Source organism: Hemibagrus wyckioides, linkage group LG27 (genome assembly GCF_019097595.1).
Source record: "Hemibagrus wyckioides isolate EC202008001 linkage group LG27, SWU_Hwy_1.0, whole genome shotgun sequence".
In the NCBI taxonomy this organism is placed as follows: domain Eukaryota; kingdom Metazoa; phylum Chordata; class Actinopteri; order Siluriformes; family Bagridae; genus Hemibagrus; species Hemibagrus wyckioides.
The window spans coordinates 17,698,975-17,769,125 of NC_080736.1; the positions used below are offsets into that span (position 1 = coordinate 17,698,975).

At 40.1% G+C, this 70,151-nt stretch overlaps 5 protein-coding genes across 10 annotated transcripts in view; 2 read left to right on the forward strand and 3 right to left on the reverse strand.

Moving 5' to 3' along the window:
* The window catches only part of LOC131347889 (syntaxin-10-like), a 27,804-nt gene extending 20,323 nt beyond the window's left edge, over window positions 1-7,481 (forward strand). The window contains exons 6-8 of the mRNA XM_058382339.1: window positions 113-219; window positions 5,345-5,439; window positions 5,566-7,481. Of these exons, the coding sequence (XP_058238322.1) occupies window positions 113-219; window positions 5,345-5,439; window positions 5,566-5,642 (279 nt within the window). The 3' untranslated portion in view covers window positions 5,643-7,481. The remainder of the gene's footprint in view (window positions 1-112; window positions 220-5,344; window positions 5,440-5,565) is intronic.
* An 8,857-nt stretch (window positions 7,482-16,338) lies between these two features.
* On the reverse strand, window positions 16,339-20,211 carry LOC131347400 (UDP-glucuronosyltransferase 1A5-like). The gene is made up of 5 exons (XM_058381414.1): window positions 19,171-20,211; window positions 17,599-17,727; window positions 17,419-17,506; window positions 17,096-17,315; window positions 16,339-16,720 (listed from the first exon to the last, which is right to left on the reverse strand). Exons 1-5 carry the CDS (start codon window positions 20,137-20,139, stop codon window positions 16,444-16,446), a joined length of 1,683 nt encoding a protein of 560 aa, XP_058237397.1. The 5' UTR covers window positions 20,140-20,211; the 3' UTR covers window positions 16,339-16,443.
* A 1,155-nt stretch (window positions 20,212-21,366) lies between these two features.
* LOC131347525 (histone-lysine N-methyltransferase PRDM9-like) lies at window positions 21,367-51,364 on the reverse strand. 2 transcript variants are annotated; one of them, XM_058381626.1, is made up of 7 exons: window positions 51,217-51,364; window positions 37,058-37,190; window positions 36,809-36,907; window positions 36,291-36,562; window positions 35,846-35,913; window positions 35,511-35,701; window positions 21,367-24,223 (listed from the first exon to the last, which is right to left on the reverse strand). In XM_058381626.1, the coding sequence occupies exons 2-7, from the start codon at window positions 37,179-37,181 to the stop codon at window positions 23,229-23,231; spliced, it is 1,749 nt and encodes a 582-aa protein (XP_058237609.1). In that variant the 5' UTR covers window positions 37,182-37,190; window positions 51,217-51,364; the 3' UTR covers window positions 21,367-23,228. The 2 variants fall into 2 exon arrangements, with proteins under 2 accessions (XP_058237609.1, XP_058237608.1); XM_058381625.1 differs by lacking the exon at window positions 51,217-51,364 and adding an exon at window positions 38,603-38,726.
* Window positions 46,500-50,595, reverse strand: LOC131347526 (uncharacterized). 3 transcript variants are annotated; one of them, XM_058381629.1, is made up of 5 exons: window positions 50,457-50,528; window positions 48,857-48,913; window positions 48,463-48,768; window positions 47,883-48,200; window positions 46,500-47,595 (listed from the first exon to the last, which is right to left on the reverse strand). In XM_058381629.1, exons 2-5 carry the CDS (start codon window positions 48,906-48,908, stop codon window positions 47,345-47,347), a joined length of 927 nt encoding a protein of 308 aa, XP_058237612.1. In that variant the 5' UTR covers window positions 48,909-48,913; window positions 50,457-50,528; the 3' UTR covers window positions 46,500-47,344. The 3 variants fall into 3 exon arrangements, with proteins under 3 accessions (XP_058237612.1, XP_058237613.1, XP_058237610.1); XM_058381630.1 differs by lacking the exon at window positions 48,857-48,913 and having other exon boundaries at window positions 48,463-48,756; window positions 50,457-50,595; XM_058381627.1 differs by lacking the exon at window positions 50,457-50,528 and having other exon boundaries at window positions 48,857-50,149.
* mettl21a (methyltransferase 21A, HSPA lysine) lies at window positions 50,670-59,360 on the forward strand. Of its 3 annotated transcripts, none has more exons than XM_058381632.1 (4): window positions 50,670-50,804; window positions 54,816-54,963; window positions 55,102-55,213; window positions 56,411-59,360. In XM_058381632.1, the coding sequence occupies exons 2-4, from the start codon at window positions 54,817-54,819 to the stop codon at window positions 56,806-56,808; spliced, it is 657 nt and encodes a 218-aa protein (XP_058237615.1). In that variant the 5' UTR covers window positions 50,670-50,804; window position 54,816; the 3' UTR covers window positions 56,809-59,360. The 3 variants fall into 3 exon arrangements, with proteins under 3 accessions (XP_058237615.1, XP_058237616.1, XP_058237614.1); XM_058381633.1 differs by lacking the exon at window positions 50,670-50,804 and adding an exon at window positions 51,421-54,621; XM_058381631.1 differs by lacking the exon at window positions 50,670-50,804 and having other exon boundaries at window positions 51,421-54,963; window positions 56,411-59,359.
* The last annotated feature ends 10,791 nt before the right edge of the window (window positions 59,361-70,151 follow it).

Sequence of the window (70,151 nt, forward strand, 5' to 3'; positions counted from 1 at the left end):
ACATACAACATTTGTATTATTGTGTGTGTGGGGGGGGGCCTGATAGTTCATGAGCTGTTCTATTGTGTGTGTGTGTGTGTGTGTGTGTGTGTGTGTGTGTGTGTGTGTGTAGCTGATAGTTCAGGAGCAGGATGAGCAGTTGGAGCTGGTTTCCGGAAGTATCCGTGTTCTGAAGGACATGAGTGCCAGGATTGGAGATGAACTGGATGAGCAGTCTGTGTAAGACACACACACACACACACACACACACACACACACACACACACACACTATGCTCAGAGCTATACTACAGTGATAATTAAGTAGTTAAAGCTACAGGATGCTGTACTACATGAGAGCTGGAGTGAGGAAGGTGTGTGAGAGATCTACCTCAGTGCTGCTGACTTTAATGAGGAGAGTGTTCTCAGAGAGAGAGAGAGAGAGAGAGAATTAAATTTTAAAAATCCTTTAATGAGTTAAATCAATTCTCACCATAAACTACATCACTTTATAATACCAGCCTAGATCCAATAAAAAAAGAAAGAAAAAAGAAAAAATAAGCAAAGAAGAAAGCATCCAATTATACAGTACTTAGAGAAACAAAGAAAAAAAGCAAAAACTACTTTCTAACACTTGCAGTCAAAAGGTCAAAAATTCATAGGGATGCCACAATACTCAATATAATATTGAAGCATTCGGTACGACCTCCACGGTTCAATACGCGTGTGTGAACCGCATTTTTTTCGGTTTTTCCTTAAAATAATAATAACCATGCGTTTATTACTCTCTGAACTTCCTGTTTGTGTTTATTACTCTCTGAACTTCCTGTTTGTGTTTATTACTCTCTGTACTTCCTGTTTGTGTTTATTACTCTCTGAACTTCCTGTTTGTGTTTATTACTCTCTGTACTTCCTGTTTGTGTTTATTACTCTCTGAACTTCCTGTTTGTGTTTATTACTCTCTGAACTTCCTGTTTGTGTTTATTACTCTCTGAACTTCCTGTTTGTGTTTGCCTGTACTGCATGTCTACGCGCTGAGACAGACACGCCTTCCCGCGAGTAAATACCCATTCAGTGAGCGCTAAAGTTAGGGGCGGTAACCATGCTTGTGATGCTGGTGTCAGATTTGACTCTAACCCTGGAGAGCGGTGAAGTGAGACAGAAACACGAGGAAGCAGCTCCGTCTCTCAGATCTGTGGTGTGGGGACATTTCAGATTCGTTGTTCACTATGATGCCGATGAAACAAAAACACTAAACAAAAACATGTCTGTGTTTAAGCGCTGTTCCACACGAGTTACATACTGACATGGAAATACTTCAACATGACCACACACCTGCAGCTCCATCACCCAGAGATATCACTGTGTTAAAAACTGCAGTACGTATTGAACCGTAGGTTAACTGTATTGTTGCATCCCTAGTAGGTTAGAATTTTCCACATCATCAGTACATAATAAGTCGTTTATCCCCATGTACAGGTAAACACTGGTAGCTTCCCCACTACAACATAGTATGCATGTTCTATTCTGAACCTCACGGCCACTAGACCCTTGAACATCGCCAGCAAATCTACTGCAGCCTTGCCTAGCATTTTGTTCTTTCTTGATTTCCAAATGGCTAATTTTGCCGGTCCAGACAGAAAGTTTAGCAGTACTATACTATGTTTCTGTCTCACAAAATATTTCGGCCAAAAAATTAAACACCACAAAGGGAACGTGCCACCTGGAACCGAAAACCAGTGTTCTAGCAGTGCGAAGATGTTCTGAGGCCGCTTTTACTTCACAAAGAGGTGAAAGAGTGTCTCTGAACAATAAGGACAACCCTCCCCAACACTAGGATCGAGGTCCACCCGATTTATGTTCGTGGCTATCGCACCGTGTACTATCCTCCAGTGGAGGTCACCCGTCCGTTTGTCGATTGGGCGCTTGTTCAGGGACTGCCAGCAGCCTTTAGGGGAAGACTCATTGCCAAAAAACTCAGTCCATCTGCTGGCTGGAACTCCCACCAAGGACCATGCATAACACACCTTCACCTTAAAGGTGCTCAATGCTGGAGTATCAAAAGATAAGAGTAACCTCTCCTCCTTTCTCCACTCCTCCACAGCAGCACTGATAACAAGTGTAGGGAAGTCATAATGGCCTCCCTCTCTCCACTGAACAATGGCCTGTTCAGGAACTCCTGATGCTCTGCAGGCAGTGACCTCCATATCTCTGCTCTTAGTTGGCCCAATATTCGGTGTGAACTATTATTCCCAGTCCTTTCCACAAGAGCTGCTGGGTCGATGCCCACTAAGTGACTCAACTTCATGCATCTGGCAGTCCTTAAACTTTAGCACAAACTAGCTGAAGACAACAGCCTTGATAATCCAGCTGCTGTGTCAGGCATCCTCGAGAAAGAGAACATCCTCCATGCTTTCAGCATTGATCTGTAGAATGGTGTAAGCTCCACCAGGTCAACTACTTGTGGCTTCATGAGAAAAAGGTGTTTGTCAAACCCCATTCCTCCTGCTCTCTTCAGAAGCATAGTGGCTGTATCCTGCCAGGCAAAGTTCCTCTGGTATAACAGTCTCTGAGCAGCTTGAAGTCTAAGTCATTATCCTGGACCTGATGTCCACCAGGCCCTGTCCACCTTCTTGTACCGGTAGATGGAGTACAGATGCTCTGACCCAGTGCTGACCTGACCAGAAGAAACTCACCAACTGCCACTGCACAAGTCCTGCCAGTGGTTGATGTACACTCAATCTGTGCCACAGAGTGGAAGCAGCAAGGTTATTGGCAACTAAAACTCTCCCTCTGTAGGACAGCTGGGGTAGCGTCCATTTCCATATAGACAACTTGGTGCACACCCTCTCCACTACACCCTCCCAGTTCTGCTTCAGAAAGTCATCTGTTCCTAAGAAGACACCCAGCATTTTTAACCCATTCCTGCCCCACTTAAGGTTTTCGGGTAGCCTTGGTGGATGCCCTGGTGATTCTTGACCAGCCCATAAAGCCTCACTTTGTAGAAGAAGCTAACTGTACTCTGTACCCAATTTAAATATCTCTCCAATACCAAAGGCTGACAGCACTGCACATTGACAGGAAATGGAAAAATCTGTCTCTGCTGCATTTGACAAGGACTTCATAAAAATCACCCTCAGTGCAGTTCCAGAACTGTTTATAAAAGTCAGATGGTAATCCATCAACACCAGGTGACCGGCCTGAAGCGAGCTGACTCACTGTAGTGGTGAGCTCCTCCAGTGTGATGTCACAATCCAGAAATGTGGTTGATTCATCTGAAGAAATCCATACAAAAGTTGTGCAGTGCAGTCCGAATCACAGCAGTGTACAGGGCGGAATAAAAATCCACCGCATGCTTACGCATCTCAGTAATCTCAGTGGTCACTCTGCCATCAGGTAGGCGGAGACAGACCATCTGTTTACTTTGAGCTGTTGAGCGTTCAAGGTTAAAAAAAAGTGTCCATATCCACAAGGTTTGTGAATTGAGATCTCACCAATGCTCCCTTTACTTTTTCATGCTGATATGTCCCGAGCTCCTTCCTCTTTTGTTGTAGAGTCATTAGTAACCTGGGATCATGCATAGTTGTCATCTTGAGCTGAGTAGAGTGTATCTCTTTTTCAAGCACTTTAATAGTCCGCTTTGCTCTGGTGCTTGACATTGCAGTGTACTGTTGACAGAACATCTTCATTTTAATCTTTCCAACAACCCACCACTGTCTCAGATTTACAAAATCACCTTTTTTGTTTTCCAGTGCTCCCAGAAGAGTACAATTTGCCCACAAAAAATATCATCCTGCAGTAACTTTGTATTGAAATGCCAGAAGGGTGGTTTGCTGGAGAGGTGCGACAAGACTACTGAAAGATGGTCAGAAAAACTTAAACTTATGGTCAGAAGACAATAAACTTCATCAGGAAAGAAGTCTCACCTGTTTTCCAAATGTCTCATCTAGAAAGTTGTTGACTTCCTCTAAGGTGTACAGGGACTCATCTGCCTGAGAAGATCTCTGGGGATCTCAAGGACATCAGCAACAGATTCCTGTGATATTTTAAGATCACTTTCATTAACACTGTTTCCAGTTTCACTTTCATCTGAAGTCACTTACTGTGAGATCTGCATTGCTTACCATATCAGACCACAAAACGTTATCATTTACCTCCGACATGATCTCATCACTCTGCATTACTACTGCACTGGTAAAAGGAAACGCACTTTTGGCCTGAGTCTGTTTCCCCGTGGGGGTAGGGGCCTCCGACTCGGGCCGAGCGGGAGGTCCCGCACTTTCCTCTGCATGACTAACCTCGGCACGCCCGGTAAGCTCCACCATTTCACCTGCCGTTGCACCGGCCACCTCACCGGCCTCCATGCCAACATCCATGCCATCCCCCTGCCCCCTGTGAGGACAGGCCAGCCGTTTGTGCCCGATGTCACCACGTTCAAAGCACTTCACCGTGCCTGTGCTCGCGTAAATCATGTACGTTCTCTGTTCATACTTCAAACTGAAGGAGATTTCAGGCGAGTCTACAAACATAAACACCGCTCTCCTAAAGGATGTTACATGTTTTAATGTGGGATTTTTACAACCTAGCGGGATCATTTTCAGCACACTCGCGGGTTTTCCGAAGCGCATGAGCTCACACTAAAGCACTTCGTTGGACAATTTGAGATCGTAGCTTTAACAGAGGGAGTAAACAACGGGAAACTGTATACCATTCTTTCATTCATAACAATTCCACTTTCTAGCACACGATTAAAAAAAACCCCGTTCTTTTAAAAACACCACTACTGCTTTATTCATTCGGGAAGCAGAGATAATGTTTTTGCAACCAGCCTTCGCACCAACCGCTATGAGAACGTCCTCCACCCTTACCCTGTCTTCAGGTACCTGAATCCATAGCAGAGAGATAGCGATGGTGTCTCCTGCTGAGACGCCATGCCTGTCTTAATACTACTACTGTCAACCAGCTTCAAAAACACTCACCAAATCACGCAGAAAAGGGAAAAAAAAGATGTGAACAGGTTTCACACCCGCAGAGTCTCACCCCCTACAACCCTCACCCGACCCCCAGCATGCACCAGAGAGAGCGAGAGAGAGAGACAGACAGACAGACAGAGAGATAGAGCTGTTTACAGAGAATGAGGTTTTAACACCAAGCAGAATGTTTCCAGAGTGAGGCGTTCCCATAGAAAGAGGTTTTCCCAGAAAGCTGTTTAGAGCAGTAGCCATTACTCTGTGGTCAGAGGAGAGCTTTTCAATATATCCTGTAAGAACTAACCAAACCCTGCTAAAGCATTTAACACACACACACACACACATTTAAAAGAGAAAGAAGAAACAGTGTGTGTGTGTGTGTGTGTGTGTGTGTAGTATGTTAGGGGAGTTCAGTGAGGAGATGGAACAGTCGGGTTCCAGAATGGATTCAGTGCTCAAGAAACTGGAAAAAGTTTCACACATGACCAGCAGTGAGTACACACATACACACACACATACACACACACACACACATTATAATGACTTTTTATTGAGGATTGTTTACATCTCTGTCTTTAGTGTGTATTATTAATGTGTTTGTGTGTGTGTGTGGTTAGGCCGGAGACAGTGGTGTGCTATAGGTGCTCTTCTCATCATCCTCCTCGTCGTTCTCATCCTCTTCTTTACTCTGTGAGAGACAGAACTGTCTGGCTGAGCGACTGAGAGACAGACAGACAGACAGACAGAGAGAGACAGACAAATGTGTTCTCCTCCACCAGCAGACTGTTAATCTCTCTCTCTCTCTCTCTCTCCCTCTCTCTCTCTGTGATTGAGTTTTTAGTGTTAATATTTTTACACTGCACTGGTGATAAAGCTGAACAGTGAGCTGAGAGTTATGTATAGAATTATGCTTTTATATAATGATGCGATAATAATCTTTTTTATCACGCTTTGTCTCTCATGATGGTGGAGTAAAGACTTTGTTGACTCTGTTGTTCTAAACAGCCTTGTTTTTATTTTCTAAACTTACAAAAACTGAAAACTAATAAACCTAAAAAGTGATAGAGAAAATCTGAAGTAATAAAACCTGTGACATGGTGAATAAATGCACGTCACACACACACACCTGCATTTCATATGACTGAACACACGCACATACACTATATTGCCAAAAGTATTCTCTCACCTGCCTTGACTCGCATATGAACTTAAGTGACATCCCATTCCTAATCCATAGGGTTCAACATGACGTCGGTCCACCCTTTGCAGCTATAACAGCTTCAACTCTTCTGGGAAGGCTGTCCACAAGGTTTAGGAGTGTGTTTATGGGAATTTTTGACCATTCTTCCAGAAGCGCATTTGTGAGGTCACACACTGATGTTGGACGAGAAGGTCTGGCTCTCAGTCTCCGCTCTAATTCATCCCAAAGGTGTTCTATCGGGTTGAGGTCAGGACTCTGTGCAGGCCAGTCAAGTTCATCCACACCAGACTGTCATCCATGTCTTTATGGACCTTGCTTTGTGCACTGGTGCACAGTCATGTTGGAAGAGGAAGGGGCCAGCTCCAAACTGTTCCCACAAAGTTGGGAGCATGGAATTGTCCAAAATGTCTTGGTATGCTGAAGCATTCAGAGTTCCTTTCACTGGAACTAAGGGGCCAAGCCCAGCTCCTGAAAAACAACCCCACACCATAATCCCCCCTCCACCAAACTTTACACTTGGCACAATGCAGTCAGACAAGTACCGTTCTCCTGGCAACCGCCAAACCCAGACTCGTCCATCAGATGGCCAGATGGAGAAGCGTGATTCGTCACTCCAGAGAACGCGTCTCCACTGCTCTAGAGTCCAGTGGCGGCGTGCTTTACACCACTGCATCCGACGCTTTGCATTGCACTTGGTGATGTATGGCTTGGATGCAGCTGCTCGGCCATGGAAACCCATTCCATGAAGCTCTCTGCGCACTGTTCTTGAGCTAATCTGAAGGCCACATGAAGTTTGGAGGTCTGTAGCGATTGACTCTGCAGAAAGTTGGCGACCTCTTCGCACTATGCGCCTCAGCATCCGCTGACCCCGCTCCGTCAGTTTACGTGGCCTACCACTTCGTGGCTGAGTTGCTGTGGTTCCCAAACACTTCCACGTTCTTATAATACAGCTGACAGTTGACTGTGGAATATTTAGGAGCGAGGAAATTTCACGACTGGATTTGTTGCACAGGTGGCATCCTATCACAGTTCCACGCTGGATACACACCTGTGGCCGTGGAAGTGATTGGAACACCTGATTCTGATTATTTGGATGGGTGAGCGAATACTTTTGGCAATATAGTGTACATCATAAAGAGACAGATGAGAGGGGATTTACTTTCTTTTCTCAAATACATGACCTTAATGCTTTATAAATGCTCTGATGAACCCTGTGTGTAATCCTGCACACACACACCAGTCTTTACCCAGCATTCCCTCTGACACAGTGTTACAAACACATTCATGTTTGTGTTTTCATCATAAAATTAAACAGTTTATGATGCCTGTAAAGTAGTCATTATGTGTGGACAGGACACACACACACAGTCCTGTGCAGCAGGGTTTCAGTGAGGAGGCGGAGCATTTGGCTTCAGTGCTGAGTAAAAGTGGAAAAAGTTTCACACATGACCATCGGTGAGTATACACACACACACACACACACACACACTGGGGCTCAGTTAATTTAATAAATGATTAGTGTTTATAATGATCATTTAACAGCACAGCTGGAAATGTGTTGGATTAATAATGCTAACCCGAACAGGTGGGTTATAGCCGCGCGTGGTCAGGTGGGTTATAGCCGCGCGTGGTCAGGTGGGTTATAGCCGCGCGTCATGTTACTGAGAAACTGTAACTCTTAAGACCTCCTCTGTCTTGAAGATTTAGTCCTGCAAATATTCCATAACATTAAACATTTCAAAAATATATTTGTTTGTTTATCTGTTATTATTGTTGTTCTTTTATTTTAGTTGATTGTGTAGACGTTGCACACAGGTTTACAGAACTAGACTATAAATATTTTGGTATATATTTGTTAGTGTGCATGACCTCTTGCATACTATTTATTTAACATCACTTCCTGTTCCGGTCAGCACTGGTTTCGGTTTTGAGAGAGATAGAGAGAGAGAGAGAGAGAGAGATAGAGGGTGTTCTGAAATACAGTACCGGGGTATAACGGAGGAGCATTACTGTGTGAAGTTTGTGATGGTTTTGCAGGCTTCTGGGACAGAGCGCGTGCAGGCAGGCCGACAGCCAACATCGACCCGTGTTACCGAACTGGACCAACTGGACCAAACTCCGAACAGTTAGTAAACAGATGCAGTTCCTGCTCTGACCACGTGAGGGCGACTCAGCAGGGGGACAGCAGAGTCTAAAGCCGGGGTTTAAAAGCGGCTCCTTCCCAGAGTTACTTTTTTAATTCATTGTATTGGGTTTTTCCATATAGGGCTGTAACTAAGGATTATTTTCTTAATGGAATAATCGGCCGATTTTTTTTTTCGATTAATCATTTTAAACATTAAACATTTTTAAATACCTTTTTATTTTTATTTCAAATTAAATTTACACATTGGGTGTCACAAGCTCCACTCTCCTGCAAGGTCACACCAGGTACATTTGACCAGTGAAGCAAGAATTATATGAAGGGTTAACACTGGACAGTGTAATGTGAAGTGTGTAGTTTATGGAGTGTTTAATGGTGAAACACTTTAAGGCTGGAGTGTGTATGTAGTTCGGAGGGTTCTCTTCTTCTTCTATCCCTACCACAGCTCACTGCAACAGAGAACAGTCATTAATACTGTTAATTCAGTCAAGAAGTCATTAATTCAGCACAGGAGTGTGATCCAGGTGTGTGATCCAGGTGTGTGATCCAGGAGTGTGATCCAGGAGTGTGATTCAGGTTTGTGATCCAGGTGTATGATTCAGTTTGTGATCCAGATGTGTGATCCAGATGTGTGATCCAGGAGTGTGATCCAGGAGTGTGATTCAGGTGTGTGATCCAGGTGTATGATTCAGTTTGTGATCCAGATGTGTGATCCTAGTGTGTGATCCAGGTGTATGATTCAGTGTGTGATCCAGGTGTATGATTCAGTTTGTGATCCAGATGTGTGATCCTAGTGTGTGATCCAGGTGTGTGATCCAGGTGTGTGATCCAGGTGTGTGATCCAGGTGTATGATTCAGTGTGTGATCCAGGTGTGTGATCCAGGTGTATGATTCAGTGTGTGATCCAGGTGTGTGATTCAGTGTGTGATCCAGGTGTGTGATCCAGGTGTATAATTCAGTGTGTGATCCAGGTGTGTGATCCAGGTGTGTGATTCAGTGTGTGATTCAGTGTGTGATCCAGGTGTATGATTCAGTGTGTGATCCTAGTGTGTGATCCTAGTATGTGATCCAGGTGTATGATTCAGTGTGTGATCCAGGTGTGTGATCCAGGTGTATGATTCAGTGTGTGATCCAGGTGTGTGATTCAGTGTGTGATCCAGGTGTATAATTCAGTGTGTGATCCAGGTGTGTGATCCAGGTGTGTGATTCAGTGTGTGATTCAGTGTGTGATCCAGGTGTATGATTCAGTGTGTGATCCTAGTGTGTGATCCAGGTGTGTGATCCAGGTGTATGATTCAGTGTGTGATCCAGGTGTATGATTCAGTGTGTGATTCAGTGTGTGATCCAGGTGTGTGATCCAGGTGTGTGATTCAGTGTGTGATTCAGTGTGTGATCCAGGTGTGTGATCCAGGTGTATGATTCAGTGTGTGATTCAGTGTATGATTCAGTGTGTGATCCTAGTGTGTGATCCAGGTGTATGATTCAGTGTGTGATCCAGGTGTGTGATCCAGGTGTGTGATTCAGTGTGTGATTCAGTGTGTGATCCAGGTGTATGATTCAGTGTGTGATCCTAGTGTGTGATCCAGGTGTGTGATCCAGGTGTATGATTCAGTGTGTGATCCAGGTGTATGATTCAGTGTGTGATCCAGGTGTATGATTCAGTGTGTGATCCAGGTGTGTGATCCAGGTGTGTGATCCAGGTGTATGATTGTGTGTGATCCAGGTGTGTGATCCAGGTGTATGATTCAGTGTGTGATCCTAGTGTGTGATCCAGGTGTATGATTCAGTGTGTGATCCAGGTGTATGATTCAGTGTGTGATCCAGGTGTGTGATTCAGTGTGTGATCCAGGTGTGTGATCCAGGTGTGTGATCCAGGTGTGTGATCCAGGTGTGTGATCCAGGTGTATGATTCAGTGTGTGATCCAGGTGTGTGATCCAGGTGTATGATTCAGTGTGTGATTCAGTGTGTGATTCAGTGTGTGATCCAGGTGTATGATTCAGTGTGTGATCCAGGTGTATGATTCAGTGTGTGATCCAGGTGTATGATTCAGTGTGTGATTCAGTGTGTGATCCAGGTGTGTGATCCAGGTGTATGATTCAGTGTGTGATCCAGGTGTGTGATCCAGGTGTATGATTCAGTGTGTGATCCAGGTGTGTGATCCAGGTGTATGATTGTGTGTGATCCTAGTGTGTGATCCTAGTGTGTGATCCAGGTGTATGATTCAGTGTGTGATCCAGGTGTATGATTCAGTGTGTGATCCTAGTGTGTGATCCAGGTGTGATCCAGATGTGTGATTCAGTGTGTGATCCAGGTGTATGATTCAGTGTGTGATCCAGGTGTATGATTCAGTGTGTGATCCAGGTGTATGATTCAGTGTGTGATTCAGTGTGTGATTCAGTGTGTGATTCAGTGTGTGATTCAGTGTGTGATCCTAGTGTGTGATCCTAGTGTGTAATCCTAGTGTGTGATCCTAGTATGTGATCCAGGTGTATGATTCAGTGTGTGATTCAGTGTGTGATCCTAGTGTGTGATCCAGGTGTATGATTCAGTGTGTGATCCAGGTGTATGATTCAGTGTGTGATCCAGGTGTGTGATTCAGTGTGTGATTCAGTGTGTGATCCAGGTGTGTGATCCAGGTGTATGATTCAGTGTGTGATCCAGGTGTGTGATCCAGGTGTGTGATTCAGTGTGTGATTCAGTGTGTGATCCAGGTGTGTGATCCAGGTGTATGATTCAGTGTGTGATCCTAGTGTGTGATCCAGGTGTGTGATTCAGTGTGTGATTCAGTGTGTGATCCAGGTGTATGATTCAGTGTGTGATCCTAGTGTGTGATCCTAGTGTGTGATCCAGGTGTATGATTCAGTGTGTGATCCAGGTGTGTGATCCAGGTGTATGATTCAGTGTGTGATCCAGGTGTATGATTCAGTGTGTGATTCAGTGTGTGATCCAGGTGTGTGATCCAGGTGTGTGATCCAGGTGTATGATTCAGTGTGTGATTCAGTGTATGATTCAGTGTGTGATCCTAGTGTGTGATCCAGGTGTATGATTCAGTGTGTGATCCAGGTGTGTGATCCAGGTGTGTGATTCAGTGTGTGATCCAGGTGTATGATTCAGTGTGTGATCCTAGTGTGTGATCCAGGTGTATGATTCAGTGTGTGATCCAGGTGTGTGATCCAGGTGTATGATTCAGTGTGTGATCCTAGTGTGTGATCCAGGTGTATGATTCAGTGTGTGATCCAGGTGTATGATTCAGTGTGTGATCCAGGTGTATGATTCAGTGTGTGATCCTAGTGTGTGATCCAGGTGTATGATTCAGTGTGTGATCCAGGTGTGTGATCCAGGTGTATGATTCAGTGTGTGATTCAGTGTATGATTCAGTGTGTGATCCTAGTGTGTGATCCAGGTGTATGATTCAGTGTGTGATCCAGGTGTGTGATCCAGGTGTGTGATCCAGGTGTGTGATTCAGTGTGTGATTCAGTGTGTGATCCAGGTGTATGATTCAGTGTGTGATCCTAGTGTGTGATCCAGGTGTATGATTCAGTGTGTGATCCAGGTGTATGATTCAGTGTGTGATCCTAGTGTGTGATCCAGGTGTATGATTCAGTGTGTGATCCTAGTGTGTGATCCAGGTGTGTGATTCAGTGTGTGATCCAGGTGTGTGATCCAGGTGTATGATTCAGTGTGTGATCCTAGTGTGTGATCCAGGTGTATGATTCAGTGTGTGATCCAGGTGTGATCCAGATGTGTGATTCAGTGTGTGATCCAGGTGTATGATTCAGTGTGTGATTCAGTGTGTGATCCAGGTGTATGATTCAGTGTGTGATTCAGTGTGTGATCCAGGTGTATGATTCAGTGTGTGATCCAGGTGTATGATTCAGTGTGTGATCCAGGTGTATGATTCAGTGTGTGATTCAGTGTGTGATTCAGTGTGTGATCCAGGTGTATGATTCAGTGTGTGATTCAGTGTGTGATTCAGTGTATGATTCAGTGTGTGATTCAGTGTGTGATCCAGGTGTATGATTCAGTGTGTGATTCAGTGTGTGATCCAGGTGTATGATTCAGTGTGTGATTCAGTGTGTGATTCAGTGTGTGATCCAGGTGTGTGATTTAGTGTGTGATTTAGTGTGTGATTTAGTGTGTGATTCAGTGTGTGATTCAGTGTGTGATTCAGTGTGTGATTCAGTGTGTGATTCAGTGTGTGATCCAGGTGTATGATTCAGTGTGTGATTCAGTGTGTGATTCAGTGTGTGATTCAGTGTGTGATTCAGTGTGTGATCCAGGTGTATGATTCAGTGTGTGATTCAGTGTGTGATTCAGTGTGTGATTGTGTGATCCAGGTGTATGATTCAGTGTGTGATTCAGTGTGTGATTCAGTGTGTGATTCAGTGTGTGATCCAGGTGTATGATTCAGTGTGTGATTCAGTGTATGATTCAGTGTGTGATTGTGTGATCCAGGTGTATGATTCAGTGTGTGATTCAGTGTGTGATTCAGTGTGTGATCCAGGTGTATGATTCAGTGTGTGATTCAGTGTGTGATTCAGTGTGTGATTGTGTGATCCAGGTGTATGATTCAGTGTGTGATTCAGTGTGTGATTCAGTGTGTGATTCAGTGTGTGATCCAGGTGTATGATTCAGTGTGTGATTCAGTGTGTGATTCAGTGTGTGATCCAGGTGTATGATTCAGTGTGTGATTCAGTGTGTGATCCAGGTGTATGATTCAGTGTGTGATCCAGGTGTATGATTCAGTGTGTGATCCAGGTGTATGATTCAGTGTGTGATTCAGTGTGTGATCCAGGTGTATGATTCAGTGTGTGATTCAGTGTGTGATCCAGGTGTGTGATCCTCAAATTCAAATTCAAATTTTATTTGTCACATTTACATACACGACATGCAGTGAAATGTTTTTTCACGACTGTCCGGCATGTAAACATTTATAAAAAGTATTTGAGAAAGAGATCCATAAAAAATAAAGATAAAAATAAAACTAGAGTATCTTAAAAGTATAAACAGAAAGAAAGAAAAAATAAAATAAAATATAGATAAATAAAAATAAAATAAAATAAAATATGAAAATATAGGTGTAAATAAAAATATAATATAAATAAAAAAAATATGAAAATAGGTGTAAAAATATGAAAATGTAGGTGCAAGTAGATAAATAAATATATATATATATACACTAACAAAGTGGTATACACACATATATACACATAAATGCAGAACATGAACGTGAAGGGATGTTTGTGTATATGGCATATATTGGGGTGATCCAGTGTTTATCATTAAAGTGTCCATGTGCTGGAATAATTGTATAAAGTGACTTGTGCCAGTCCAGTGTCAAAGTGTCAGTTTGTGCAAGAAGTGATAGAACTCAGTGATGGAGAGCAGTAATGTAACTCAGTGATGGAGAGCAGTGATAGAACTCAGTGATGTAGAGCAGTGATAGAACTCAGTGATGTAGAGCAGTGATAGAACTCAGTGATGTAGAGCAGTAATAGAACTCAGTGATGGAGAGCAGTGATAGAACTCAGTGATGTAGAGCAGTGATAGAACTCAGTGATGTAGAGCAGTGATAGAACTCAGTGATGGAGAGCAGTGATAGAACTCAGTGATGTAGAGCAGTAATAGAACTCAGTGATGGAGAGCAGTGATAGAACTCAGTGATGTAGAGCAGTGATAGAACTCAGTGATGTAGAGCAGTGATAGAACTCAGTGATGTAGAGCAGTGATAGAACTCAGTGATGTAGAGCAGTGATAGAACTCAGTGATGTAGAGCAGTGATAGAACTCAGTGATGGAGAGCAGTGATGTAACTCAGTGATGGAGAGCAGTAATAGAACTCGGTGATGTAGAGCAGTGATGTAACTCAGTGATGGAGAGCAGTGATGTAACTCAGTGATGGAGAGCAGTGATGTAACTCAGTGATGTAGAGCAGTAATAGAACTCAGTGACGGAGAGCAGTGATGTAACTCAGTGATGGAGAGCAGTGATAGAACTCAGTGATGTAGAGCAGTGATGGAACTCAGTGATGGAGAGCAGTGATGTAGAGCAGTGATGTAACTCAGTGATGTAGAGCAGTGATAGAACTCAGTGATGTAGAGCAGTGATAGAACTCAGTGATGTAGAGCAGTGATGTAGAGCAGTGATAGAACTCAGTGATGTAGAGCAGTGATGTAACTCAGTGATGTAGAGCAGTGATAGAACTCAGTGATGTAGAGCAGTGATGTAGAGCAGTGATAGAACTCAGTGATGTAGAGCAGTGATAGAACTCAGTGATGTAGAGCAGTGATGTAACTCAGTGATGTAGAGCAGTGATAGAACTCAGTGATGTAGAGCAGTAATAGAACTCAGTGATGGAGAGCAGTGATAGAACTCAGTGATGGAGAGCAGTGATGTAGAGCAGTGATGTAACTCAGTGATGTAGAGCAGTGATAGAACTCAGTGATGTAGAGCAGTGATGTAGAGCAGTGATAGAACTCAGTGATGTAGAGCAGTGATAGAACTCAGTGATGTAGAGCAGTGATAGAACTCAGTGATGTAGAGCAGTGATAGAACTCAGTGATGTAGAGCAGTGATGTAACTCAGTGATGTAGAGCAGTGATAGAACTCAGTGATGTAGAGCAGTGATAGAACTCGGTGATGTAGAGCAGTGATAGAACTCGGTGATGTAGAGCAGTGATAGAACTCGGTGATGTAGAGCAGTAATAGAACTCAGTGATGGAGAGCAGTGATAGAACTCAGTGATGTAGAGCAGTGATAGAACTCAGTGATGTAGAGCAGTGATAGAACTCGGTGATGTAGAGCAGTGATAGAACTCGGTGATGTAGAGCAGTGATAGAACTCGGTGATGTAGAGCAGTGATAGAACTCGGTGATGTAGAGCAGTGATAGAACTCGGTGATGTAGAGCAGTGATGTAACTCAGTGATGTAGAGCAGTGATGTAACTCAGTGATGTAGAGCAGTGATGTAACTCGGTGATGTAGAGCAGTGATAGAACTCGGTGATGTAGAGCAGTGATAGAACTCAGTGATGTAGAGCAGTGATAGAACTCAGTGATGGAGAGCAGTGATAGAACTCGGTGATGTAGAGCAGTGATAGAACTCAGTGATGTAGAGCAGTGATAGAACTCAGTGATGTAGAGCAGTGATAGAACTCGGTGATGTAGAGCAGTGATAGAACTCGGTGATGTAGAGCAGTGATAGAACTCGGTGATGTAGAGCAGTGATAGAACTCGGTGATGTAGAGCAGTGATGTAACTCAGTGATGTAGAGCAGTGATGTAACTCAGTGATGTAGAGCAGTGATGTAACTCAGTGATGTAGAGCAGTGATGTAACTCAGTGATGTAGAGCAGTGATAGAACTCAGTGATGTAGAGCAGTGATGTAACTCAGTGATGTAGAGCAGTGATAGAACTCAGTGATGTAGAGCAGTGATAGAACTCAGTGATGGAGAGCAGTGATAGAACTCAGTGATGTAGAGCAGTGATGTAACTCAGTGATGTAACTCAGTGATGTAGCGCAGTGATGTAGAGCAGTGATGTAGAGCAGTGATGTAGAGCAGTGATTTAGCTCAGTGATGTAGAGCAATGATTTAGCTCAGTGATGTAGAGCAGTGATGTAGAGCAGTGATGTAACTCAGTGATGTAGAGCAGTGATGTAACTCAGTGATGTAACTCAGTGATGTAGCGCAGTGATGTAGCGCAGTGATGTAGAGCAGTGATGTAGAGCAGTGATGTAGAGCAGTGATTTAGCTCAGTGATGTAGAGCAATGATTTAGCTCAGTGATGTAGAGCAGTGATGTAGAGCAGTGATGTAACTCAGTGATGTAGAGCAGTGATGTAACTCAGTGATGTAGAGCAGTGATGTAACTCAGTGATGTAGAGCAGTGATGTAGCTCAGTGATGTAGAAATGCGTTATTAGTTTTATTTAACTATCATACTGATGGGGTTTGATCCATATAGACAGTTAAACACTAACAAACAGTTAACGTGAATACAGAATGAATGAACGTTATTATTAACATTAGTCAATGTAAATCTCACAGGGCTAACTCTGACTCTCTGACTCTAACTCTGACTCTATTGTAAGACTCTTCATAAGAGTCTTCGTTTTTAAGTAAAAAAAAGTGAAATAAAACAGTAGCAACATTTTTACTCCTCTTTCTTCTTCTGTAAATTCTTATAGCATCTTAAACACAACATGCAGCATTTCATCATTACTGTGACAACAATCACCATGACAACCAGCAGAAAGCCAAACACATCAAGGCTGTGATACTGGAACCAGTTAAGGTTATGAGCAGCTGAACGTAGATGCTCCGCCCCTTTATGCCTCATTACATATTCTGTCCAGTACACTGCAAGATCCAGTGGATTTATTGGTTGATCATGGTGAAGAGCAGATAGTTTCATCATCTTCTCCTTATAACTGCAAAAGAAATATTACAAAATCTGATCAGATGTAAACAAATCAGATTAAGACTGCAATAAAATGACAAAAAAGGATATGATTTGATTCTGATTCCTCCTAGTTATCATTTATATTTCTGCCACTTTGTAGACACCCTTATCCAGAGCAACTTTTTTTTATCACAGGAGTGGCAGCTTGGGGGACCTGGGATTTAAACTCACAACCTCCTGATCAATAGTCTAACACCTTACCCGCTAAGCTACCACATCTCCTCAGACCAGACACGGTTCTGATTAGAAACAGGTGTCATTAAACAGATGTTAAACAGACACAGGTCTTCCTGAACCTGATCAAGATTAATTGATCAAACACAGCTGTAATCATCAGTTTCACCTGCTGTCATTGATGACAGTGTCGAGGGCGTTGACTAGCACATCAGCTGAGATGTCATAGAAGTTCAAGGCCACACCCACTCCACGACTGACCAATCGCTGCACGTTATCACCCTGATCACCAAAGAGTGGCATCATCACCATGGGAACAGCGTGACAGATCCCCTCATAAATACCATGTGAGCCACCATGAGTAATGAACGCTCTTGCCTTTGGGTGACCTTTAACAATAGAAAAAAAACAATAATAAAGAATATTCAAGAACAGTTATGATGTGGCGTAGTAATAAATCATCAGAGTGTAAAGATCTCACTGATGACGTACCTAAAAGGTCGTTCTGAGGAAGCCACTTCATCAGCTTCACATTCCCAGGAATGTCTTGAGGAGCTTCACCCATATATCTCCACAGGACCTGCATACACACACACACACACACAGAGTGCACTAGTACACACAATGTGTGTGTCTGTGTGTGTGTTTGTGTGTGTGTTTATGTGTGTTTACTCGTTGAGGGATTCTGCTGAAGGCCTGGAAGAAAATGGCTGCTTTCTCTTTCGGAATTGCTGGCACTAATGAGCCAAGTGTGAAAACTACAATTCCATGTTCTGATCCTTCCACAAACTCCAACACCTCCTGTACCACACACACACACACACACACACACACACACACACAATCTGAGTTTAAAGTCTTAAAGAAAGATAGACACAATGTCACAGCCTCAAATAACTAACGAGTAAGACGTCCAACAAACATGGCTTGAACAGGACACCAAACTTTTTTTTTTTAAAAATAATCTTTCTTGACCTTTACCTGCTCCAGGTAAAGTGTTTGGAGTTACCTCATGTACTTTGAGTAAGTGTTAATTAGTTGATGTTATAGTGGTTTTGTTCCTATGTTAAGTGCTGCAATTTTTCGTTTTCCTCTGTGAATGATTTCAGTTTTAAGGTTAAACTTTACCTACTTTCCTCAGTTTGTAATTGCTGTGTAGCAGCTAACAAATGCTCATTAAATTTTATTTACACCATGACGTGCTGTGTGATGTATCGTTCTTTAAGCCTATAATCAAGCTCAATGCTGTCTGTGTCTCTAACAATGCTGCAGCTAGTTCCAGTTTAAACTCCAGCTCCCTGCCCCAGCTCTCAGCCCCAGCTCTCAGCCCCAGCTCCCAGCAATTTGTCCAACAGTAGCTCGTCTGTTGGATCGGATCACACGGGCCAGCCTTCGCTCCCCACGTGCATCAGTGACCCCTGACCATCCATGACCCTGTCTCTGGTTCACCACTGTTCCTTCCTTGGACCTCTTTTGATAGATACTGACCACTGCAGACCGGGAACACCCCACAAGAGCTGCAGTTTTGGAGATGCTCTGATCCAGTGGTCTAGCCATCACAATTTGGCCCTTTGGTCGCTCAAATCCTTTCTCTTGTCCATTTTTCCTGCTTCTAACATCAACTTTGAGGACAAAATGTTGACTTGCTGCCTAATATATCCCACCCACTAACAGGGGCCATGATGAGGAGATACTCAGTGTTATTCACTTCACCTCTCACTGCTCACAATGTTATACCTGATCGGTGTATACATTTACTATTCATGTCAGAGTTTTGATTTCATTTCATCCGTCTATTTCTTAATTGTAAGAAACTACACTGAACGATTACTTCCTCAGGAGATCCTGGTTGATGTGGTAGAAAGGACATTATTTACAGTTACATTATTTCCTGTCAAGTGTCACCCAAATGAGAATGAGGTTTTATCCTGGTTCCTCTTCCTCAGATCATCTCAGGGAGTTTTTCCTGACCACATTATTATTTATCCTTAGGGATAAATAATAAGTTTAAACTTTATTATTTTATTCTATGTTTCTATAGTTCTGTAAAGCTGCTTTGAGACTATGTTCAGTGTTAAAAGCACTATAGAAATAAGCTGAATTGAATTAAGTGACATTATGCTGTTTGAAAATAACAAGTAAATAAACATTATTTGGTTGTTTGAAAGTAAATAGCTTGACTCTAGTTTGTTTGTAAATAGAATTTGGTGACTGCTTTGTTGAGAGAAGAAGTGTGTCCCTCACCGGGTCCAGAGGCTTGGTCACAGCACAGTTCAGTCCTGCAATCAGCACAGTGTTGGGCGCCAGTGGTTTGGGGAACTCCATGGTGAAGTCGTATCTCAGCAGCCACACGGCAGCTGTATTTAGGATCTCCGTCATACTGATGCTGCGCTGCAGGAAACGTGAGGCCACATCATCAAACCACCAGTACAGTAGCTTACAAATCACAGGTTCCACCATATACACCACCAGGTTTAACACACGCTGAGTGAAGCACATGCGATCGGTGTGTTTCGTAAAAAAACGGGGGACGTAGGATGGAGGGTCAGGACAGGCGGTGGCGATAGCATCCATGCCACATGGTAGGCCACGAAGGATGTAGATGGCAGGCAGGGATAGGTTATAGGCTAAAATGGCTCCAGTTGGCATCACAGGGTCAGTCAGTACTGCATCGAATTCCTGCTTCCGCAAGAACTCCAGCAGCTCAGTGTTAAATAATAAACTCTCACTAGTGGAGATCATCAGATTCATAATCTCTCTCATGTGTTTCAGTCTCCCTGAGATCCTCTCGGTCAGACCCGCCGTAGAACCAATCAGCTTCTGGGAAGATTCTGACAGTTGGTTAAATAGATCCTGTGTGTACGGAACCGGAAATGTTTTGCTCATGTAGTGCTTCCCAGAGTCCAGGCGCATGCTGACCTCCGGCATCAGCACCAGCACGGTGTGGCCTCTGCGGCCCATTTCCTCTGCCACTGCCTTCACCACGGTCCAGTGACTCCCGTCCATCGGCACCACTAGCAGCCGGCCGGTACCTTTTCTCTTAGACGGTCCTGTAATGTCATCAAAGCTCTCAAAATCGCTCGCTCCCTCTGACCTCCCAATTTTGTCAGAGCCATCAGAATGACCAGCAAATGTTCCTTCAGTAGCGCTGGTCTTAGCCAAAGCTGAGCACAGAGACAGAACAAACAGATACACAACAAACCAACACGACATGCTTAAATCGTCCAGAACGACCGTATTCTCTCTTTTCCTTTCTCTGTGTGTGTGTGTGTGTGTGTGTGTGTGTGTGTTTTAGACGAGAACAAAGTCCACACAGTAGGTGTGTTTACATGGACACTTGTAATCCGATCGTAACAGGACTAGAAGCACAATCAGATTAAAAAAGTGTCATGTAAACACGTCAATCGGATGGAATTTGCCACATCCGCTTAAAATTTCAATCGGATGGTAAGGGGTGATTTAAACCATTTTTAGTCCGATCGAGAGGACATGGAAACACTTAATCGGATGGAATATGTTCCTGAATGACATATGAATGACATAAGAATGACATATGACGTACGGATGTTTTCGTGGACTGTGCGCATGTCAAAAGATCCGATTCCGATTCTAATCATGTGTCGTGTAAACGCGCATAACAATCTGATTACTTTATACCGCGTTCATGTAAACGCTGCGATCGGATTCGTCAATCTGATTGAATTCAGTCCGATCTGATTAAAAAGTTTCCATGTAAACACACCTACTGACTGTGTGTGTGTGTGTGTGTGTGTGCGTGTGTGTGTGTGTATTTGGGTCACAGAAAAGTGAGTGAGAGTGAACTTTCACCTTTTGATCATTTTCTTAGCTGGGATGCATTACTAAACTTTTTTAAACACAAACAACATTAGAGCTGGAGTGAATTATTAAAATGAAATCTGATAGACAACATGATAGAAGAAAGGTGAACATAAATAGAAGAAAACTATTTGAATTCCTTAGTAAGTTGAATTGTTGAAGAGTTGTGTTTCTGTGAATCACAAGTCAGATGGATTTATCCCTAACTGTGTTTCTCAGGTCATAGATGATGTCATAACTACAATCACACTGACCAGTGATATCAGTTTCAGACTTCATTCAGCATGGGACCCCAATCACATGAGCCTTTATTTTATTTTTACACAAAAGTTTCTCAGGGATGGAAAAAGTCTGAGCAAATAACTATTATCTAAAGTATAAAACATTCAGATCTACAAGATTTCAAACAAAAAAAGCAAAAACGCCATGTTTTATTTTTGGTTTTAAAAAAAGTGATATTGTGCAGCAGAAAATGTTTTAACTTTTTAATGAATTTAAAATCTTTACTGTATCACAGAATGATGTGGACGATTAAAAGAAAGTATTTATAAACAGTGAAACAGTAATTATTAACAATCAGATTTTTTTATTTTAAAACAATAATCTGATTTTCCATTTTTCCATGTAGTGCTTCACAATGCAGCTTCACAGTCCAGAGGAAACTTGAGAACCTGCAGTGTCCCAATGCACCGATGATCAGTCTGTCTGAACTGACCGCTCTTTCCACTGAAGAGATCATGAGTCGTGTAAAAAACTGACCTCATGTCCATCAGAGGTAGAGCTGAGTAATGTGGACTTTTCTAGAGAACTTTTTCAATTTTTTGTTGTTTTTATTTTACAATCATTCAGGTGTTGTTTTTCAGGGGTTGGACTCGGCCCCTTAGTTCCAGTGAAAGGAACTCTTAATGCTTCAGCTTCATACCAAGACATTTTGGACAATTTCATGCTCTTTGTGGGAACAGTTTGGGGATGACCCCTTCCTGTTCCAACATGACTGCACACCAGTGACCAAAGCAAGGTCCATAAAGACATGGATGAGTGAGTTTGGTGTGGAGGAACTTGACTGACCTCAACCCCATAGAACACCTTTGGGATGAATTAGAAACTGTCCAAAATGTCTTGGTATGAAGCTGAAGCATTAAGCGTTCCTTTCACTGGAACTAAGGGGCCGAGCCCAACCCCTGAAAAACTCAATGATTTGGAGGGGTGTCCCAAAACTTTTGGCAGTACAGTGTATAAAGAAAAATACTGATTGCTGTAGATGATGCTGTTACTTTTTTTGCACTTGATGAACTGAACCTTTTTCCCCACAACAGTGTAAATTGTGACCAAAATGTGAATTTGAAAAGGTCTTACTGGTAAATGTGTTATTCTTTGGATATATACAAGTGTTCGCTTTAGTTGTTACATTTAAAAACACAGGCTATACAGTTCGCTGTCTGAGAAAGAAAATATACATCACTCATAGCTGCAGGGCTTGGTGTTGAAATAACAAACGCACGGGCCTCATTTGTCCCCCACTGTCGTCCAAACCCGTCGAGGTCAAGTGCCGTAATTACCGGTCAGAATGTAATGCAGAATTATCGATTCATGTCAACGTCATCAGACTTTTCAGACCTGTACTTCTTCAATCCTCTGTGAACTGATTGTTCGCACCTTTCTTTGCTATGAGCTCAGTCCTCAGCATGTTGCCCGTTTTCCTTTTTTTTTTTGGTTTTGCAGGCTGTAGGAGGTGTTTATCAACTGTTTCCCTTCATAATGGTTTAAACTGTTCAATAGCATTTATGGATGTTTTATTTATAGAAGAATGACGTTTAAACATTAGTTTGAATTAAAGCATATTAATGGTGAGCACCAGTCTGAGTTAAAGAGAAGCTTAATGAACATTTCTTCTAGCTCTGTACTCTGACGCTTCTGGAAACCCAACTGAAGCTCAGAGCGCAAAGATATCTAAAGAACTTTGCAGCTATTTTTCCTCCACCATCACCCTGACTGAGATTTGAGGACATGCTGTTATTCACTGTACACTTTTATCCACAAAATAAGTGCTGTTGTGACTGCAGATTTGTATTCTAACCAAGAAGTACTGTGTCCCTCTGTGGAGACTGGTCACTTCTAGAGAGTTTTATTATTGTGGTTTTTTTTACATGGTTCCATGTTTGTTACTTGGTACACGGTTGAGTTCACTCGGATTGTTTATGACTAGTGCACCTACACGTTTCTCACGTAGGCAGAATCGAGTGCCGTTGTCCTCTAAAACGTAGAACAGACATTAAATAAGGCCATATGATCGGAAGTGATTTGTCGATCAACAGGATGCTAGCTGTACAGTTACACAGCACAAACATGCTTCACATCATTAATCACATTCATCTGAAAAACACTGATGATAAATTCATCTTTATGGATTCAACATATTTACATGCGTGTGTTTTGGGTTTTTTTTTTTTATAAGTGTGACTGCATCAGTACACCGTCTCTGATGTGTGTTTGCGCTGGTGTTTTTGCAGATGAGTGTTTCGTGTAAAACGTTTCCCGCACACGGAGCACTGATACGGTTTCTCGCCCGTGTGAGTGCGCTGGTGTTGTTGAAGATGGCTCGCTCGGTTGAAGCATTTCCCACACACCGAGCACTGGAAGGGCTTCTCTCCTGTGTGGATGTGCTGGTGGAACTGGAGGTGGCTCTGGTGAATGAAGCTTTTCCCACACAGCGTGCAGTGATACGGTTTCTCGCCTGTGTGAATGCGCTGGTGAGTTTGGAGATTATTCTGGTGATTAAAACTTTTCCCACACTCTGAGCACTGAAAGGGTTTTTCTCCTGTGTGAGTGCGCTGGTGTTGTTGGAGGTGACCGAGGTGAGTAAAGCCCCGGCCGCACTGCGCGCACCGGTACGGCCGCTCTCCGGTGTGGATGCGCTGGTGTTGCTGGAGGTGACTCTGGTGATTAAAGCTTTTCCCACAGTGTGAGCACTGGAACGGTTTCTCTCCGGTGTGAATGCGCTCGTGTGTTTGGAGGTGACTTTTCTGAGTAAAACTCCTCCCGCACTGTGCACAGTGGAAGGGTTTCTCGCCGGTGTGAATGCGCTCGTGTCGTATGAGAGTTCCTTTGTTACTGAAACTCTTTCCACACGATGAACACTGATGCAGTTTCTTCCCTGTGGGAATGCACTGGTGTAACTGGAGAATACTCAGCTGAGGAAAACTTTTCCCACATTCCGAGCAGTGATGGAGATCTTGCTGCTTTTCTTCAGGAGAGCTGTTAGTCCCCAGAGATCCGGAGGGTGTCTGCTGACCGCTGGAATGCCGTGTGGGCATCAGGGTCTCAAATTTAATCTCTCCTGAATTCAGCAGTCTCAAATACTCCTCATAGTGGCATCTTCTGACGTGTTTGTGAAAGTAAACTTGAGAAGTATAGGACGCTGGACACAAAGAGCAGGAGAACACTTGTGTGCTGTTCATTCCTGGAGTAGAGAAAAAAAAAACTAATTGCAGAGAGCAGGAAAAAAATGACATTACATATCAGTGAAACACTCGGTAAATTTGTCTAAGGTAGAAAATAATTATAAATACTGGAGTTAAGCAGAAAATTAATGGATAATACTATCAATGCAAGTCCGGTTGTGTGAATTCTGGATGATCGGATTCAGTGCCAAGTAAACTTAGTATATAGTATACCTACATAGTGTATAGTATAGTGTATTATATAGTGTATAGTATAGTACAGTGTGTAGTAGTATAATCTAGCCATGGGGGTCACAGTCCAGACTTCTGTGCCGGTCCCAAGCCCAGATAAATAGAGAGGGTTGTGTCAGGAAGGGCATCCGGTGTAAAACATTGCCAAATTTAACCAAGTGAATCGTCAGTACTCTGAATTTCATAGCGGATCTGTCGAGGCCCGAGTTAACAACGACCGCCATCGGCGCCGTTGACCTACAAAAAATTGGAAAAGTGGAAATTGGGCTACTGTTGGTGGAAGAAGTAGAGGAGGGAGGAGAGTGTGTAGACAGAGAGAGAAGAGGAAAGGTAAGAGTGTAGGACTGAGAATAGGAACTCTGAATGTTGGTACTATGACAGGGAAAGGTAGAGAGCTGGCTGATATGATGGAGAGAAGGAAGGTGGATATACTGTGTGTACAGGAGACCAGGTGGAAGGGGAGCAAGGCTCGTAGTATAGGAGCAGGATTCAAGCTGTTTTATTATGGGGTGGATAGTAAGAGAAATGGGGTAGGTGTGGTCCTGAAGGAGGAGTTTGTGAGGAATGTTCTGGAGGTGAGGAGAGTGTCAGACAGGGTGATGAGTCTGAAGTTAGAGGTTGAAGGGGTGATGTTGAATGTTGTTAGTGGTTATGCCCCACAGGTAGGTTGTGAGTTAGAGGAGAAAGAGAGATTCTGGAGTGAATTAGATGAGGTGATAGAGAGTATTCCCACGGGAGAGAGAGTGGTGATAGGAGCAGATTTTAATGGACATGTTGGTGAGGGGAACACAGGTGATCAGGATGAGCAAGTCTGGAGTTAAGGTAAGGAACCTTGAAGGGCAGATGGTAGTGGACTTTGCTTAGAGGATGGACAAGGCTGTGGTTAACACTTATGTTGGACGAAGAATTTAGACAGAAGTTGAGGCAGTCTCTGGGTGGTCAGGTAGTGCTGCCAGATGACTGGGAAACTACAGCAGAAGTGATCAAGGAGACAGGAAGAAAGGTGCTGGGTGGCGGAATGAGGAAGTTCAGGATAGTATTCAGAGGAAGAGGTTAATCAAGAAGAAGTGGGACATGGACAGGACTGAAGAGAATAGACAGGAATACAAGGAGTTACAGCACAGAGTGAAGAGGGAGGGGTCTAAGCCCAAGCAGAAGGTGTATGATGAGTTGTACACTAGGTTAGACACTAGAGACGGACTTGTACAGGTTAGCTAGGCAGAGGGATCGAGATGGGAAGGATGTGCAGCAAGTTAGAGTTATTAAGGATAGAGATGGAAAGGTGCTCACGAGTGAGGAGAGTGTACAGAGGAGATGGAAGGAGTACTTTGAAGAGCTGATGAACGAGGAAAATGAGAGGGAAAAGGAGTAGAAGGAGTGAACTCTGTGGAACAGAAAGTAGATAAGATTAGAAAGGATGAATTCAGAAAGGCTTTGAAGAGGATGAAAAGTAGAGCGGCAGGTCTGGAAGTGTCTAGGAGAGGCAGCAGTGAATTTTTAACTAGTTTGTTTAACAGGGTTTTAAAGAGTAAGAAGATGCCTGAGGAATGGAGAAGAAGTTATTTTATTAGTTGCAGCAACTATAGGGGGATAGAGTTGATGAGCCATACAATGAAACTATGCATTTGTTGTGCTCTCTCTGGGCATGAAGCCATACCGCTGCTCACAAATGTCTCCTACCTTCCTTAACCTAACTTCCACTACTAAAGGTAGTGGAAATTTGTGAGCAGCAGAATGGCTTCATGCCCAGAAAGAGCACATCAGATGCAATTTTTGCTCTGAGAATGTTGATGGAGAAGTATAGGGATGGTCAGAGAGAGCTGCACTGTGTGTTTGTAGACTTGGAGAAAGCGTATGACAGGGTGCCAAGAGATGAGCTGTGGTACTGTATGAGGAAGTCAGGAGTAGCAGAGAAGTATGTCAGAGTGGTGCAGGACATGTATGAGAGGAGCAGGACAGTGGTGAGGTGTGGTGTAGGTCAGACAGAGGAGTTCAGAGTGGAGGTGGGACTGCATCAGGGATCGGCTCTGAGCCCCTTCCTGTTTGCTATGGTGATGGACCAGTTGTCAGAGGAGGTCAGACAGGAGTCTCCTTGGACAATGATGTTTGCAGATGACATTGTGATCTGTAGTGAGAGCAGGGAGCAGGTGGAGGAAAACATGGAGAGGTGGAGGTTTGCGCTGGAGAGAAGAGGAATGAAAGTCAGTGGTATTAAGACTGAGTACATGTGTGTGAATGACAGGGATGGAAGTGGAACAGTAAGATTACAGGGTGAAGAGGTGAAGAAGGTACAGGAGTTTAAGTACTTGGGGTCAACAGTCCAGAGTAATGGAGAGTGTGAGAAAGAGGTAAAGAAGCGAGTGCAGGCAGGTTGGAATGGGTGGAGAAAGATGTCGGGAGTTCTGTGTGATAGAAAAATATCAGTGAGAATGAAGGGGAAGGTGTACAGGACAGGGGTGAGACCGGCCATGCTGTATGGTTTAGAGACAGTGTCCCTGAGACAGAGACAGGAGTCAGAGCTGGAGGTAGCAGAGCTGAAGATGTTGATGTTCTCTTTAGGAGTGACACGGTTGGACAGGATTAGGAACGAGTACATCAGAGGGACAGCTCATGTTGGACGTTTGGGGGAGAAAGTTAGGGACGAGAGATTAAGATGGTTTGGACATGTCCAGAGGAGGGAGAGTGAGTATATTGGTAGGAGAATGTTGGACATGGAGCTGCCAGGCAGGAGGAAAAGAGGAAGGACAAAGAGGAGGTATATGGATGTAATAAATGAGGATATGAAGCTAGTGGGTGTAAGTGTTGAGGATGCAGAAGATAGGGATAGATGGAGAGAGATGATTCGCTGTGGAGACCCCTGAAGGGAAAAGCCCAAAGAAGAAGAAGAAAATGTATAGTATAGTATATAATATAGTATAGTGTAGAGTAGTGTGTAGTATAGTGTAGAGTAGTGTGTAGTATAGTGTAGAGTAGTGTGTAGTATAGTGTAGTGTGTAGTATAGTGTAGAGTAGTGTGTAGTATAGTGTAGAGTAGTGTGTAGTATAGTGTAGAGTAGTGTGTAGTATAGTGTAGAGTAGTGTGTAGTATAGTGTAGAGTAGTGTGTAGTATAGTGTAGTGTGTAGTATAGTGTAGAGTAGTGTGTAGTATAGTGTAGAGTAGTGTGTAGTATAGTGTAGAGTAGTGTGTAGTATAGTGTAGAGTAGTGTGTAGTATAGTGTAGTGTGTAGTATAGTGTAGAGTAGTGTGTAGTATAGTGTAGAGTAGTGTGTAGTATACTGTAGTGTGTAGTATAGTGTAGAGTAGTGTGTAGTATAGTGTAGTGTGTAGTATAGTGTAGAGTAGTGTGTAGTATAGTGTAGAGTAGTGTGTAGTATAGTGTAGTGTGTAGTATAGTGTAGAGTAGTGTGTAGTATAGTGCAGTGTGTAGTACAGTGTAGAGTAGTGTGTAGTATAGTGTAGAGTAGTGTGTAGTATAGTGTAGAGTAGTGTGTAGTATAGTGTAGAGTAGTGTGTAGTATAGTGTAGTGTGTAGTATAGTGTAGAGTAGTGTGTAGTATAGTGTAGAGTAGTGTGTAGTATAGTGTAGAGTAGTGTGTAGTATAGTGTAGTGTGTAGTATAGTGTAGAGTAGTGTGTAGTATAGTGCAGTGTGTAGTACAGTGTAGAGTAGTGTGTAGTATAGTGTAGAGTAGTGTGTAGTATAGTGTAGAGTAGTGTGTAGTATAGTGTAGAGTAGTGTGTAGTATAGTGTAGAGTAGTGTGTAGTATAGTGTAGTGTGTAGTATAGTGTAGAGTAGTGTGTAGTATAGTGTAGAGTAGTGTGTAGTATAGTGTAGAGTAGTGTGTAGTATAGTGTAGTGTGTAGTATAGTGTAGAGTAGTGTGTAGTATAGTGTAGAGTAGTGTGTAGTATACTGTAGTGTGTAGTATAGTGTAGAGTAGTGTGTAGTATAGTGTAGTGTGTAGTATAGTGTAGAGTAGTGTGTAGTATAGTGTAGAGTAGTGTGTAGTATAGTGTAGAGTAGTGTGTAGTATAGTGTAGAGTAGTGTGTAGTATAGTGTAGTGTGTAGTATAGTGTAGAGTAGTGTGTAGTATAGTGTAGAGTAGTGTGTAGTATAGTGTAGTGTGTAGTATAGTGTAGAGTAGTGTGTAGTATAGTGCAGTGTGTAGTACAGTGTAGAGTAGTGTGTAGTATAGTGTAGAGTAGTGTGTAGTATAGTGTAGAGTAGTGTGTAGAGTAGTGTGTAGTATAGTGTAGTGTGTAGTATAGTGTAGAGTAGTGTGTAGTATAGTGTAGAGTAGTGTGTAGTATAGTGTAGTGTGTAGTATAGTGTAGAGTAGTGTGTAGTATAGTGCAGTGTGTAGTACAGTGTAGAGTAGTGTGTAGTATAGTGTAGAGTAGTGTGTAGTATAGTGTAGAGTAGTGTGTAGTATAGTGTAGAGTAGTGTGTAGTATAGTGTAGAGTAGTGTGTAGTATAGTGTAGTGTGTAGTATAGTGTAGAGTAGTGTGTAGTATAGTGCAGTGTGTAGTACAGTGTAGAGTAGTGTGTAGTATAGTGTAGAGTAGTGTGTAGTATAGTGTAGAGTAGTGTGTAGTATAGTGCAGTGTGTAGTACAGTGTAGAGTAGTGTGTAGTATAGTGTAGTGTGTAGTATAGTGTAGAGTAGTGTGTAGTATAGTGTAGAGTAGTGTGTAGTATAGTGTAGAGTAGTGTGTAGTATACTGTAGTGTGTAGTATAGTGTAGAGTAGTGTGTAGTATAGTGTAGAGTAGTGTGTAGTATAGTGTAGTGTGTAGTATAGTGTAGAGTAGTGTGTAGTATAGTGTAGAGTAGTGTGTAGTATAGTGTAGAGTAGTGTGTAGTATAGTGTAGAGTAGTGTGTAGTATAGTGTAGTGTGTAGTATAGTGTAGAGTAGTGTGTAGTATAGTGTAGAGTAGTGTGTAGTATACTGTAGTGTGTAGTATAGTGTAGAGTAGTGTGTAGTATAGTGTAGAGTAGTGTGTAGTATAGTGTAGTGTGTAGTATAGTGTAGAGTAGTGTGTAGTATAGTGTAGAGTAGTGTGTAGTATAGTGTAGTGTGTAGTATAGTGTAGAGTAGTGTGTAGTATAGTGTAGAGTAGTGTGTAGTATACTGTAGTGTGTAGTATAGTGTAGAGTAGTGTGTAGTATAGTGTAGTGTGTAGTATAGTGTAGAGTAGTGTGTAGTATAGTGTAGTGTGTAGTATAGTGTAGAGTAGTGTGTAGTATAGTGTAGAGTAGTGTGTAGTATAGTGTAGTGTGTAGTATAGTGCAGTGTGTAGTATAGTGTAGAGTAGTGTGTAGTATAGTGTAGAGTAGTGTGTAGTATAGTGTAGTGTGTAGTATAGTGTAGAGTAGTGTGTAGTATAGTGCAGTGTGTAGTATAGTGTAGAGTAGTGTGTAGTATAGTGCAGTGTGTAGTACAGTGTAGTGTGTAGTATAGTGTAGTGTGTAGTATAGTGTAGAGTAGTGTGTAGTATAGTGCAGTGTGCAGTATAGTGTAGAGTAGTGTGTAGTATAGTGCAGTGTGTAGTATAGTGTAGAGTAGTGTGTAGTATAGTGTAGAGTAGTGTGTAGTATAGTGCAGTGTGTAGTATAGTGTAGAGTAGTGTGTAGTATAGTGTATAGTATAATGTATATTATAGTGTATAGTAGTGTGTAGTATAGTGTATAGTAGTGTGTAGTATAGTGTAGAGTAGTGTGTAGTATAGTGTATAGTATAATGTATATTATAGTGTATAGTAGTGTGTAGTATAGTGTAGAGTAGTGTGTAGTATAGTGCAGTGTGTAGTACAGTGTAGAGTAGTGTGTAGTATAGTGTAGAGTAGTGTGTAGTATAGTGCAGTGTGTAGTACAGTGTAGAGTAGTGTGTAGTATAGTGTAGAGTAGTGTGTAGTATAGTGTAGTGTGTAGTATAGTGTAGAGTAGTGTGTAGTATAGTGTAGAGTAGTGTGTAGTATACTGTAGTGTGTAGTATAGTGTAGAGTAGTGTGTAGTATAGTGTAGAGTAGTGTGTAGTATAGTGTAGTGTGTAGTATAGTGTAGAGTAGTGTGTAGTATAGTGTAGAGTAGTGTGTAGTATAGTGTAGAGTAGTGTGTAGTATAGTGTAGAGTAGTGTGTAGTATAGTGTAGTGTGTAGTATAGTGTAGAGTAGTGTGTAGTATAGTGTAGAGTAGTGTGTAGTATACTGTAGTGTGTAGTATAGTGTAGAGTAGTGTGTAGTATAGTGTAGTGTGTAGTATAGTGTAGAGTAGTGTGTAGTATAGTGTAGAGTAGTGTGTAGTATACTGTAGTGTGTAGTATAGTGTAGAGTAGTGTGTAGTATAGTGTAGTGTGTAGTATAGTGTAGAGTAGTGTGTAGTATAGTGTAGTGTGTAGTATAGTGTAGAGTAGTGTGTAGTATAGTGTAGAGTAGTGTGTAGTATAGTGTAGTGTGTAGTATAGTGCAGTGTGTAGTATAGTGTAGAGTAGTGTGTAGTATAGTGTAGAGTAGTGTGTAGTATAGTGTAGTGTGTAGTATAGTGTAGAGTAGTGTGTAGTATAGTGCAGTGTGTAGTATAGTGTAGAGTAGTGTGTAGTATAGTGCAGTGTGTAGTACAGTGTAGTGTGTAGTATAGTGTAGTGTGTAGTATAGTGTAGAGTAGTGTGTAGTATAGTGCAGTGTGCAGTATAGTGTAGAGTAGTGTGTAGTATAGTGCAGTGTGTAGTATAGTGTAGAGTAGTGTGTAGTATAGTGTAGAGTAGTGTGTAGTATAGTGCAGTGTGTAGTATAGTGTAGAGTAGTGTGTAGTATAGTGTATAGTATAATGTATATTATAGTGTATAGTAGTGTGTAGTATAGTGTAGAGTAGTGTGTAGTATAGTGCAGTGTGTAGTACAGTGTAGAGTAGTGTGTAGTATAGTGTAGAGTAGTGTGTAGTATAGTGCAGTGTGTAGTACAGTGTAGAGTAGTGTGTAGTATAGTGTAGAGTAGTGTGTAGTATAGTGTAGTGTGTAGTATAGTGTAGAGTAGTGTGTAGTATAGTGTAGAGTAGTGTGTAGTATAGTGTAGAGTAGTGTGTAGTATACTGTAGTGTGTAGTATAGTGTAGAGTAGTGTGTAGTATAGTGTAGAGTAGTGTGTAGTATAGTGTAGTGTGTAGTATAGTGTAGAGTAGTGTGTAGTATAGTGTAGAGTAGTGTGTAGTATAGTGTAGAGTAGTGTGTAGTATAGTGTAGAGTAGTGTGTAGTATAGTGTAGTGTGTAGTATAGTGTAGAGTAGTGTGTAGTATAGTGTAGAGTAGTGTGTAGTATACTGTAGTGTGTAGTATAGTGTAGAGTAGTGTGTAGTATAGTGTAGTGTGTAGTATAGTGTAGAGTAGTGTGTAGTATAGTGTAGAGTAGTGTGTAGTATAGTGTAGTGTGTAGTATAGTGTAGAGTAGTGTGTAGTATAGTGTAGAGTAGTGTGTAGTATAGTGTAGTGTGTAGTATAGTGTAGAGTAGTGTGTAGTATAGTGTAGTGTGTAGTATAGTGTAGAGTAGTGTGTAGTATAGTGTAGAGTAGTGTGTAGTATAGTGCAGTGTGTAGTATAGTGTAGAGTAGTGTGTAGTATAGTGTAGAGTAGTGTGTAGTATAGTGTAGTGTGTAGTATAGTGTAGAGTAGTGTGTAGTATAGTGCAGTGTGTAGTATAGTGTAGAGTAGTGTGTAGTATAGTGCAGTGTGTAGTACAGTGTAGTGTGTAGTATAGTGTAGTGTGTAGTATAGTGTAGAGTAGTGTGTAGTATAGTGCAGTGTGCAGTATAGTGTAGAGTAGTGTGTAGTATAGTGCAGTGTGTAGTATAGTGTAGAGTAGTGTGTAGTATAGTGTAGAGTAGTGTGTAGTATAGTGCAGTGTGTAGTATAGTGTAGAGTAGTGTGTAGTATAGTGTATAGTAGTGTGTAGTATAGTGTAGAGTAGTGTGTAGTATAGTGTAGAGTAGTGTGTAGTATAGTGCAGTGTGTAGTACAGTGTAGAGTAGTGTGTAGTATAGTGTAGAGTAGTGTGTAGTATAGTGCAGTGTGTAGTACAGTGTAGAGTAGTGTGTAGTATAGTGTAGAGTAGTGTGTAGTATAGTGCAGTGTGTAGTATAGTGTAGAGTAGTGTGTAGTATAGTGCAGTGTGTAGTACAGTGTAGAGTAGTGTGTAGTATAGTGCAGTGTAGTATAGTGTAGAGTAGTGTGTAGTATAGTGTAGAGTAGTGTGTAGTATAGTGCAGTGTGTAGTATAGTGTAGAGTAGTGTGTAGTATAGTGCAGTGTGTAGTACAGTGTAGAGTAGTGTGTAGTATAGTACAGTGTGTAGTACAGTGTAGAGTAGTGTGTAGTATAGTGTAGAGTAGTGTGTAGTATAGTGCAGTGTGTAGTACAGTGTAGAGTAGTGTGTAGTATAGTGTAGAGTAGTGTGTAGTATAGTGCAGTGTGTAGTATAGTGTAGAGTAGTGTGTAGTATAGTGTAGAGTAGTGTGTAGTATAGTGCAGTGTGTAGTACAGTGTAGAGTAGTGTGTAGTATAGTGCAGTGTGCAGTATAGTGTAGAGTAGTGTGTAGTATAGTACAGTGTGTAGTACAGTGTAGAGTAGTGTGTAGTATAGTGTAGAGTAGTGTGTAGTATAGTGCAGTGTGTAGTACAGTGTAGAGTAGTGTGTAGTATAGTGTAGAGTAGTGTGTAGTATAGTGCAGTGTGTAGTATAGTGTAGAGTAGTGTGTAGTATAGTGCAGTGTGTAGTACAGTGTAGAGTAGTGTGTAGTATAGTGCAGTGTGCAGTATAGTGTAGAGTAGTGTGTAGTATAGTGCAGTGTGTAGTATAGTGTAGAGTAGTGTGTAGTATAGTGTAGAGTAGTGTGTAGTATAGTGCAGTGTGTAGTATAGTGTAGAGTAGTGTGTAGTATAGTGTATAGTATAATGTATATTATAGTGTATAGTAGTGTGTAGTATAGTGTAGAGTAGTGTGTAGTATAGTGTAGAGTAGTGTGTAGTATAGTGTAGAGTAGTGTGTAGTATAGTGTAGTGTGTAGTATAGTGTATATTATAGTGTATAGTAGTGTGTAGTATAGTGTAGTGTGTAGTATAGTGTAGTGTGTAGTATAGTGTATAGTATAATGTATATTATAGTGTATAGTAGTGTGTAGTATAGTGTAGTGTGTAGTATAGTGTATAGTATAATGTATATTACAGTGTATAGTAGTGTGTAGTATAGTGTAGAGTAGTGTGTAGTATAGTGTATAGTATAGTATATAATATACTATAGTGTGTAGTATAGTGTATAGTAGTGTGTAGTATAGTGTATAGTATAATGTATATTATAGTGTATAGTATAGTTTATAATATACTATAGTGTGTAGTATAGTGTAGAGTAGTGTGTAGTATAGTGTATAGTATAATGTATATTACAGTGTATAGTAGTGTGTAGTATAGTGTAGAGTAGTGTGTAGTATAGTGTATAGTATAGTATATACTATAGTGTGTAGTATAGTGTAGAGTAGTGTGTAGTATAGTGTATAGTATAGTATATAATATACTATAGTGTGTAGTATAGTGTAGAGTAGTGTGTAGTATAGTGTATAGTATAATGTATATTATAGTGTATAGTATAGTTTATAATATACTATAGTGTGTAGTATAGTGTATAGTATAGTATATAATATACTATAGTGTGTAGTATAGTGTATAGTAGTGTGTAGTATAGTGTATAGTAGTGTGTAGTATAGTGTATAGTATAGTATATAATATACTATAGTGTGTAGTATAGTGTATAGTAGTGTGTAGTATAGTGTATAGTATAATGTATATTATAGTGTATAGTATAGTATATAATATACTATAGTGTGTAGTATAGTGTAGAGTAGTGTGTAGTATAGTGTATAGTATAATGTATATTATAGTGTATAGTATAGTATATAATATACTATAGTGTGTAGTATAGTGTATAGTAGTGTGTAGTATAGTGTATAGTATAGTATATAATATACTATAGTGTGTAGTATAGTGTATAGTAGTGTGTAGTATAGTGTAGAGTAGTGTGTAGTATAGTGTATAGTATAATGTATATTATAGTGTATAGTATAGTATATAATATACTATAGTGTGTAGTATAGTGTATAGTAGTGTGTAGTATAGTGTATAGTATATAATATACTATAGTGTGTAGTATAGTGTAGAGTAGTGTGTAGTATAGTGTATAGTATATAATATACTATAGTGTGTAGTATAGTGTATAGTAGTGTGTAGTATAGTGTATAGTATATAATATACTATAGTGTGTAGTATAGTGTATAGTAGTGTGTAGTATAGTGTATAGTATATAATATACTATAGTGTGTAGTATAGTGTATAGTAGTGTGTAGTATAGTGTATAGTATATAATATACTATAGTGTGTAGTATAGTGTAGAGTAGTGTGTAGTATAGTGTATAGTATAATGTATATTATAGTGTATAGTATAGTTTAGAGTAGTGTGTAGTATAGTGTATAGTATAGTATATAATATACTATAGTGTGTAGTATAGTGTATAGTATAGTATATAATATACTATAGTGTGTAGTATAGTGTAGGGTAGTGTGTAGTATAGTGTATAGTATAGTTTATAATATACTATAGTGTGTAGTATAGTGTAGAGTAGTGTGTAGTATAGTGTATAGTATAATGTATATTATAGTGTATAGTATAGCAAATAATATAGTATAGTGTATAGTATAAAGTCTAAATTTAATATAATAATCCTAAAATTGTACGCTGTAAATTTAAACACTGGGTTCAGATTCTGTGGGTTTGTTAGCTGAAGTGTTTAGAGTGGGGTTCCTCGAGTAATAAGTATTTTTTAGGTTGACTACTTCAGCACAGATGTCTGGAAACAGAAGAGTTTTATCAGGATTTACATCATGAATATTTTGTTATGAAGCTGATTTGGATGCTTTGAAACAGAGAAACCTTAATTAGATATAAAAAGCATTTAAATCCAGAAATCACTTTGTAAACTAAATATACATAATAAAATCACGTTGTTTGTACGTAACCATTTGCAAAGCACTTTTTCTTCCAGAGGTAGTGAAATGCGATGCTGAGATCTTTGGCGTATTCCTCTTCATACCACAGTAACAGCTCCTGTCCTGGTTCAATGGGTCGAGAGCAACGGTAGAAAATTCCCCCTCGGTACTGAAAAGCCACTAAATTCTGTTCTTCATCATTACGAGCACAATTCACATACCTGAGAGAACAAAGCAGAGCGAGAGACCGACAGCAAGAAAGAAAATGAGAATTGTGAGGAACGCATGATGATAGACTGTGATGCGTAAAATACTGTAATAAACAGAGAATTATCACTCAGGTTTGATAAGAAAGAGTTTTTCACCTCATCCAGTTCGAGTGTATCTCTCGCTTGGCGTCAATGTATTGCTCACGCTGTGTCCTGCTGGAGATCTGTAAAACACGATGAGGTCAATACATTCACTTCATGCCTGACCGTCACACAGGTGATGAATCTCATTCCAACAAAATGTCGTCTTCTTTATTTGTCACACGTTTAAAGACAGGCAAGCCTGTTTCACTCATGCACAATAAAGTTAATCAAAGTTAAGCCTAATAAATCTTAGTGAAAGCTAGATCATCATCAGGAGTCAGAGTCAGGAAGCTCTCCAAACTGTGATGGACTCTCCAGTTATCTGGTACTGAAATGAATTGAACACGGTTCATGTTTGTTTCAGATAAAAGTGACTTACCCATCTCTACGGTTTATTCACTGAGTAAAGTTTAATTTTAATTTGAATTCAATTACAGAAGTCTAGACACATCATTACCACCCAGGAGTAGCCGCTGTTCATGGCTTCCTCTCGGTCCACCAGCTCTCCCTCATACGGCCCAAAGTGCACACCTACTGGAACCGTGCCCCCTGTATTAAACACTCCCAGGCCTGCGTCTGGAATGTCAGACTTCCGAATTTCCAGAAACGTCGGAAGAGTTTGTCTGGCTCGGTCCCAGACCCCGATAAGAACAGGAGTATCGGGGATGAAGAGCGGTGGACCGTGAAGCTCGCACTTGTTGATGAAGAAAGATCTGCAAATCTCACAGTCTAGAGAGGAAAAAAGCACAACAGAGTGAAGAGACATGACTAAAGCTCTATACAAATAAAACACAACTGATGTATGTATGAGACATATGCTTCTTCATATGATGTACATGCTTATTTACCTGTGCAAGAACATGGTAAACTGTGTTCATTAACTTTAAAATTTATGTTAAGTAGTACACAAGACGTCATTAGCATCTGTAATTAGTTATTTTACATGCCTGGATACAGAAAAACCTGCTTTCTTACAGAGGAAGTCTTCATCTTCAGCTTCAACTTCTTCCTCTTTTATAAGTTTAATCTGGAATTCCTCATTCTGCTGCTCTGCAGAGTCGGATGTTTCTCCACCTGCAGTTTCACGGTTTAAATATTGATATATTTCCCAAGAAATCAAATAAATGAAGAACAGAAATATGGAGGACGTGTCCACTGAAAAATGAAATGTAGTTAGAGTGAGAGACTTATGAAGAGGATTAAAGATTCTCCCTGCTGCCTTACAGAGGTAATATTCATCCTTAGGTTCTTCTTTAAGAGTCTGGAATCCACCATTCTCTTCATTCACAATGATGATGCGTCCCAAAAAGCTTGATGTCCCCTCACCAGAGGTCACACAGGTCTCCATCTCCACATCCTCACAAAGCAAAGAACAAAATCAGTTAGAGTTATTAACACCCATTCTGCCCTTAGTCTTTATTGAGCTTTAAGATTTTCCTCAGCATGTGAAGCTCTTTCCAGCTAACAGCCTTGAAAATGCACACATAAGCATCTGTACAGTTTACTACACGTCTGTTACCACTGCACTGTCACGCTTACATTTAACCCTAGCGTGTGTGGTTATATTTCATTTACATTTCTACCTTATATACAAATTTTTATTGCATATGTTTACTTTTTTTTTATTACTCTGGAATATTTCCTACATACTCTACTGCTGCTGATTTCCCCCTCAGGTGTAATGCAATGATTGATCTATCTATCCATCCATCCATCCATCCATCCATCAGCTGTAGGCATTAGAAGACACAGCCCTCACACTTTTGTGGCCAACTTCTTTTTTTATAAACAGCAACTCATCCAATCACATCTGTTAATGTTCTGTTTTAAAAACATATATCTTATAGGGGATGTCTTTGGAGCGTTTATTTGTTCTTGTTAGTTGTTAGGAGAACTCATTGCTCTTTTTCCCTCTCAGTTTCTTGCTTTGCTGATGCTCTGGTCCTCTGGTGGAGAAGGTAAGTTGTGATCAGTAGAGAGAGATGATGGCTCTTCAATTGATTCATATCCACTACAGGTAGACTCAGACATTTAAATCATAGCCATTAAAATGTAAAAGGCTTCCAAAGTGTCCATTATTCTGTTATCTGTTCAAATGTGTGCGTGTTTGTCTTTTCTGTGAGACGTGCATCACACAGTCACCTGAAGAACACCGTCAGACCTGGTTTGTTGTTAATTCCATCTCTACACTGAGGTCTCTTTTTGACCAGTCATTCTTCTCATTGGCACTTTCCAAAACCAAGTCTTTCTGTTTTGCATAAAACAGATTAAACTTTAAGATCCCGCTAAACAGTCCTCACTGTCACAAACCTCACTGCACTACATACAGTAACACAACTCACTGTCCATTAACACACAGGAATAAACACAACTGATACACACACATTCATATGGAACTGCATTATATTCCCTCTCTCTATCTGTCTTCTGTCTATATATATATATATATAGAGAGAGAGAGAGAGAGAGAGAGAGAGAGAGAAACATTGTTTATTAAACAGGAAGTTAGAGACTCCATTTGGGGTTCAGATATTAAATATATAATATTAGCATCTCGGCTAACAGCCTGAGTTGAACCCAGCTTCCAGCAGCACGGAGTTCCAGCTCCAACACACAATCACGGGCTTTTATTAGGATTCGAGCTGACTATAAAACTGCGTGAGGAATATTTTTTATGTTAGTGTAATCAGCTGGAGAATCATGTAGTGTTTCTCGTGCAACAACACAGGAAAATAAATAAATAAATAAAAATATATCTCATTTTTTTACCTTTTACAGAATGGAGGTGTCACTGCCCGGTCTGCACCCCTGCCCAATGTACGCTGCGCATGTGTGCGCATGCGCTGTGTGAACTGGGCACAAGACCAAGACACACACACACACACACACACACCAGGTAGCGTTTGTACCCCTCGACCTGTACTGCGCTTGCGTGAACATATGATCGGTCCTGTTTAATTCGTCATGGTAAACAGAGAGAGTTTAACATTCACTAAAAAATAAATCTTGTATATTGTTCCTTGTGTTACTGATTTAAAAAAAACCCTTTTCTGGAGCTCTTTACTTCCAGACCTCCAAACACAGTTCAGTGGCGACATCAGATGGTAAAAACCTGATGTAATCACACACACACACACAATAACAAAACAAAGACATAGAACACATATACACTGCTAAGATGATCTGAGTCTGCTAAAAAGTTTACAGTTGTGATGAGGTGTGCGGTGTTGTGTAGAAGTGTGTAGAGTTGTGGTGAGATGTGCAGTGTTGTGTAGAAGTGTGTAGAGTTGTGATGAGATGTGCAGTGTTGTGTAGAGGTGTGTAGAGTTGTGATGAAATGTGCGGTGTTGTGTAGAGGTGTGTAGAGTTGTGATGAGATGTGCGGTGTTGTGTAGAGTTGTGGTGAGATGTGTGGTGTTGTGTAGAGGTGTGTAGAGTTGTGATGAGATGTGCGGTGTTGTGTAGAGGTGTGTAGAGTTGTGGTGAGATGTGCAGTGTTGTGTAGAAGTGTGTAGAGTTGTGGTGAGATGTGTGGTGTTGTGTAGAGGTGTGTAGAGTTGTGATGAGATGTGCGGTGTTGTGTAGAGTTGTGATGAGATGTGTGGTGTTGTGTAGAGGTGTGTAGAGTTGTGATGAGATGTGCGGTGTTGTGTAGAGTTGTGATGAGATGTGTGGTGTTGTGTAGAGGTGTGTAGAGTTGTGATGAGATGTGCGGTGTTGTGTAGAGGTGTGTAGAGTTGTGATGAGATGTGCGGTGTTGTGTAGAGGTGTGTAGAGTTGTGATGAGATGTGCGGTGTTGTGTAGAGGTGTGTAGAGTTGTGATGAGATGTGCGGTGTTGTGTAGAAGTGTGTAGAGTTGTGATGAGATGTGCGGTGTTGTGTAGAGGTGTGTAGAGTTGTGATGAGATGTGCGGTGTTGTGTAGAGGTGTGTAGAGTTGTGATGAGATGTGCAGTGTTGTGTAGAGGTGTGTAGAGTTGTGATGAGATGTGCGGTGTTGTGTAGAGGTGTGTAGAGTTGTGATGAGATGTGCGGTGTGTAGAGGTGTGTAGAGTTGTGATGAGATGTGCAGTGTTGTGTAGAGGTGTGTAGAGTTGTGATGAGATGTGCAGTGTTGTGTAGAGGTGTGTAGAGTTGTGATGAGATGTGCGGTGTTGTGTAGAGGTGTGTAGAGTTGTGATGAGATGTGCGGTGTTGTGTAGAAGTGTGTAGAGTTGTGATGAGATGTGCGGTGTTGTGTAGAGGTGTGTAGAGTTGTGATGAGATGTGCGGTGTTGTGTAGAGGTGTGTAGAGTTGTGATGAGATGTGCAGTGTTGTGTAGAGGTGTGTAGAGTTGTGATGAAATGTGCGGTGTTGTGTAGAGGTGTGTAGAGTTGTGATGAAATGTGCGGTGTTGTGTAGAGGTGTGTAGAGTTGTGATGAGATGTGCAGTGTTGTGTAGAGGTGTGTAGAGTTGTGATGAGATGTGCGGTGTTGTGTAGAGGTGTGTAGAGTTGTGATGAGATGTGCGGTGTTGTGTAGAGGTGTGTAGAGTTGTGACGAAATGTGCGGTGTGTAGAGTTGTGATGAAATGTGCGGTGTGTAGAGGTGTGTAGAGTTGTGATGAGATGTGCAGTGTTGTGTAGAGGTGTGTAGAGTTGTGATGAGATGTGCAGTGTTGTGTAGAGGTGTGTAGAGTTGTGATGAAATGTGCGGTGTGTAGAGGTGTGTAGAGTTGTGATGAGATGTGCAGTGTTGTGTAGAGTTGTGATGAAATGTGCGGTGTTGTGTAGAGGTGTGTAGAGTTGTGATGAAATGTGCGGTGTTGTGTAGAGGTGTGTAGAGTTGTGATGAGATGTGCAGTGTTGTGTAGAGGTGTGTAGAGTTGTGATGAGATGTGCGGTGTTGTGTAGAAGTGTGTAGAGTTGTGATGAGATGTGCGGTGTTGTGTAGAGGTGTGTAGAGTTGTGATGAGATGTGCGGTGTTGTGTAGAGGTGTGTAGAGTTGTGATGAGATGTGCGGTGTTGTGTAGAAGTGTGTAGAGTTGTGATGAGATGTGCAGTGTTGTGTAGAGGTGTGTAGAGTTGTGATGAGATGTGCGGTGTTGTGTAGAGGTGTGTAGAGTTGTGATGAGATGTGCGGTGTTGTGTAGAAGTGTGTAGAGTTGTGATGAGATGTGCAGTGTTGTGTAGAGGTGTGTAGAGTTGTGATGAGATGTGCGGTGTTGTGTAGAGGTGTGTAGAGTTGTGATGAGATGTGCGGTGTTGTGTAGAGGTGTGTAGAGTTGTGATGAGATGTGCAGTGTTGTGTAGAGGTGTGTAGAGTTGTGATGAAATGTGCGGTGTTGTGTAGAGGTGTGTAGAGTTGTGATGAAATGTGCGGTGTTGTGTAGAGGTGTGTAGAGTTGTGATGAGATGTGCAGTGTTGTGTAGAGGTGTGTAGAGTTGTGATGAGATGTGCGGTGTTGTGTAGAGGTGTGTAGAGTTGTGATGAGATGTGCGGTGTTGTGTAGAGGTGTGTAGAGTTGTGACGAAATGTGCGGTGTGTAGAGTTGTGATGAAATGTGCTGTGTGTAGAGGTGTGTAGAGTTGTGATGAGATGTGCAGTGTTGTGTAGAGGTGTGTAGAGTTGTGATGAGATGTGCGGTGTTGTGTAGAGGTGTGTAGAGTTGTGATGAAATGTGCGGTGTGTAGAGGTGTGTAGAGTTGTGATGAGATGTGCAGTGTTGTGTAGAGTTGTGATGAAATGTGCGGTGTTGTGTAGAGGTGTGTAGAGTTGTGATGAAATGTGCAGTGTTGTGTAGAGGTGTGTAGAGTTGTGATGAGATGTGCAGTGTTGTGTAGAGGTGTGTAGAGTTGTGATGAGATGTGCAGTGTTGTGTAGAGGTGTGTAGAGTTGTGATGAGATGTGCGGTGTGTAGAGGTGTGTAGAGTTGTGATGAGATGTGCAGTGTTGTGTAGAGGTGTGTAGAGTTGTGACGAAATGTGCAGTGTGTAGAGGTGTGTAGAGTTGTGATGAGATGTGCAGTGTTGTGTAGAGGTGTGTAGAGTTGTGATGAGATGTGCGGTGTTGTGTAGAGGTGTGTAGAGTTGTGATGAGATGTGCGGTGTTGTGTAGAGGTGTGTAGAGTTGTGATGAAATGTGCGGTGTGTAGAGGTGTGTAGAGTTGTGATGAGATGTGCAGTGTTGTGTAGAGGTGTGTAGAGTTGTGACGAAATGTGCAGTGTGTAGAGGTGTGTAGAGTTGTGATGAGATGTGCAGTGTTGTGTAGAGGTGTGTAGAGTTGTGATGAGATGTGCGGTGTTGTGTAGAGGTGTGTAGAGTTGTGATGAAATGTGCGGTGTGTAGAGGTGTGTAGAGTTGTGATGAGATGTGCAGTGTTGTGTAGAGGTGTGTAGAGTTGTGATGAAATGTGCGGTGTTGTGTAGAGGTGTGTAGAGTTGTGATGAAATGTGCGGTGTGTAGAGGTGTGTAGAGTTGTGATGAGATGTGCAGTGTTGTGTAGAGGTGTGTAGAGTTGTGATGACGTGCAGTGTTGTGTAGAGGTGTGTAGAGTTGTGATGAGATGTGCGGTGTTGTGTAGAGGTGTGTAGAGTTGTGACGAAATGTGCAGTGTGTAGAGGTGTGTAGAGTTGTGATGAGATGTGCAGTGTTGTGTAGAGGTGTGTAGAGTTGTGATGAAATGTGCGGTGTTGTGTAGAGGTGTGTAGAGTTGTGTGTTTAACAGTTCAGTCTCAGATCCTTCAGTCTGAGATGTCATTTAGACTCCAGTGTGTTTATTAAACCAGGAATTTAGTACAATTATCAAACTCATAATGAAGTAAATGGAGAATGAAACATGTAGCTGTTATAGACAGTGTGTGTGTGTGTGTGTGTGTGTGTGTGTGTGTGAGCCCGTTGCAGGTGACCCTTCTGCGGCCGAGCCTCTTCTGATGCGTGTCCTGTTGTGACCGTTCCCCCCTGCGGTCAGGACTGGGCACAGTGGAGGTACCCCTAATGCTACTGTGGCTAAACCCACAGGGGACAAAGCAGGAACGACTGAGCCTGCGACTGGTAGAAAAGGTATGGGCGAAACAACACCTGAGCCCCAAGTGCAGGCAACCCAGGAGGAACCAGAGACTTATGATGCAGATGGTAGAGACAATGGAGGCACTGATGTTGACATGGAAGGAGAACCGGCTTTTAAAGTCCCCACTAAGAGGAAGAAAAGGTCCAAGAGTAAGAGCAAAAAGTGAGTCAGAGCAGGAGGAAGAGCGTGATGACTGCTGTACTGACTCCAGCCTATCACAAGGGTTACAACCTGATGAGAAGGAGGTGGTCTGCACAGCTGCAGACACCTCGAAGTTTCTAAAAGACAATAAAGGGAAAAGGGCGGTGAATCCTGAGGAGTTTTTTCCAGACACGGTGCAGTTTGTGCAAGACGTCAGAAAATGAATGCGAAGTGGAGCCTTTGAAAAAAACAAGATTTACCATCTTAAAGCAACGGAGAGCAAACTCAGAAAGAATACAAATTAATGAAAGTAGCTTTTAGAATGTGTAGCTCTGACATAAATTAAAAATGGCTAACTATACAAGATTAGAGGTTACTTTCTATATAATAATGAGTTCTATCACTGCAGTGACCCTTAATATTAATGGTGCCAGAGATCCCAGTAAAAGGGCAACACTCGATGAGCTGGTGAAGCAGAAGTGAGCCGATGTCATGTTCCTGCAGGAGACACACAGTGACACAGGGAACTCCTCGGACTGGGCGAGCGAGTGGAAAGGGCTTGTGGTTTTAAGTCACAACACCTCAGTGGTGGGGTCGCTCTTGTTTTCACAGTCTTTTACCCCGCAGTCTTATGACGTTGAGGAAGTTTTAAAAGGAAGACTTTTAAAAGTAAGAGCAGGTGTTGAGAATGAGGTGTTTGTTTTTATTTGTCTGTATGCTCCTACTCTGAGAGTAGAGAGAATGTTGTTTTTAAACACTTTAAGCACTGTCACTGGTTCCTGTAAGCAGAATGAAGTTTTAATCATTGGTGGAGATTTTAACTGCACTGCACACAGCATAGACAGGAATCATCTAGAACAGTTACAGTGGTACAGTGCACTGCATTATGGATTCTGATCCTGCTGCCTCGAGTGCATCATTACAATAATTTTCTATTACTAAATTCTGAAAAGACAGATATATTACTTATTGGTCCAAAAACCTGTACACAAAAGCTCTCGCAATTCAGCTTGCATTAGAAGGATGTAATATTACTACTAGCTGGACAGTGAAAGACCTGGGTGTAATATTAGACAGCAACTTATCCTTTGAAAATCATATTTCCAATATCACAAAAACAGCCTTCTTCCATCTTAGAAATATCGCCAAGATTAGGAACATTTTATCTGTATCTGATGCAGAAAAACTAGTTCATGCATTCCTGACCTCCAGACTGGACTATTGTAATGCATTACTAGGTGGTTGTCCTGCATCTTCAATAAACAAGCTACAGTTAGTCCAGAATGCAGCCGCCAGAGTTCTTACCAGATCAAGAAAATATGATCATATAACCCCAATATTATCATCCCTGCACTGGCTTCCTGTGAAGATTAGAATTGACTATAAATTAGCTCTACTCACATGCAAGGCTCTAATTGGTTTAGCTCCCACCTATCTCTCCAGTCTCCTAACACGCTACAATCCACCACGCTCTTTAAGATCACAAAACTCTGGACTTCTGGTAGGTCACAAAATATCAAAGTCTACAAAAGGGGGTAGAGCGTTTTCGTATTTAGCTCCTAAACTTTGGAACAGTCTTCCTGACAGTGTTCGGGGCTCAGACACAGTCTCCCAGTTTAAATGTAGACTAAAGACTTATCTTAACAACCTGGCATACATCTAACACATCCCATAACCGTGTGCTCCAGTACATCTGATTAAATACACATTATCATCTAGTGCTGCGAATATTATGAACAGCAGCTACGCTAATTAATTTTCAGTTGTTTCCCTTCTTCTACCCATCATCCCGAGGCATACAGAGACTGTGCCGGCTCCAGTGGCATCCAGAGACGGACCAGCTCCAGCCGGGTTCTGCTTTGGGAAGATCGGGGTATTCAAAGCAGCGCTGTCATCCTTATGTGGACGACAACAACCTCCTTATCAATTTACAGAACATTCTACACATGCTGTATCGGCATCACACAACTGACTACACATAAATGCACAAAGGACATTGTTCATATCACACTCTCCGGTGTTTAGAATAATTTATAATCACACTCTCTGCTGTCACCCAAATGAGGATGGGTTCCCTTTTGAGTCTGGTTCCTCTCAAGGTTTCTTACCATCTAAGGGAGTTTTTCCCTGCCACAGTCGCCTCAGCCACCTCAGGCTTGCTCACTTGGGATAACATCTAGGACTGTCTGTCTGTTTATATGTTTGTTGTTTTCTTATGTCGTTTCTCATGTAAAGCTGCTTTGAGACAATGCTCTTTGTTAAAAGCGCTAAAATTGAATTGAATTGAATTGAATTGATGCCACTTTAAACTTCCCACTTAGCAAGACTGTTATTTTGTTTGACAGCGCATAAGGGCCTGTCCCTAGAGATGCAGTGAAACTGATCATGAATATGAATTTGAATATGAACCTAAATTTATTAAAGTATCATGAATAGACAAGATACCATCCACCATGAAATTAAAATATTGGTGAACACTTTTGGACAACGAAACACTCACTTCATGTCTCATTTTCACCAACAGACTCTGCTTCTTGGGCTTTGTACGTCTTGTGAAAGGGGGTAAGTACCTGAAACATAAAAACTTTTTCCACTGATCAACAGTTTTATTTCATTAAACTTTACCTGATAAATTCATTGTCAGCATGTTTTTCTCTGCCCTTCCTCAACTCCTAAAGATAATGTCAGAATGACTGACATCTTAGGCAAGGGTGTGATACACTCATATTATTATTAGTCTTATTTTCTTCTCTTTTTTCATTTCTTTTCTTCTTTTCCAGCTAAAACTGTTGTCGGATTTGAAGCCTTCCTCTGAAATCAATAGTGCCAGTTAGACTGAATTATTAAGGTTCATTTATTTGTCATTAAAATCTAATTCCACCTGCACAACGATGCAGTGGAGAAGTTGGAACAAGTATGTGGCAAAAAAAAAGAAAAGGTCGGGAACAAACCAGTTTTCGGTACAAGAAAACGTGTAACCTCCTGACCGCTGCTGTGGACATCAGCAGTAAAAGGCTGTAGTAAATAAATGTTCATTTCCTAAGTAATGTTTCTGTATAAAACAGCAGTGTTGATATCAGCTATTAAATATTTTCTTTATCATCATAATCATCATCTAACCACTTTATTATTGTGTCTATAAATGTATATTTATTGCTCTTTAATTCAAACATTGAAACTTTCATATATTTTAGATTTGTTGCACTTGATGAACTGAAATATTTTTTTTCTTTGAATTTAGATTACCACCGGCTCACAACTCATGAAAATCAAAAATCCAGTATCTCAAATATATTTCCTTATACAGAAAGGTCAAACTGTGTGTTGTGATCTTGCTTATCTGTTGCTTTTGTTTAAAAATGAACTGATACAGCAATAATTTCGTGTTTGTCGTTTGTAAATAGACCTAAAATCGTTAAAAAAAAAGACAATGTGGTGATGTAATAAACAGAAAAATATAAATGGACCCAACAACAGTCCTTATTGTTTGCTGTGAGAAATATATATTTATTAGCATAACCAGACAATCATTATTGCATGAAGAAACAAATTTGATTGGCTAAACAAAGTTTTAAATTTTCTCAACCATTTATTTTGTATATATTTTCATATCTCAACATATTTGGAAAGTTCCCCACTGTGGGACGAATAAAGGTCTATCTTATCTTAAAAAGCTACTGTAAGAGAACTAGTGGAATGTGAATACATGATCTAAATGTAGCTATTCCTATATCTAAATATGTTTTTTGTTTGTTTTGTTTTTTGGTCCCTGTGGTATCCAATGGAGCTGGTTTCCATTCTCACAGTACCTTTAGGGTTTCATTCCTTATTTCTACAGCCTCAACAGTTATCATAGCGATGACTTCAAGAACGCTAGCCTTAAAAAAAAGTGACCCCGTCCTGACCTTCAGCTCCGTCACTCAGTCCACTCAAGCGGCCTGTTATAATTTCTCTGTATGTTCAAGATTGAGGAGACTGAGGGGCCTTTTGTTTGTGGCTGTTGCGTGTTCCACATCGCTTAACCTTCGCTCAGGAGGCCTTGTACAGATGAAACGGATGCGGCAAGAGTAACGATTGAGACCTGGATAGAGTTACTAAAGGGAACTGTATCCAGATTATTAAAGGTTACTCTACTAAAGGTTATTCTGCATTTTCTGGACAGCTCTTCTGGTTACGTTTATCTACCTCGATTGCCTCACGTGACCAACGTGTTCAAATATGCCTGGAGCAGTGAGAGCCTCGGTTACTCATCTGGTAGCTCGGCTTCTTTTCTTCGCGATTTCTTCGCAAAACTCGCAGAAATATCATTTTTTATATATGCTATGTGAGCTTGAATACACAGTCACCATTTGAAGCATACATTATATTGGATATTGGCTTCATCATCAGTATTTTCTTCATCTTTTCTTTATCATCAGCCTTTTCTTCAACACACCTCTTTTGGTTTCTCCGAATTATACGTTTGTAGGAAAGTGGAGCACAACAAACAACACAAATAGTTGCAATCACAGAAAGAAGAATTCCCCACCATGGAAAAGTGCACTGCTTTACTGCTGCAGTCTCTGAACACTCTGGAAAAAAAATAAATACAAATTTAAAATTAAATAATCTTAAAATTGCCATATGACAAGTAATAAACTTTATTCAACTTTATGACCTATATAACTAAAAGTGTTTAAAGAGTAAAAAATGTAATCAATCATTTTACAAAACCTGAAAACTTTATTATTATTATTTGAGTGAATGAACAAAAAAGAAATCTCTAAACGAATCTGAATAAATCTTTTTGGTTAATGGCAGAATGTCACTGAGGGGGAAAAGCAGGAAGTGATCACTTTCTGGTGAATGAAACACTCACCACGGACGCTGAGAGTCACGGCCTCTGGCTGACCAGGTTCCTCATGTCGGTGTTTACAGCGATATGTCCCTCTGTCAGACTGCTGGACTTTGAGAATGGTCAGGGACAGATCTCCGTTTTTATACTGGCTCGCTGTAATCAAGGCACGACCTTCGAACACTGGACCATAGATCATCTTCCCCTGCTGAAGGGTCACAACAGTTTGGTCATCTTTTTCCCACTGAACACTGATGTCGTTGTCACGGATCGTCTTGTCCGTGGAAGCGTAGCAACGGAGAGTCACATTCTCTCCGACACAAACGCTGTTCACACCTGAGACTAATGACAAAAGAGAGAACCAACACTGCTTAATAGGCATCTGCTGTTAGACTCCAAGAATCATTTCTAAGGAGCAAAGCAGTTTCAGCTTCATAAAAACAAAGACTCAACCTTCACGGGTAGTCGGAATGAAAAGGAGGAGAAATGACAGGGTGTAGGTTACATATTTACATTATTTACCTTTAAATTAGCTCATATAGTACATTTCATAATTAATATACTTAGATCTAATCTACATAGGAAGGGAAAATGACAGACTTACACACTACATCCAGATAGAACTGGCATATCTGTGAGTGGTCACAGTAGCAGATGTACCAGCCCTTGTCGTTGTACATGACAGGGTTCAGGTGAAGAGACGGCTCTCCTTGAACAGGCCTTGTTCGGTTCTCAAAAGCGTGGCCTTCAACACAAACGCCACTCTTACATTCTCTCACAAGTAGACCAGGACGATCTGAAAGCATCCATTTAACGTCTCCTGCACAGGGTTGGTTGCAGGTGAGCAGGACGGGGTCGTTTACATTCACCACTTTATGGCCATTAGGTTTTGGAGACACTGGAACAAACACTAAGCACCCAAAGAGACCCTTCGTTACTCATCAGCTTCTTAAATGCTTTTCTTACACTGGCAGTGATATCATTTTAATGCATCTTACTCAGTATAAAGATGAATGTTCCCAAGTGGCTGATTATCTGGGTGCAGAACATGATAGCTGAAATTTGGGGGAAATAAAATTGAGAAAAATTACGAAGACAAAAACAGCAACCAGTAGCTTTTGAGTTCAATCTGTTAGTATTCCTCAGTAAGTGACAGAGTTGTTATTTATCTACGTAACCCGCATAAGGATCATATACAGCATCATATGACCTTTTTTTTTTATTACGTAAGCATTCATATCTATTTTTAATGAATTCCAGTGAGTTAACGGGCTGTTGCTGGGTAGTTGTTATGGTATTTCTACATTTATACGTTTACAGTAACTAGTGTTTCTCTATTTCCCTGTCTTTCAGCAAACCCCATTTTCGCAAACATTTCATTGGCCTTGTTTGCAAATATTCTGACTATTCTGATATTTTTTGATCCAAAAATATTTTTTGGTGTAGGATGGACGATTTTTTTTGCTGTTGATTTTGGTACACCACATGACCACTGTGATTATATAGGTAGCTGAACATATTATCATGTTTCCTTAGGACGTGTCACTATTTGTAACGTTTCCCCGACAAAAAGGCAATAGGAGTTTTCTACTGGATTTTGTATTACTGCAGAAAATGAACATCATTAAATAATTTTTAGATGTTTTGTGTATCCAGAATATTTTGTGATAGAAAAATATCAGTGAAGGTGTACAGGACAGGGGTGAGACCGGCCATGCTGTATGGTTTAGAGGCAGTGACACTGAGGAAGAGACAGGAGTCAGAGCTGGAGGTAGCAGAGCTGAAGATGTTGAGGTTCTCTTTAGGAGTGAGACGGTTGGACAGGATTAGGAACGAGTACATCAGAGGGACGGCTCATGTTGGACGTTTGGGGGACAAAGTTAGGGAGGACAGATTAAGATGGTTTGGACATGTCCAGAGGAGGGAGAGTGAGTATATTGGTAGGAGAATGTTGGACATGGAGCTGCCAGGCAGGAGGAAAAGAGGAAGGTGTACATATTACAGAGCAGTGCAGATACATACAGACAGTATTTATCCCACAATTTAGAGTCAAAATACAAAAAAAGAATTTCAGATCATATTCTGTCTTTTTTTTTTTTTTATCTGCGCTAACAGCAATATCTGTAGCACTTCAGTGGTTAAAAGAAGTGCAGCCTTTAATCAAGGTCAGTGATTTGTACATATCTCGGTCTTCAGTATGGACGTACAGTTAACTTTTTATGACTTCCAGCACACGTAGGTGTTTAAAGGAAATGCGGAGGCAGGCCATGCAGGCTCTAAATCACACACAAATAGACATACTTGTACCTTAAGCAAAAAAGGAAGTGAATGGGATTCTAGCAAAAGAAATAAGAAAAAAGTAGCAGAGAGAGTGGGACATCAGGAGGAGTGGGACACCGGGACAAAAGGAAGATGCTGATACCACATTCAAAACAATGTTGGTCCAGAAAGAAAGGAATTTGGAATCAGGAATGAGGATATTATCATTTCAAGAATGCGCATTGGACACTGTTTGTTAAATAATAGTCTGTACAGAACAGGGAAACAGGGTGAACTGGGATTTGTGATAAATCGGACATGCTCGTGTCGTTTCCTTACTTCCCTTCCATGTTGTGCTCCACACTGTAGATCAGTAGGAGGCAGAAATGGACCTTTTAAGACTGTCTGCCACTAAACACCAGAAGAAGAAGAAGAAGAAGAAGAAGAAGAGTCATGGTTTGCTTCTAATGTCTCCTATAACCTCTGTAGTCCCGTTTAGCTACTTGTTAGGAACTAATTCGTAAATCCAAAGATGAAAAATATCTTGAGGCTGTGTTATTCGCAGAGCAAGTTCGTGATGACGTCACCGGTGCGGAAATGACGCAATGATACAGCTGGTGCAAAAAATCGCTAACTCATTTCCGGTCTCATTTCTGATTCATGTCTCTTCATGAAAAGGCTGTAAGAGTAGGTATTAAAATTGTTCTATTTACAGATCGGATTAAAATGGCGTGATGATTTAGTTTACAATATAAACATTAATGTGTATTTCCTCTAATAAGCCTGTCTGAGCGATCGATATAAACATTAGATTCCATAATCATAAACGGACTACATTTTATTTACTGTAAATAAACCACCGTGTGCATCGTTTATAAGTTAAAATCCAACACTTGCTGCTAAACAACTTAAAAGTGCTAATTAAAAAAAATCGAGAAATAAAGGCTGATACAGGGAGAGACTGGAGTTCAGACGAGACGAGCAGATTTTATGCAAAAAACAAATTCTGACAAAAAGTGAGACAACACCATTAGAGAGTTAATGAAGAGCATTAAAGTGAGTGAGTTAAAGTGAGTGTAAAGGAATTTGGGTTATTTACCTGAAGGTCCTTTGGTGATGTCACACACACACACACACACACACACACACTTTTATTAATGAAGCAACACTTTAGTCTAACAAAAGCCGCAGGAAGAAACCAGTTTAATGTAGAAGTGTCCGGTGGAACCTCTCTGTCCACTGAAGACCTTTTCACAGATTTACTCGTATTACGTTACAGTGGTCTGATGCTCACATGACTTTTATTACTCACGTCCATATATGGAGCTGTTGCCATGTGTTGCCAGGCGGTTGCCATGGTAATCAGGGCACCGGCTTCGAACAATAAGAACTAGTAGCTGGCCGAAATTTCTTGATGAACTGAAACAAATGTAGAAGTCTTTTTTTTTTTTTTTTATTAAATTATTCGAAGGATCTTATTATAATAAATAAGATCATTAATATATATATACACTAAAATGACATGTTTAACAACACCCACTGGGCGCTGTGCGGACACCTTCAGAGGAGATACCTGTAGATCTTTCTATTTTAAAAAACTATTTATCTTATTTTCTTCTTCTTTTTGCTTTGATTTACTGAACTAAGTTAATTTATTTGTCATTAGAATCCACCGGGTTTCGAGTAAAAACGTGTAACCTCCTGACCGCTGCTGTGACGTCATGAGCAGAACGCTGTAGTAAATACATGTCCGTTTCCTAAATGATGTTTCTCTATAAAACAGCAGTGTTAGTATCTGCCATTTCCTGATCTTTTCATTATTATCTTTATCTGTAACCACTTTATTATTGTCATATACACAGATCAGCCAAAACATTATGACCACCTCAAATTCATATTCAAATTTTATATGTCACACACATAATCGTACACAGTATGATAGGCAGTGAAATGCTTATACCACTGTTTTGACCCTTTTGAAAAAATAGATACAAATAGAATTAGGTAAGGTATAATATGTATATAGAATATGTATAAAAATGTAAACAACTGTAATAAATAACAAACTTTATAAAGTGTGTGAAGTGTGTAGACAGCAGCAGTACAGAGTGGTCAGGGAGTGAAATGAAACGATGTGCACAATAGTCCTCTTTATATGTAAACAGAACCAGAAATGTGGAACATATATGTTTTATGTATTGTGTACTTCAGTCCTGTGCAAATGTACGGTGTGGTTGGTTTGGTGTTCCAACACATGCGTGAAGGAAACATAACAAGTCCAATCAGTTGAGTCCTATGCAGAGTTCTGGTAGAGAGTCTGTATAGCCTGCAGGAAGAAGCTCCTCCTCAGTCTCTCTGTCTTGGCCTTCAGGGTGCGGAAGCCTAATATTGTGCATTGCTAGGCACCTGCCTAATATTGTGTTGGTTCCTGCTTTTGCTGCCCAAAACAGTCCTGACCCTTCAAGGCATGGACTCCACTAGATCCCTGAAGGTGTGCTGTGGTATCTGGCACCAAGATGTTAGCAGCAGATCCTTTAAGTTGCAAGGTGGGGTTTAAACATGGGTTTAAAGAATACTTTTGATAGATACTGACCACTGCAGACCAGGAACACCCCCACAAGAGCTGCAGTTTTGGAGATGCTCTGATCCAGTGGTCTAGCCATCACAATTTGGCCCTTTTGGTCAAACTCTCTTCACTTGCTGCCTAATATATCCCACCCACTAACAGGTGCCACGATGAGGAGATACTCAGTCTTATTCACTTCACCTGGCACTGGTCAAAGTGTTATGGCTGTTCAGTATAGAAATATATATATAGATTCCCCTTGCTGTTATATGAAGCTCCACTCGTCTGGGCAGGTTTTCCCTGTAAGGCTACAAGATCAGACCCTGTGGGTGGATGAGGAGGTCTGGGGTGCAGGTTGGGGGTACATACTTTTGGTCGTACAGTGTACAAAGAGATTGGAATCAATAAAACACCAATAAACATAAAAACAAGACACAATCTATTTTTTAATACTTAGGAAATCTTATTAAACAAACAAAGAATAATAATAATTAAAATATCAAGATAATTGAAGAATTAAGATTTCACAACACGTGTTTTCACGTCAGTCAGGAGTTCTTTGTGTCACTGCAATGAAATGTTTTCAGACAGCAGCCTGTACACCAGGATCTGTAAAAAAAAAAGGGGGGGGGGCTGTAAATCCTCAGTGCTTCAGCAGTCCTTTAGTATCAGAGCTGACTCTTTCTGTCATTACACCATTTTTGTAATACTTTGTTCAGCTTGTAGGAATATCTTTCAAAATAAATCAGTGATTCCCAACCCGGACCACAGAGACTTCTTTAGCTGTAATAACTCTGGCACTCTGAAACAGACTTCCATTTTATATCAGATCTGCAGACCCTGCGACACTGAAGCACAGGAAAATTCTTCAGGAAGCATTTTAAGTGAGTCAGGGTTCGACTGGGACCGGGAGCTGTTCCTGGGAACGCTGGGCATGAGGCAGGAATCTTGCACACTTTATACCTGGGAGCAGTTTGATGTTGATAATCCTACAGAGATGTTTAATAATAAAATAATATTCTTAATAATAAAACAATATAAAATGTTGCTGCACAGTGTTGAATATTACATGCAATATAATATTGATTCGAATGAAATAAGGCAATATATAAATTGCTTATTGATTGAAATTGATCCTCATATAATATCTGATGTGATGTGAAAGATTACTGAGAATGATGCACGATTTTAAAGCCACAGTCTGTCTGGACTCTGTGTAGAGGTACAAGTATGTTTCATAAAATTGTAATTATTCATGCGATATGCAGTTCGACCACTAGAGGGCGAAATTGTGTTTAATTCAAACTGAATAGCATTACGCGATAAGTTACAACTTATAATTCATTAAGAAACATATATATATATATATATATATATGTGTGTGTGTGTGTGTGTGTTACAATTTCCAAACTGTGCCATAATTTTGGTGAATTATTTGTAACCATGTAAATTCGTTAAGTAAATAAATAAATAAAGCGGTAGATAAGTTTTCCCTCCAGCCGCTAGAGGTCGCGCTTTCGCTTAACATTAGCAGAAGGCTGTGTTTCAAATCCAACACTGTTGACTGTATAGTGCACTTGGTTTTCAAAGTATAAATTCAAATTTTATTTGTCACATACGAAATCATACACAGTACGACATGTAGTGAAATGCTTTTTACGACTGTCCTACATTTGAAGAAAGAATTTAAAGTGTGTGGACACATTTTCTGTACTACAGGTTTGGACACTACTCACTGCAGTGCATTTTAAGATTCTGTATGTCCAGTTTCGGATTATGCTTTGAGACGCTTAAATAGCGCACTATGTAGGGACTAGTGTGTGTGTGTGTGTGATTTAGGACACGACCCTACCTAGCGATTTCCGTATCCGTATTTTGACCCTACCTCGCGCGCATGGATTGGATTGGCTAATTTAATTCAACGGTGCGGTTTAACCTGTAGGTACTGGATAGAAACATAAATATAAGTCGTGTTTTATAACAGAGGTTGTATTAATCAGTGAACCTGTCAGTGAACCTGTGTGTGATGAGAGCATTGCGCGTGAGGTTAAGGGTGTCTCGAGCGATAATTCAGCTCAATCATTAATCCTCCTTTTTCTATCTGTAATAAATATTAATTGTGTGGTGGTCAGCATGGCGCTCGTGCCGTATGATGAAAACATCGTGCCCTCTCTGGTCAAGCTCCACTCGTCTTCTGCTGAGTTCCGGTTCGCTGAGCAACGCATCCGATTGGCTCAGGACTGGAGAGGAGGGGGCGTGGCCGCCGTCGTGTGGGACGCGGTGAGTACAGAACTTTAAGATGAATCGATGCACATCCACGATACGTTTGGAGTCGATATTACATCTCGATAAAACTAGAAATAAACACCAGCGTTTATGACGGGGTCTGTAATACCTGCCGTGTCCATCCTCTCTCAGGCGGTGGTCATGTGCATGTACCTGGAGCTCGGACACGTGGACCTGAAGAACAGAACCGCCATCGAGCTCGGTGCTGGTACTGGACTGGTGGGAATCGTCGCTGCGCTGCTCGGTGCCAGCAATTTACTGTCTATCTAATATAGACATATAGCAATATACACTATATTACCAAAAGTATTGGGACACCCCTCCAAATCATTGAATTGAGGTGGTGTTGTTTTTTTAGGGGTTGGACTCGGCCCCTTAGTTTCAGTTAAAGGAACTCTTAATGCTTCAGCTTCATACCAAGACATTTTGGACAATTTCATGCTTCCTGTTCCAACATGACTGCACACCAGTGACCAAAGCAAGGTCCATAAAGACATGGATGAGTGAGTTTGGTGTGGAGGAACTTGACTGACCTGCACAGAGTCCTGACCTCAACCCCATAGAACACCTTTGGGATGAATTAGAGCGGAGACTGTGAGCCAGACCAAAAGTTTTGGGACGTCTGCCTTTACCTGCACATGAATGTAATATGGAGTTGTCCCGCCCTTTACAGCTATAACAGCTTCAGCTCTTCTGGGAAGGCTTTCCACAAGGTTTAGGAGTGTGTTTATGGGAATTTTTGACTGTTCCTCTAGAAGCGCATCTGTGAGGTCAGGCACTGATGTTGGACGAGAAGGTCTGGCTCACAGTCTCCACTCTAATTCATCCCAAAGGTGTTCTATATATCTCTGTGAAGTTCCTCCACACCAAACTCGGCAATATAGTGTAGATTCTCATCATTTTTCATAGAATTAGGAGTGCATGAAAAAATACAAGTGTCATATGGGAGACTTCTACAGGTTAACAAGGGCAGAGCCAAGGATATATAATCAATAATGGCTTCTGTTACACATTACAATAGCTAAAGAGATGATTTTACAACAAGAAGAAGCCTTTTTTTTATCACATAAACATTACAGCACAGTGGAATTCTTTTCCAGCTTTGGGGGTCACAGGGTCAGCTGTGATGCAGTGCCCATTGAGTACAGAGGGTTAAGGGCCTTGCTCAGGGGCCCAATGGTGGCAGCTTGGCATTGCTGGGGCTTGAACCCCAACTTTCTGATCAACAACCCAGAGCCTCAAACATTTAAACCTGATCAAGAGCCACTACCACTGCCCCATTGCTGTCAATGTTAGCTAAGAAAAATAATTAACTGACTAGTTTAGCTATTTCATGGTGTAAACGAAAGCAATATTTTAATGGCAAAAAATAAGATGAATGATGTCACATGATCAAGTTTGCATTTAATAAAGTTCCAGATGATTCCGTGACTTCCCACAGGAGCTGATGTAACGATCACGGACCGGAGCCCAGCCCTGGAGTTCTTGGAGTCTAACGTGAGGGAGAACGTTCCTCCACCCCTGCAGGGGGCCGTGCGAGTTTCCGAGCTCACGTGGGGAGAAGGATTAGCACGCTATCGCTCCGGTGGCTACGACCTCGTCCTGGGAGCGGACATCGTGTACCTGGAGGAGACGTTCTCCGCGCTGCTGCTCACCTTGGAACACCTGAGCTCGGAGAAGACGGAGGTCCTGCTGGCGTGCCGGATCCGTTACGAGCGAGACGAGCGCTTCCTGAGCATGCTGGAAAATCGGTTCTCGGTGCAGGAGGTTTACTACGATTCCCAGAGGGACGTTCACATCTACAGAGCCGTGAAAAATAAGACGAAGACCGAGTTCTGAGGAGCGGACTGAACTGCCTGAGAACATTTTATCACTGTGCCTGTTGATAAAGAAACCTTTGTTATTAAAAAAATCATTGGTAGCTCAGAGATTCTTTGTGTCTTATCAGGTGGACATAAAATATGAACATTACACATAATAATTAGTTATATGTTTATAGATAACACCAAATCAAACGTCTCAGTTTTCAGAGGCTGTTATCTCGCGTGCTCCAGGATCAATTGGCAGTGTTTTAAACCAACAGAAGCTAAATTACTTAAAAATCAACATTGGAGCTAGCTAGTTAAGCGCTGAAATAAATCCCCAGTGTCCCAGAGCTTCATTCACTCTTTACTGTTTCTATCACTTTCAGGACAGCTGAATTTTATTCCGCGGAGTTTATTGCTCTCTTTTTCCGAGAATAGCAGCTTTACTTTAATCTCTCAGTTTACGTTACAGTCCACAAGATTTTATTTTATAACACATTCTAATTTTCCTTTTGGGAGCTTTACAGAGTTTTACCTTTATTTTTATACATTTAATTAAAATATTAAAAACGAATGAACTAAACATTCCTTGACATTGCCATTCAGTGCATCAGGATAAATAACAATATCCATCTGTCCATCTGTGTATAAAAATGTCATCAATGCATTTTTAAAGAAAGATTGGTGAAAAATAGGAATTTTCTGTTTGTGATAGCCCACAATATGACCAAAGATCTGAAGTAAAGCAGTAGAAAGGGTCTGGTTTGATTAGTGAACACTAGTTAGGGATGAATTCCCAGCCTCAGGAATAAGGCACTTCTCAAACTCTTCTGATTACTGACACGAGCCATTAAAGCTTCTTAAGAGTGCAGAAGGACCTGATGCAGAGGCGACCGTCTCTTCTTGTCAGTGACGAGGCTGTTTGTGTGTTCGATGAAACCAGCAGTAAGAAGCATGAACTAACACCCAGCAGCATCATGGCTGTACGTCAGCACTCCATAAGGGTGTTTGAGACAGCACCTTGCTCAATTCCGCTTTCATGCATCATATAGCACAGTGCATTAGACAGCAAAGTGTGTGTGTGTGTGTGTGGAAGGAAGTCCGCTTTGGAGAAGATGGACACGGAGACGGTCGTTAAAGACAGTGAATTTGTATTTGTTGAGCTTTTAACAGGCTTTTAGTCGGCCATCTTCTGACTTTGATGAGAACTGATTTTTACATCGGATCGACTTTCCTTTACTCTCCGAGAGGAAAATAACAAGCGACGCCTGTTTGCTTCTCACATTTTATAGTCAACAACCTTGGCAAAAACATGTCTCACCCTTCATAGTGTACTGTGTGAAGGTTTACAGACACCTGACTACATCAGAAAGAGAAACTAGCTCATCCTTTATGATCACCCTATGATCATCTTTTACACAGAATTCGACCTGCTAAACTGAGCCCTAGTTTATTTTGTGTGTGAATTTTTTCTGTTGCCATCTGGAAATGAGGAACAGGCCAGTGAAAAAATGGCTAGCGCTTTAAACATGCACAATTTTCCATTTTTCTGAAATCTATTACTTCCAGTGCTAGCACGCTGCTAACGTTAGCTTTTGTGTAAATTTCTAAACTCGAAACCCTCTAACATCTAAAACCGTGTCTTCAGTGACGTCTGTCGGTTCAGGCCGATGTGAATGTTGTCGTTTATAAACACAAACTAAACTTCACAGTGTAGCTCAACAACGGAGCGTTATTTACAGAGGCGGCCATTTTGGATATCCGGAATTTTCCCAAGTGTAATTTAGATTATTTTGTTTACATAGTGTGAAGAATTCAATTCAATTTGATTTGTATAGCACTTTGAACAATGAACATTGTATCAAAGCAGCTTTACAGAACATAGGAAACAAAAAAAACAGTGCAAAAGTCCTAGATGTTAGACAAAGTCATCCCTAATGAGTGAGCCTGAGGAGACTATGGCAAGGAAAATCTCCCTTAGATGGTCCCTTAGGAACCAGACTCCAGAGGATTTACACCTTAAACACAAACATCTACATTACTTACATCGAATCTAACATTAAACACCAAACACGTCTTCGCTGACTGAAAACTTTGATAAACACAACCTTTATAAGTCACTGGTTCGATTGACAATGTCCTCGGAATGAGACAGAATCTCAAGTCCATTCATTTTCATGGAACTTGGAGCTAGTTTAGCTTTAAAGGGTCGAAATAAAATCTAAATTTATCCCTTAAAGTGTCACTAAATGTTACTAGCTTTGCATTTCTTTCTAAAACCTAATCTGGATCTACATCTTTACCCTTAATCCATCTGTAACTATACAGTTACTATACAGTGATTGCTTGGATTATGGTATCATTTAGTAGCATCACAGATGTGGCTTCTACATGGGTGTTAGAGAAAGTTCTCCGGGAACAAATTTAAACACAACCCTCAAACCCATGGCAGCAGAGCGCACATGAGGTGAGTTACAAACCCTTTAAAAAGCAGCCGAGTGAACTGGACTTTGAGCTAAGAAAAGGGGTGGGTCTAAACCCCATAACATCATGTTCGATGACATTACAACTGATATGGCCTTTGATTTCACCTAATCTTGGGTACCTCCGCCCCCAACTCAGTTTTATAGAGAATTACTTGAGAATGTTTCTTGTGGAAACAAATTTGTACAAAATATACAAATCTTTAGAATAAGAATAAATGTGTAAGAGAAGTTTAACAGCATGTCTTTTTAATACAATTGATTTTACATTAAGAAAAGGGGCGGGGCTAGCCATTCTATTCCGGTTGATGTTGACTGATTTAGTTCACGTAACAAGTGATGTTACACTTAAAGCACCAATGGACAGTTTCTGGCTTTTTTATGAGTGATAAAGTCCAATCACATTTCTCGTCTATAAACCTTTAAATATATTTTATCTTTCAAGCCATTTGTGTGTTAATTGCTGTTTCCTCGTTAACATAAATGGATAAATGAAAGAACGAATGAGAGAACCAGCGACACGTCACTGAGCCCACAGAGAGGAGAAATAAGGCGTCTAGAGCAAAAGGAACCGTCTCAAACCGGACACATCCAGCTGACGCTGCGTCTATAAAACGTCATTAGTGTGAACTGTGCGTCTGAGTGCACAAGGCAGTGGCGGTAATACACTCCTGCTCTTATGAAAGGGCTTCTCTGATTGCTAAAGTGATCCGTAATGACTTGTGTCATGTGTGTAATGGCTTCTTTTTTGGGAAAGTGAGGAGAATAATTCAGTGCGTGGCTTTTTCCTTTGGAGTTTGTGGATTTAAAATCATTTTATAGCAGCGCACAGCGTGATCAAGGCAAGATAAACCGTGATGAGAGAGGAAACACACTCATATAATGGGATATAGTGTAAGAGTACACTTACATACACTGAGATACACACTCATACACTAATATACACACTCATACACTGAGATTCACACTCATACACTGAGATTCACACTCATACACTTAGTGTATGAGTGTGTATATTAGTGTATGAGTGTGTATCTCAGTGTATGAGTGTGTATATTAGTGTATGAGTGTGTATATTAGTGTATGAGTGTGTATATTAGTGTATGAGTGTGTATATTAGTGTATGAGTGTATACATTAGTGTATGAGTGTGTATATTATACACTCATACACTAATGTATACACTCATACACTGAGATACACACTCATACACTGAGATACACACTCATACAATGAGATACACACTCATACACTAATATACACACTCATACACTAATATACACACTCATACACTCAGATACACACTCTTACACTCAGATACACACTCATACACTCATACACTAATATACACACTCATACACTCAGATATACACTCATACACTAATATACACACTCATACACTCAGATATACACTCATACACTAATATACACACTCATACACTAATATACACACTCTTACACTCAGATACACACTCATACACTAATATACACACTCTTACACTCAGATACACACTCATACACTAATATACACACTCATACCCTAATATACACACTCATACACTAATATACACACTCATACACTAATATACACACTCTTACACTCAGATATACACTCATACACTAATATACACACTCTTACACTCAGATACACACTCATACACTAATATACACACTCATACACTCAGATACACACTCATACACTAATATACACACTCATACACTAATATACACACTCTTACACTAATATACACACTCATACACTAATATACACACTCATACACTGAGATACACACTCATACACTGAGATACACACTCATACAATGAGATACACACTCATACACTAATATACACACTCATACACTAATATACACACTCATACACTAATATACACACCCATACACTCAGATACACACTCATACACTAATATACACACTCTTACACTCAGATACACACTCATACACTAATATACACACTCTTACACTCAGATACACACTCATACACTAATATACACACTCATACACTAATATACACACTCTTACACTCAGATACACACTCATACACTAATATACACACTCATACACTAATATACACACTCTTACACTCAGATACACACTCATACACTTATATACACACTCATACACTAATACACACACTCATACACTTATATACACACTCATACACTAATATACACACTCATACACTAATATACACACTCATACACTAATATACACACTCATACACTAATATGCACACTCATACACTAATATACACACTCTTACACTCAGATACACACTCATACACTAATATACACACTCTTACACTCAGATACACACTCATACACTAATATACACACTCTTACACTCAGATACACACTCATACACTAATATACACACTCTTACACTCAGATACACACTCATACACTAATATACACACTCTTACACTAATATACACACTCATACACTAATATACACACTCATACACTAATATACACACTCTTACACTCAGATACACACTCATACACTAATATACACACTCATACACTAATATACACACTCATACACTAATATACACACTCATACACTAATATACACACTCATACACTAATATACACACTCATACACTAATATACACACTCATACACTCAGATACACACTCTTACACTCAGATACACACTCATACACTAATATACACACTCATACCCTAATATACACACTCATACCCTAATATACACACTCATACACTAATATACACACTCATACACTCAGATACACACTCTTACACTCAGATACACACTCTTACACTCAGATATACACTCATACACTAATATACACACTCATACACTCAGATATACACTCATACACTAATATACACACTCATACACTAATATACACACTCTTACACTAATATACACACTCATACACTAATATACACACTCTTACACTCAGATACACACTCATACACTAATATACACACTCATACACTAATATACACACTCATACACTAATATACACACTCTTACACTCAGATACACACTCATACACTAATATACACACTCTTACACTCAGATACACACTCATACACTAATATACACACTCATACCCTAATATACACACTCATACCCTAATATACACACTCATACACTAATATACACACTCTTACACTAATATACACACTCATACACTAATATATACACTCATACACTAAGATACACACTCATACACTGAGATACACACTCATACAATGAGATACACACTCATACACTAATATACACACCCATACACTCAGATACACACTCATACACTAATATACACACTCATACACTAATATACACACTCATACACTAATATACACACCCATACACTCAGATACACACTCATACACTAATATACACACTCTTACACTCAGATACACACTCATACACTAATATACACACTCTTACACTCAGATACACACTCATACACTAATATACACACTCATACACTCAGATACACACTCATACACTAATATACACACTCTTACACTCAGATACACACTCATAGACTAATATACACACTCTTACACTCAGATACACACTCATAGACTAATATACACACTCTTACACTCAGATACACACTCTTACACTCAGATACACACTCATACACTAATATACACACTCATACACTCAGATACACACTCATACACTAATATACACACTCATACAGTAATATACACACTCATACACTAATATACACACTCATACACTAATATACACACTCATACACTCAGATACACACTCATACACTAATATACACACTCATACACTCAGATACACACTCTTACACTCAGATACACACTCATACACTAATATACACACTCATACACTAATATACACACTCTTACACTCAGATACACACTCATACACTAATATACACACTCTTACACTCAGATACACACTCATACACTAATATACACACTCTTACACTCAGATACACACTCATACACTAATATACACACTCATACCCTAATATACACACTCATACACTAATATACACACTCATACACTAATATACACACTCTTACACTAATATACACACTCATACACTCAGATACACACTCTTACACTCAGATACACACTCTTACACTCAGATACACACTCATACACTAATATACACACTCTTACACTCAGATACACACTCATACACTAATATACACACTCTTACACTCAGATACACACTCATACACTAATATACACACTCTTACACTCAGATACACACTCATACACTAATATACACACTCATACCCTAATATACACATTCATACCCTAATATACACACTCATACACTCAGATACACACTCATACCCTAATATACACACTCATACACTAATATACACACTCTTACACTCAGATACACACTCATACACTAATATACACACTCTTACACTCAGATACACACTCATACACTAATATACACACTCATACACTAATATACACACTCATACACTAATATACACACTCATACACTAATATACACACTCATACACTAATATACACACCCATACACTCAGATACACACCCATACAATGAGAAAAAAACAAGGACAAGAGGTTGAAGAATGTTTCCAGAGGAAGTTAGGCTCATCTCCTGATACTCCTACTGTTTGAGCAATAATAACGTATTATTAAAAAGCAGAATGGGGATATTGAGAAAGCAGATGTCTCTCTCTCTCTCACCCACCCACACACACACACACACACACACACACACTGGCTCTACATTTCATATTTAAGCCAAACATGTGTTTCCAGTTAAATCGTTGTTCCGAGTGATTTTCTAGAATGTTCCATTCTTTTCCACTAAAACGCTTTTAAATAAAACACTGAAATTTACACCAACATACTGAGATACTAATTTAGCGTGTGTGTGTGTGTGTGTGTTTACTGTAGTATTAGCATGTGTGTGTGTGTTAGTGTGTTTCCTGTAATATTAGTGTATTTGTGTGTTAGTAAGTTTATTGTAACACTAGTGTGTTAGTGTATGTGTGTTAGTGTAACAATAGTGTGTGTGTTAGTGTATGTGTTAGTGTAACACTAGTGTGTGTTAGTGTATGTGTCAGTGTAACACTAGTGTGTGAGTTAGTGTGTTTACTGTAATACTAGTGTGTGTTAGTGTGTTTACTGTAATATTAGTGTGTGTTAGTGTGCTTACTGTAATATTAGTGTGTGTTAGTGTGTTTACTGTAATATTAGTGTGTGTTAGTGTGTTTACTGTAATATTAGTGTGTGTTAGTGTGTTTACTGTAATATTAGTGTGTGTTAGTGTGTTTACTGTAATATTAGTGTGTGTTAGTGTGCTTACTGTAATATTAGTGTGTGTTAGTGTGTTTACTGTAATATTAGTGTGTGTTAGTGTGCTTACTGTAATATTAGTGTGTGTTAGTGTGTTTACTGTAATATTAGTGTGTGTTAGTGTGTTTACTGTAATATTAGTGTGTGTTAGTGTGCTTACTGTAATATTAGTGTGTGTTAGTGTGCTTACTGTAATATTAGTGTGTGTTAGTGTGTTTACTGTAATATTAGTGTGTGTTAGTGTGTTTACTGTAATATTAGTGTGTGTTAGTGTGTTTACTGTAATATTAGTGTGTGTTAGTGTGTTTACTGTAATATTAGTGTGTGTTAGTGTGTTTACTGTAATATTAGTGTGTGTTAGTGTATGTGTTAGTGTGTTTACTGTAATATTAGTGTGTGTTAGTGTATGTGTTAGTGTGTTTACTGTAATATTAGTGTGTGTTAGTGTGTTTACTGTAATATTAGTGTGTGTTTGTGTGTTAGTGTATGTGTTAGTGTGTTTACTGTAATATTAGTGTGTGAGTGTGTGTTAGTGTGTGTTAGTGTGTTTACTGTAACACTAGTGTGTGTTAGTGTATGTGTTAGTGTGTTTACTGTAACACTAGTGTGTGTTAGTGTATGTGTTAGTGTGTTTACTGTAACACTAGTGTGTGTTAGTGTATGTGTTAGTGTGTTTACTGTAATATTAGTGTGTGTTTGTGTGTTAGTGTGTGTTAGTGTGTTTACTGTAACATTAGTGTGTGTTAGTGTATGTGTTAGTGTCTTTACTGTAATATTAGTGTGTGAGTGTGTTAGTGTGTGTTAGTGTGTTTACTGTAACAATAGTGTGTGTTAGTGTATGTGTTAGTGTGTTTACTGTAATATTAGTGTGTGTTTGTGTGTTAGTGTGTGTTAGTGTGTTTACTGTAACATTAGTGTGTGTTAGTGTATGTGTTAGTGTCTTTACTGTAATATTAGTGTGTGAGTGTGTTAGTGTGTGTTAGTGTGTTTACTGTAACACTAGTGTGTGTTAGTGTATGTGTTAGTGTGTTTACTGTAACACTAGTGTGTTAGTGTATGTGTTAGTGTGTTTACTGTAACACTAGTGTTTGTTAGTGTGTGTGAGTGTGTTTACTGTAACACTAGTGTGTGTTAGTGTATGTGTTAGTGTGTTTACTGTAATATTAGTGTGTGTTAGTGTGTTTACTGTAATATTAGTGTGTGAGTGTGTTTACTGTAATATTAGTGTGTGTTAGTGTGTGTGAGTGTGTTTACTGTAATATTAGTGGTGTGAGTGTGTTTACTGTAATATTAGTGTGTGTTAGTGTGTGTGAGTGTGTTTACTGTAATATTAGTGGTGTGAGTGTGTTTACTGTAATATTAGTGTGTGTTAGTGTGTGTGAGTGTGTTTACTGTAATATTAGTGTGTGTTAGTGTGTTTACTGTAATATTAGTGGTGTGAGTGTGTTTACTGTAATATTAGTGTGTGTTAGTGTGTTTACTGTAATATTAGTGTGTGTTAGTGTGTTTACTGTAATATTAGTGTGTGTGAGTGTGTTTACTGTAATATTAGTGTGTGTTAGTGTGTTTACTGTAATATTAGTGTGTGTTAGTGTGTTTACTGTAATATTAGTGTGTGTTAGTGTGTTTACTGTAATATTAGTGTGTGTGAGTGTGTTTACTGTAATATTAGTGTGTGTGAGTGTGTTTACTGTAATATTAGTGTGTGTTAGTGTGTTTACTGTAATATTAGTGTGTGTGAGTGTGTTTACTGTAATATTAGTGTGTGTGAGTGTGTTAGTGTGTGTGAGTGTGTTTACTGTAATATTAGTGTGTGTGAGTGTGTTTACTGTAATATTAGTGTGTGTTAGTGTGTTTACTGTAATATTAGTGTGTGTGAGTGTGTTAGTGTGTGTGAGTGTGTTTACTGTAATATTAGTGTGTGTGAGTGTGTTTACTGTAATATTAGTGTGTGTTAGTGTGTGTGAGTGTGTTTACTGTAATATTAGTGTGTGTGAGTGTGTTTACTGTAATATTAGTGTGTGTTAGTGTGTGTTAGTGTGTTTACTGTAATATTAGTGTGTGTGAGTGTGTTAGTGTGTTTACTGTAATATTAGTGTGTGTTAGTGTGTGTGAGTGTGTTTACTGTAATATTAGTGTGTGTGTGTGTTTACTGTAATATTAGTGTGTGAGTGTGTTTACTATAATATTAGTGTGTGTTAGTGTGTGTGTGTTTACTGTAATATTAGTGTGTGTGTGTGTTTACTGTAATATTAGTGTGTGAGTGTGTTTACTGTAATATTAGTGTGTGTGTGTTTACTGTAATATTAGTGTGTGAGTGTGTTTACTATAATATTAGTGTGTGTTAGTGTGTGTGTGTTTACTGTAATATTAGTGTGTGTGTGTGTTTACTGTAATATTAGTGTGTGTTAGTGTGTGTGTGTTTACTGTAATATTAGTGTGTGAGTGTGTTTACTATAATATTAGTGTGTGTTAGTGTGTGTGTGTTTACTGTAATATTAGTGTGTGTGTGTGTTTACTGTAATATTAGTGTGTGTTAGTGTGTGTGTGTTTACTGTAATATTAGTGTGTGTGTGTGTTTACTGTAATATTAGTGTGTGTGTGTGTTTACTGTAATATTAGTGTGTGAGTGTGTTTACTGTAATATTAGTGTGTGAGTGTGTTTACTGTAATATTAGTGGTGTGAGTGTGTTTACTGTAATATTAGTGTGTGTTAGTGTGTGTGTGTTAGTGTGTTTACTGTAATATTAGTGGTGTGAGTGTGTTTACTGTAATATTAGTGTGTGTTAGTGTGTTTACTGTAATATTAGTGTGTGTGAGTGTGTTTACTGTAATATTAGTGTGTGTTAGTGTGTTTACTGTAATATTAGTGTGTGTTAGTGTGTTTACTGTAATATTAGTGTGTGTGAGTGTGTTAGTGTGTGTGAGTGTGTTTACTGTAATATTAGTGTGTGTGAGTGTGTTTACTGTAATATTAGTGTGTGTGAGTGTGTTAGTGTGTGTGAGTGTGTTTACTGTAATATTAGTGTGTGTGAGTGTGTTTACTGTAATATTAGTGTGTGTTAGTGTGTGTTAGTGTGTTTACTGTAATATTAGTGTGTTAGTGTGTGTGAGTGTGTTTACTGTAATATTAGTGTGTGTGAGTGTGTTTACTGTAATATTAGTGTGTGTGAGTGTGTTTACTGTAATATTAGTGTGTGTTAGTGTGTATACTGTAATATTAGTGTGTGTGAGTGTGTTTACTGTAATATTAGTGTGTGTGAGTGTGTTAGTGTGTTTACTGTAATATTAGTGTGTGTTAGTGTGTGTGAGTGTGTTTACTGTAATATTAGTGTGTGTTAGTGTGTGTGTGTTTACTGTAATATTAGTGTGTGTGTGTTTACTGTAATATTAGTGTGTGTTAGTGTGTGTGTGTTTACTGTAATATTAGTGTGTGTGTGTGTTTACTGTAATATTAGTGTGTGAGTGTGTTTACTGTAATATTAGTGTGTTTTAGTGTGTGTGAGTGTGTTTACTGTAATATTAGTGTGTGTGAGTGTGTTAGTTTGTGTGTGTGTGTGTGTGTGTTAGTCTGTTTACTGTAATATTAGTGTGTGTGAGTGTGTTATTGTGTGTGAGTGTGTTTACTGTAATATTAGTGTGTGTTAGTGTGTGTTAGTGTGTTTACTGTAATATTAGTGTGTGTTAGTCTGTTTACTGTAATATTAGTGTGTGTGAGTGTGTTAGTGTGTTTACTGTAATATTAGTGTGTGTTAGTGTGTGTGTGTTTGTGTGTGTGAGTGTGTTTACTGTAATATTAGTGTGTGAGTGTGTTAGTTTGTGTGTGTGTGTGTGTGTGTTAGTGTGTTTACTGTAATATTAGTGTGTGTGAGTGTGTTATTGTGTGTTAGTGTGTTTACTGTAATATTAGTGTGTGTTAGTGTGTGTTAGTGTGTTTACTGTAATATTAGTGTGTGTCTGTGTGTGAGTGTGTTTACTGTAATATTAGTGTGTGTTAGTGTGTGTTAGTGTGTTTACTGTAATATTAGTGTGTGTTAGTGTGTTTACTGTAATATTAGTGTGTGTTAGTGTGTTTACTGTAATATTAGTGTGTGTTAGTGTGTGTTAGTGTGTTTACTGTAATATTAGTGTGTGTTAGTGTGTGTTAGTGTGTTTACTGTAATATTAGTGTGTGTCTGTGTGTGAGTGTGTTTACTGTAATATTAGTGTGTGTTAGTGTGTGTTAGTGTGTTTACTGTAATATTAGTGTGTGTTAGTGTGTTTACTGTAATATTAGTGTGTGTTAGTGTGTTTACTGTAATATTAGTGTGTGTTAGTGTGTGTGAGTGTGTTTACTGTAATATTAGTGTGTGTGTGTGTTTACTGTAATATTAGTGTGTGAGTGTGTTTACTATAATATTAGTGTGTGTTAGTGTGTGTGTGTTTACTGTAATATTAGTGTGTGTGTGTGTTTACTGTAATATTAGTGTGTGTTAGTGTGTGTGTGTTTACTGTAATATTAGTGTGTGTGTGTGTTTACTGTAATATTAGTGTGTGAGTGTGTTTACTGTAATATTAGTGTGTTTTAGTGTGTGTGAGTGTGTTTACTGTAATATTAGTGTGTGTTAGTGTGTTTACTGTAATATTAGTGTGTTTTAGTGTGTGTGAGTGTGTTTACTGTAATATTAGTGTGTGTGAGTGTGTTAGTTTGTGTGTGTGTGTGTGTGTTAGTCTGTTTACTGTAATATTAGTGTGTGTGAGTGTGTTATTGTGTGTGAGTGTGTTTACTGTAATATTAGTGTGTGTTAGTGTGTGTTAGTCTGTTTACTGTAATATTAGTGTGTGTGAGCGTGTTAGTGTGTTTACTGTAATATTAGTGTGTGTTAGTGTGTGTGTGTTTGTGTGTGTGAGTGTGTTTACTGTAATATTAGTGTGTGAGTGTGTTAGTTTGTGTGTGTGTGTGTGTGTTAGTGTGTTTACTGTAATATTAGTGTGTGTGAGTGTGTTATTGTGTGTGAGTGTGTTTACTGTAATATTAGTGTGTGTTAGTGTGTGTTAGTGTGTTTACTGTAATATTAGTGTGTGTTAGTGTGTGTTAGTGTGTTTACTGTAATATTACTGTGTGTGAGTGTGTGTGAGTGTGTTTACTGTAATATTAGTGTGTGTTAGTGTGTGTGAGTGTGTTTACTGTAATATTAGTGTGTGTTAGTGTGTGTGTGTTTACTGTAATATTAGTGTGTGTGTGTTTACTGTAATATTAGTGTGTGTTAGTGTGTGTGTGTTTACTGTAATATTAGTGTGTGTGTGTGTTTACTGTAATATTAGTGTGTGAGTGTGTTTACTGTAATATTAGTGTGTTTTAGTGTGTGTGAGTGTGTTTACTGTAATATTAGTGTGTGTGAGTGTGTTAGTTTGTGTGTGTGTGTGTGTGTGTTAGTCTGTTTACTGTAATATTAGTGTGTGTGAGTGTGTTATTGTGTGTGAGTGTGTTTACTGTAATATTAGTGTGTGTTAGTGTGTGTTAGTGTGTTTACTGTAATATTAGTGTGTGTTAGTCTGTTTACTGTAATATTAGTGTGTGTGAGTGTGTT

What these genes read in the sequence shown, in the direction of transcription:
- LOC131347400 (XM_058381414.1), bottom strand. Translation starts at nt 20,139, where the DNA reads ATGTCGTGTTGGTTTGTTGTGTATCTGTTTGTTCTGTCTCTGTGCTCA. An exon ending in TGACCAAGCCTCTGGACCCG is followed by an intron (nt 17,728 to 19,170) that starts GTGAGGGACACA and finishes TGTGTGGTACAG; the next exon opens with GAGGTGTTGGAGTTTGTGGA. An exon ending in ACTGTCATCAATGACAGCAG is followed by an intron (nt 16,721 to 17,095) that starts GTGAAACTGATG and finishes TTTCTTTTGCAG; the next exon opens with TTATAAGGAGAAGATGATGA.
- LOC131347525 (XM_058381626.1), bottom strand. Translation starts at nt 37,181, where the DNA reads ATGGAGACCTGTGTGACCTCTGGTGAGGGGACATCAAGCTTTTTGGGA. An exon ending in TAAGGATGAATATTACCTCT is followed by an intron (nt 36,908 to 37,057) that starts GTAAGGCAGCAG and finishes GTGAAACTGCAG; the next exon opens with GTGGAGAAACATCCGACTCT. An exon ending in TGAAGATGAAGACTTCCTCT is followed by an intron (nt 36,563 to 36,808) that starts GTAAGAAAGCAG and finishes TTTCCTCTCTAG; the next exon opens with ACTGTGAGATTTGCAGATCT.
- LOC131347526 (XM_058381629.1), bottom strand. Translation starts at nt 48,908, where the DNA reads ATGTTCTGCACCCAGATAATCAGCCACTTGGGAACATTCATCTTTATA. An exon ending in GTTCTATCTGGATGTAGTGT is followed by an intron (nt 48,201 to 48,462) that starts GTAAGTCTGTCA and finishes TTTTGTCATTAG; the next exon opens with TCTCAGGTGTGAACAGCGTT. An exon ending in CGTGACTCTCAGCGTCCGTG is followed by an intron (nt 47,596 to 47,882) that starts GTGAGTGTTTCA and finishes TTTTTTTTCCAG; the next exon opens with AGTGTTCAGAGACTGCAGCA.
- mettl21a (XM_058381632.1), top strand. Translation starts at nt 54,817, where the DNA reads ATGGCGCTCGTGCCGTATGATGAAAACATCGTGCCCTCTCTGGTCAAG. An exon ending in CCGCCGTCGTGTGGGACGCG is followed by an intron (nt 54,964 to 55,101) that starts GTGAGTACAGAA and finishes ATCCTCTCTCAG; the next exon opens with GCGGTGGTCATGTGCATGTA. An exon ending in AATCGTCGCTGCGCTGCTCG is followed by an intron (nt 55,214 to 56,410) that starts GTGCCAGCAATT and finishes GACTTCCCACAG; the next exon opens with GAGCTGATGTAACGATCACG.